Source organism: Enhydra lutris, unplaced genomic scaffold, assembly GCF_002288905.1.
Source record: "Enhydra lutris kenyoni isolate GAN:26980312 unplaced genomic scaffold, ASM228890v2 scaffoldscaffold7, whole genome shotgun sequence".
Taxonomy (NCBI): Eukaryota; Metazoa; Chordata; class Mammalia; order Carnivora; family Mustelidae; genus Enhydra; species Enhydra lutris.
Window position 1 is genome coordinate 46,693,040 of NW_019154091.1, and position 72,089 is coordinate 46,765,128.

The 72,089-nt window shown below is 37.4% G+C and overlaps 1 protein-coding gene across 2 annotated transcripts; it reads left to right on the plus strand.

The window, feature by feature from the left end:
• The first annotated feature begins 17,384 nt into the window (after window positions 1–17,384).
• Window positions 17,385–43,482, plus strand: LOC111142187 (pyridine nucleotide-disulfide oxidoreductase domain-containing protein 1). 2 transcript variants are annotated; one of them, XR_002640245.1, is made up of 12 exons: window positions 17,385–17,535; window positions 21,757–21,837; window positions 27,615–27,734; window positions 28,990–29,118; window positions 31,173–31,246; window positions 34,311–34,471; window positions 37,140–37,240; window positions 38,252–38,387; window positions 39,241–39,353; window positions 40,028–40,150; window positions 41,990–42,484; window positions 42,767–42,830. XR_002640245.1 is itself a non-coding variant. In XM_022495198.1 (12 exons), the coding sequence occupies exons 1-12, from the start codon at window positions 17,452–17,454 to the stop codon at window positions 43,013–43,015; spliced, it is 1,509 nt and encodes a 502-aa protein (XP_022350906.1). In that variant the 5' UTR covers window positions 17,385–17,451; the 3' UTR covers window positions 43,016–43,482. The 2 variants fall into 2 exon arrangements, 1 of the variants encoding a protein (XP_022350906.1); XM_022495198.1 differs by having other exon boundaries at window positions 41,990–42,127; window positions 42,767–43,482.
• Window positions 43,483–72,089: the final 28,607 nt, after the last annotated feature.

Genomic DNA, 72,089 nt, shown 5'->3' on the forward strand with positions numbered 1-72,089 from the left:
AATTGTTTTAAACTTTATAAAGAAAGTTTTAGGCTGTATATAATTTGAAGGGACTCAATTTTTTCACCTATTACTATGATTCATTCATTTTGTTGGATATATTATTATAGTTAATTTGTTTTTATTGCCAAGTAAAAGTCCATTGGGTGGATGTACCACAGTTAAGTCATCTACTTTCCCATTAAGGACATATAGTTTTGTGAAATCATAGAAAATATATATTGGTCTCTGCTCCCTGTTCCTGCCACAGAGCTCCCCAAACCCTTGTAATTTCCTAAGTGATAAGAGCACAAAGAGTATCTTGTTATAATTATTTTTTACCCCATCCCTGACACAGGGTTCCTGGATATTCTATTGAGGGAATTCTAGGTGAGCCCCTGGGATGGCTCCTGAATGGGGCCTGGTCACCAGAAAGACAAAACTATGATTAGAAGCTTGGAATTTTCAGTTTCACCCCCCCACCAACACCTTCCAGTGTGAAGAGAGAGGCTGGAAATGGACTTAACACACCGATCATGTTTATGTGAGGAAGCCTCTATAAAATCCTGATAGCACGGGGTCCAGAGAGCATCCAAGTTGGGGAACACATCCTCATACCCAAAGGGTGACATATTACAATTCCATGGGGACAGAAGGGCCTGTATTTGAGACCCTCCCAGACCTTGCCATATGTATGTCCTCACCTGGCTGTTCATCTGTGTTCCTTACCATATATTTAACAAACTGATAAATATAAATATAGGTGTTTCCCTGAGTTCTGTGAACTACTCCAGCAAATTAATCAAACCTGAGGAAGGATTATGCGAACCTGCAATTTGTAGCCAAATTAAATAGAAGTTGTGGATAACCTGGGGGTCTACTACTTGTGATTGATATCTGAAGTTGGGGGCAGTCTTGTGGGACTGAGGCCTTAGTGAGATCAGATGCTATCTCTAGGTAAACAGTGTTGAAATTGAATAAAATTGTAGGATACCCAGCTGGTGTTACAGAGAATTGCTTGATGTGGGGAAAACCTCACACACACACACACGTCTGGTAACTATAGTGTCAGAAGTCCAGTGTTCTATATGCATGTGGTAGTGGTATCGGAGTAAAGGAGACACACAGGGAGAAATATGGGAGGAAGAAACTGGATTTTTTCACTATTCAAAAGGGAGCACTCTAGTTTCCAAACATAGAACTGCTTCTCTGGGTTTTGCTATTAAGAAGAACTCCTGTGGGGCACCTGTGTGGCTCAGTGGGTTAAAGCCTCTGCCTTCAGCTCCGGTCATGATCCCAGGGTCCTGGGATCAAGCCTCGCATCAGGTGGGCTCTCTGCTCTGCGGGGAGCCTGCTTCCCCCCTCTGTCTACCTGCCTCTCTGCCTACTTGTGATCTCTGTCTGTCAAATAAATAAATAAAATCTTTTAAAAAGAAGAAGAAGAAGAAGAAGAACTCTTGTTATACAAGTGAAAATACTTCTTTTGAAAATAGGCTTACCTGCAGAAGGATGCAACTGAGGGGATGTGAATGTTCAAATTTAGGAGGTAAATCCAAATTCTTTGCTAGTACTTACGTTACTTTATACTCAGCAGAAATGCATGGAAGGTGTTATTGAAGTACAGACTTGGTATTTTCAGACTTTTTCGTTTTTCTCGAAAGGATGGGTATAAAAATTATCTCATGATTGTGATGTGTAACTCCCTGATTAATAAAGAATATTGAACATTTTCTTTATATGTTTGTTGGCTATATGTGTATCTTCTGTGATATGCCTGCTCATTTCTCTGGTCTATTTTTCTGTTGGGCTGTTCGTGCTCTTCTTACTGATGAGTAGGTCTTCTTTGTATATTATTGATCCTAATCTATTAGTTGTAAGCATTGCAAATATTTTCTCCCACTTTGTTACTTGTCATTTCATTCTTTATCTTGGCCTTTGAAGAATAGAAATTTTTTACTTTTAGATAGTATAGTCAAATTTTTCAGTTTTTAAAAATGCATTGCCAGTGGTGCCTGGGTGGCTTAGTGGGTTAAAGCCTATGTCTTCGGCTCAGGTCATGATCCCAGTGTCCTGGGATCGAGCCCCTCATCAGGCTCTCTGCTCGGCAGGGAGCCTGCTTCCTCCTCTCTGCCTGCCTCTCTGCCTACTTGTGATCTCTGTCTGTCAAATAAATAAATAAAATCTTTTAAAAAAATGCATTGCCAATGCCTATTTGTGACAAGAAAACCCTGTCCAAAAATATTTTTTATTTAAATTCTATTAATTAACATATAGTATATAATTAGTTTCAGAAGTAGAGGTCAGTGATTCATCAGTGGCATATAACACCTAGTGCTCATTACATCACATGCCCTCCTTAATGCCCATTGCCCAGTTACCCCAACCCCCTACCAAAGTCCCCTCCACAGCCCTCAGTTTGTTTCCTATGATTAAGAGTATTGGGGTGCCTGGGTGGCTTGGTCAGTTAAGTGTCTGCCTTGGGCTCAGGTCAGGACCCCAGGGTCCTGGGATCGAGCCCCATGTCAGGTTCCCTGCTCTGCAGGGAGTCTGCTTCTCTCTCTCCCTCTGCTCTTCCCCCTGCTTGTGCTCTCTCTCTCTCAAGTAAATAAATACAATCTTTTTTAAAGAGTCTCTTATGGTTTATCTCCCTCTCTAATTTCATCTTGTTTTATTTTTCCTTCCTTTCCCTTATGACCCTTTGTTTTGTATCTTAAATTCCACATATGAGTGAAATCATAAGATAATTGTCTTTCTCTGATTGACTTATTTCAGTTAGCATAATACCTTCTAGTTCATCCACACCATTGCAAATGTTAAGATTTCATTTTTGATGGCTAAGTACAGGGTGGTTCGGTAGCTCTACTTTCAACTTTTTGAGGAAACTCCATGCTGTTTTCCAGAGTGACTATAACAGCTTACATTCCCACCAACACTGTAAGAAGGGTCCCCTTTCTCTGAATCCTCACCAACATTTATTGTTTCCTTTCTTGTTAATTTTAGCCATTCTGACTGGTGTGAGGTGGTACCTCATTGTGGTTTTGATTTGTATTTCCCTGACACCAGTGATGTTGAACATTTTTCATGTGTCTGTTGGCCCTTTGTATATTTACTTTGGGGAAGTGTCTATTCATGTTTTCAGTCCATTTCATGACTGGATTATTTGTTTTTAGGGTGTTGGGTTTGAGAAGTTCTTTATAGATTTTTGGATACTAGCCCTTTATCAAATAAGACATTTGCAAATATCTTTTCCCATTCTGTTGATTGTCTTTTGGTTTTGTTGACTGTTTCTTTTGCTGTGCAAAAGCTTTTTATCTTGCCCAATAGTTCATTTTTGCTTTGTTTTTCTTGCCATAGGAGATGTGTCTATCAAGAGTTTGCTGTGGCCAAGGTCAAAGAGGTTGCCGCCTATGTTCTTCTCTAGGATTTCAATGAATTCCTGTCTCACATTTAGGTCTTTCATCCATTTTGAGTTTATTTTTGTCTATGGTGTAAGAAAATGGTCTGGTTTCATTCTTCTACATGTGGCTGTCCAAATTTCCCACACCATTTGTTAAAGAGACTGTCTTTTTTACATTGGATATTCTTTCCTGCTTTGACAAAGATTAGTTGTCTATAGAACTGAGGGTCCATTTCTGGGTTCTCTATTCTGTTCCATTGATCTATGTGTCAGATCTATGTGTCTAATGATTACAATTTTGTAATATATGAAGTCTGGCATTGTGATGCTACCAGCTTTGGTTTTCTTTTTCAACAGTCCTCTGGCTATCCAGGGTCTTTTCTGGTTCCATACAAATTTTATGATTATTTGTTCCAACTCTGTGAAAAATGATGATGCTATTTTGATAGGGATTACATTGAGTGTATAGATGATTATACACATTTTAATAATATTTAGTAATATTTATATTTATAATATTTAATATACTATATTTATAATATAAACAAATTTATAATAATATAATATTTAATAATATTTATTCTTTCAGTCCATGAGCATGGAAACTTTTTCAATCTCTTTGTGTCTTCTTCAATTTCTTTCATAAGTGTTCTATAGTTTTCAGAATGTAGATCCTTTATGTCTTTGGTTAGGTTTATTCCTAGGTATCTCATATTATCTTTGGTGCAATTATAAATGGGGTCAATTCCTTAATTTCTTTTTCTTCTATCTCATTGTTAGTGAATATAAATGTAACTGATTTCTGCACAATTTTGTATCCTGCCACTGCTGAATTCCTGTATGAATTCTAGCAAATTTTGGGTGGAGTCATTAGGGTTTACCACATAGAATATCATGTCTGCAAAGAGTGGGAGTTTAACTTCTTCTTTGCCAATTTGGATGCCTTTTGGATGCCTTTTGTTTCTTTTTGTTGTCTTATTGCTGAGGATAGGACTTCAGGTACAGTTACTATGTTAACAATAGTGGTGAGAGTGGACATCCCTGTCATGTTCCTTACTTTAGGGGAAAAGCTCTCAGTGTTTCTCCATTGAAAATAATATTTGCTGTGAGCTCCTCACAAATGGCTTTCACGATATTGAGATATATTTCCTCTATTCCTACACTGTGGATAGTTTAAATCAAGAAATGATGCTATGGGGCGCCTGGGTGGCTCAGTGGGTTAAAGCCTCTGCCTTCGGCTCAGGTCATGATCCCAGGGTCCTGGCATCGAGCCCCACATCGGGCTCTCTGCTCGGCAGATAGCCTGCTTCCCTCTCTCTCTCTGCCTGCCTTTCTGCTTACTTGTGATCTCTGTCTGTCAAATAAATAAATAAAATCTTAAAAAAAAATCTACAAAAAGAAAGGATGCTATATTTTTGTCAAACAATTTTTCTGCATTAATTGAGAGGATCATATGTTTATTGTCCTTTTATTAATGTAGTGTATCACAGTGATTGATTTGCAGATGTTGAATCACCCTTGAAGTCCAGGAATCAATCCCACTTGGTCATGGTGAGTAATCATTTTAAAATATTGTTGGATCCGATTGGTGATCTTGGTGGGAATTTTTGCATCCATGTTCATCAGGGATAGTGGTCTGTAATTCCCCTTTTTGGTAGGGTCTTTGGTTTGGGGATCAAGGTAATGCTGGCCTCATAGAAAGAGTTTGGAAGTTTCCCTTCCATTTCTATTTTTTGAAACAGCTTCAAAAGTATAATTATCAATTATTAATTATTCCTTAAATATTTGGTAGAATTACACTAGGAAGTCATTTGGTCCTGGGCTCTTGTTTCTTGTGACATTTTTCATTAGTACATCAATTTCTTTGCTGGTTATGGGTCTGTTCAGGTTTTCCATTTCTTCCTGTTTCAGGTTCCATTTCTTCCAGATTGCCTAATTTGTTATCATATAGTTGCTCATAATATGTTCTTATAATTGTATTTCTGTGGTGTTGGTTCTTATCTCTCCCGTTTCATTCATTATTTCATTTATTTGTGTCCTTTCTCTTTACTTTTTGATAACTCTGGCTAAGAGTTTATCGATCTTATGAATTCTTTCAAAGAACCAGCTTCTGGTATTGTTGATCTGTTCTACTGTTCTTTTGGTTTCTGTATCATTGATTTCTGCCCTAATCTTTATTGTTTCTCTTCTCCTGATGGATTTAGGCTTTATTTGGTATTCTTTTTCCAGCTCCTTTAGGTGCAAGGTTAGTTTGTGTATTTGAGATCATTCTTGTTTCTTGAGGAAGGCTTGTATTGCTATATACTTCACTCTTAGGACTGCCTTTACTGCATCCCAAAGGTTTTGGAGAGTGATGTTTTCATTTTCATTTGCTTTCATGATTTTTTAAAATTCTTCTTTAATTTCCTGGCTGATTCATTCATTTAGTAGAATGTTCTTTAACCTCCAAGTGTTTGTGTTCCTTCCAAATTTTCTCTTGTGATTGATTTTAAGTTTTAAAGCACTGTGGTTGAAAATATGCATAGTATGATCTTAAACTTTTTGTACTGGTTGAGAACTGATTTGTGACCCAGAACATGATCCATTCTGGAGAATGTACCATATTCACTCAAAAAGAATGTGTATTCTGTTGGTTTAAGATGAAATACTCTGAATATATCTGTGAAGTCCATCTGGTCTAGTATGTCGTCCAAATCCCTTTTTTTTCTTGTTGGTCTTCTGCTTAGATGATCTGTGCATTGCTGTGAGTAGTGTATTAAAGTCCCCTATTATTGTATTATTATCAATGTGTTTCTTAAATTTGTTACTAATTGGTTTATATAATTGGCTGCTCCCAAGTTAGGGGCATAAATATTTACAATTGTTAGATCTTCCTGTTGGATATATCCTTTAATTATGATATTGAGTCCTTCTTCATCTCTTATTACAGTCCTTGGTTTAAGATCTTATTGGTCTGATATAAGGATTGTGACCCCAGCTTTCTTTTGATGTCCATTAGCATGATAAATTGTTCCTCACCTCCTCACTTTCAATCTGGAGGTGTATTGGGGTCTAAAATGAGTCTCTTGTTGACAAGGTATTCATTGGTCTTGTTTTGTTTTTTTTTATCCAATCTGATGTCCTGTGTCCTTTCATTGTAATAGTTAGTCCATTTATATTCAGAGTAATTATGGGAAATGTGAATTTAGCACCATTTTATTACCTGTAAATTCTCTTTCTGTGTATTATCTCCGTTTTTGTTTTTCTTGTCATTGTTACTTTTAGGCTCTGTCATCCCTTAAAGTATCCCCTTTAATATTTCTTACAGGGCTGGTTTAGTGATCACAAATTGTTTAAGTTTCTGTTTGTCCCGGAAACTTTTTATTACTTTTATTTTGAATGACATCCTAGCTGGATAAAATATTCTTGGCTGTATATTTTTCTCATTTAGCACCTTGAGTATATAATGCCACTCCTTTCTGGCCTGCCAGGTCTCTGTGGACAGGTCTGCTGCCAACCTTATGTTGCTTCCCTCATATGTTAAGTACCTCTTGCTCTGAGCTGCTGCTGCTTTCAGGATGTTCTCTTTATCTCTGAAATTTATAAGCTTGACTATTATATGTTGGGGTGTTGATGTATTTTTATTGATTTTGAGGTGTCTTCTCTGTGCCTTCTGGACTGGAATGCCTATTTCCTTCCCCAGATTAGGGAAGTTCTCAGCTATAATTTGTTCAAATAAACCTGCCCCCCCTCCTCCTCTCTCCCTCCTTCTTTAACTCCTCCTCCTCCTCCTCCTTCTTTTTTTTCTTCTTTCCAATTATTCTAATATTGTTTCACCTTATGATATCACTGATCTTTTGAGTCCTCCCCTCATGATCCAGTTGTTTACCTCTTTTTTTCTGAGCTTCCTTACTCTCCATCATTTTGTCTTTTATATTACTGTCTCTCTCTTCTCCCTCATTAATCTAGCAGTAAGAGCCTCCATTTTTTATTGCATCTCAGTAACACTCTTTTCCATTTCGAACTGATTAAATGTTAGTCCTTTTTTCCTCTGGTGAGGATTCTCTAGAGTCTTCTAGGTTTTTTGAAAGTCCAGCTAGTAATTTTATAATCATTGTTTTGAATTCTGGTTCTAGTTCTAACACCTTATTATATTCATACGGATTAAATCCCTGGCAGTAAGTAGTGCCTCTTATTCTCTTTTATGGGGTGAGTACTCCCATCTTGTCATTATGCCCACAAAGGAATAGATGAAAGAGTGAGAAAATACAAAAATAGCAACAATAACACCAGAAAAATATACACTAAGCAAACCGGAAAGAACAGAACCCACCCCCCACCAAAAGAGAGAGAGAGAGAGAGAAACTGAGAATAAAGTCAAACAGAAGGTGAACAGAACAGAACAATAAACTAGATCCTGACTCTGTATGTTAGAATAGATCCCAAAATAAGAAGGAAAGAAAAAATATATATACAAAAATAAAATTGAATAAAATGAAAAGAAACCAAAAATGAAAAAAAAATATATAAAACATAAATGTGAAAATAACAACTTTAAAAAAGAATTGATAGAATAAGAAAAATAGGGGCTGCCTGGGTGGCTCACTGGGTTAAGCCTCTGTCTTCAGCTCAGGTCATGATCTCAGGGTCCTGGGATCAAGTCCCGCATCGGGCTCTCTGCTTCCGGGAGCCTGCTTCCTCCTCCCTCTCTCTCTCTCTCTCTGCTTGCCTCTCTGCCTACTTGTGATAGCTCTCTGTCAAATAAATAGAATCTTTAGGAAAAAAAAAAAGAAAGAAAAATAACTGGAAAGGGGGAAAAAAAAAACACCTGAAACTGAAAGACAGAAGAATCATAAGAAAAATCTACAAATGCAACATACTGTTTTCCCCTAGTACTGGAGTCTTACAGTTCTCTATGACTTGTAAACTTGGCATTAGCTGGATAATCCTACTGGTCTTCTGGGGTAGAGGCCTGCAGCTCTGATTCTCAAGTGTCTTTTCCCTGATTGGAATTGCATCACCTTTCCAGGGGGCCAGGCTAAGTAAGTGGCTCCAGATTGCTCTCTGTGACTTTTGTTCCTGGAAGGATTTCAGCACTAATTTGAAGGATATAAATGGCTGTGCCCTGATATTTAGCCCCAGAGCTGAAAGTTCACACCCCTTACTCTTCAGTATACTCTTGCAGAAAAGCAGTCAATCACTCAGCTCCCTGGTTTTCCTCTGAACTCTATGTTCGTCCAGCTGTAACCAAGTGTTTCTATCTCAGGCACGCAACCCCACTTTGAGTCTCTACACTTTACAGATTATTATGGTGCACACCCATTTTGCTCTTCCTGGGGCAAGGAAGGGGGTCTCACCATGGTTCTGCCTCTTGGTAGGCCCCTGCTCGGAGAGTGGTTACCCAACCATGTAGCAGTTCACGGTTTGTGGCAACACCAAACAAAAAGACAGCACCTGGGCTCACTGTTTGTGAGTGGTGTCCCAGTTCTAATGCTTGGGATCTCTGCTGCACTCAGGCACCCCTGTTCTTTTTGTGATTCCAGGGATCCTGAGATCATGCTGTCCCACCTGGGATTCCACCCCTCTTCATCACCTGAGCACGTTTCAGGCATGGATGTCTCCCACCGGAGCAGATTTGAAAGTTCTGATTTTGTGCCCTATTGCTATATCACTTTCCAATAGCTGGCTTATGGAGGCTTCCTCCCCCACAGTTTAACTTCCAATATATCACCTTGGATTCACGTCTCCATACCTCTTACCTTGCAAAAAGTGGTTACTCTTCTATTTGTATAATTGCAGCAATTCTTTTCTCATATCTATGGTCGATTTTGCAGGTGTTCAGAATGATTTGGTAACTATCTAGCTGAATCCCAGGGACCAGACAAAATTAGGGTTCCCTACTCCTCAGCCATCCTAGCTTTAGGTTCCCCAAAATATATATTTTTAAAAAACTAATTTTTTTAAATGAAGCTTTAAAATTCTGGTTTTGATATGTAGATCTTTAATATACCTGGAGTTGATTTTTCTATATGATATAAAATACTAACCCAATGTATTTATTGGACAATTTCTCATTTCCCCATTGATTTCTCAGATATCACAGTTATACACCAAAATTTCAAAGACATTTGGGCCTCTTTCTGGACTCTCATTTTATTCTCTTTGTCAATTTAGTTCTGTACTATTACCACACTGTGTTTATTACCATGTCTTTATAATAATTATTAGAATAATAAACCCCCTATAACCCACAAGCTTTCCTTAGAAGCACCCTGTTTGTAACCTTTTTTTTTTAAAGATTTTATTTATTTATCTGCAGAGAAAAAGATCACAAATAGGCAGAGAGGCAGGCAGAGAGAGAGAAGGAGAAGCAGACTCCCTGCTGAGCAGAGAGCCCGATGCAGGGCTTGATCCCAGGACCCTGGGATCATGACCTGAGCTGAAGGCAGAGGATTTAATCCACTGATCCACCCAGGCACCCCCGTTTGTAACCTTTTACTTGGTCATATAAAATCAGAATAATCATCAAGTTTCATGTCTACGAATTGTATTAAATCTATGGATCAATTTTTAGGGGAAATGTCATCAGTATGGTATTTAACACTATCTATGATCATTGTATTTCTATCTGGAACTTTAAAAATATTTCTAAATAAAGTTTCATAATTTTTCCTATAAATATACCAATATATTGTGTTAAATTTAATAATTTCATAAATAATTTTATAAGTTTAAGATTCTTTTCCTTCCATTCTTATTTGAAATATTTACCATGATTACCTGGATTTTTTCAACCATTAATCAAATGATAATGTTTTTCTCTCTTAATCTGTTAATCAGTTACATTCATGAATTTGTTTTGTTAGTTTTCCAAGAAAATAAATTTTGAACTTTCTCCCTCTTTTTTTTTTAAGATTTTATTTATTTATTTGACAGACAGAACACAAGTAGGCAGAGAGGCATGCAGAGAGAGAGGGAGAAACAGGCTCACCACTGAGCAGAGAGCCCGACGTGGGACTCGATCCCAGGACTCTGGGATCATGACCTGAGCTGAGGGCAGCTGCTTAACCAACTGAGCCACCCAGGTGCCCCGAACTTTCTCCCTCTTTAATAAGTTAGAGTTAATTTATCCAAAACTAATTCTCTGTAGCTTATCCCTGCAAAGCTCCACTGGAAACCAGCTATTTTTTTAGTTCATGAGGCAATCATTCTTGGTAGAGTTTTAAGGTGAAGACTCAGGCCCCGAGTTCTGTAAGGTTTGGATCTCAGTCCCTGAGGGCTGGTGCCTTCCCATTAATAAATGCCATAGTAAAGGATTAGGGATAAAGACCAAGATTCTACCATGTTACTTGGTAGCATTTTTTTAAATTCCCAAACATGTGGGGATTTTGTATTAATGTTTTGTTGCCAAGTTCTAACTTCTAATTCATTCTAGCTTGTTCATATATTTTAAATCTTTCTAACTTTCTATATGTTTGACTTATCAAAAATCAGAAGAGTGTACTGACATTCAGTACTGTTAAAATTAATTTGTATGTCAGGACCCACAAAATGAAGGTCATCTCAGCGACCTTGACCATGTCACAAATGTAAACTTAAATCAGCCTGCACTCACAGAAAACACCTCTCAAAGTATCCTAACATACACCAATTATAGTTCTCCAGCTTAGCTTTAGTAGGTTACCATACCCTAGAAATTAGGACCTGCTACCCTAAACTCCCAGCCAATCATGCCCATTTCCAAGTTCCCTCCTCTAAAGTTCTACAAAACTCCCTCTTACCCCAAATCCCTTGGGAACAGTGTTCCACAGCTTGTGAGTTACTGTAATTCTCCAACACATGCACCGGTTTTTTCCTTGAATACAAGGCATCACTTGTCACTAAATTATTTTAGTTTTATCATTTGACAGTACAATACATTTGACAGTACAATGGATATATCAATGTCTCTAATGTCTATTATTTAATGTCTAATGTGTATTATCTAATGTCTCTAATGTCTATTAATTGTGATTCATGTATTTTAAGGTTTAAAATTTCTACATTTTCCAAATGTATTGACATCTTTTTATCATTATGTGATGATTTATTCTATTCTTTTGCAGGGGCGGGCATAGGGAGAGGGAGAGAGAGAATCTTAAGGAGGCTTCATGCCCAGTGGGCAGCCCAACACAGGGCTCAATCTCACAGCCCTGAGATCATGACCTGAGTGGAAATTAAGAGTCAGACACTTAACCAACTGAACCACCGAGGCACCCAACTTTCTTAATAGTTATTTTTTATCTTGAAGTCTACTTTATCTGATATAAGTAACTATACCAACTTTATCTTGACTAACATTTGCCTGATGTAATTTTTTTTCATATTTTTACTTTTGATCTTTACATGTCCTTATATTTGGTGTTTCTTTTGTAAAGATTATACATTTAGATTATTTGCCCTATTGACCACTTCTGTATCTTTTAACTGGGGAGTTCAGTCTAATTGTATTTCTTTTAATTACTTGAACCTGCTTCTACCATCTTAATTCATTATTTCAATTTGTTTCCCTTTTACTAAGTTTCTTTTAATTCAGTTCAACTGGATCAGGGGAAATGAATGGCTCAAAGAGGGAAAATTCTAAGGACAAATAAAATCAATACATTACTGATGTGTTTGAAACTACGAAGCTGGAATATTAAGTGTTTGAACTTAGTGATTTAGAATATTAAGTGTTTGAACTTACTGATCTAGAATGTTAACTTCATGAAGGCAGTAAGTAGCACATAGTAGGTACTTAATATGTTAATTTGGAATATTCCTGACATATCTTCATTCTTTGGACAGTTTGGGAATAAGGTAGAAATAGGAACAAAGAAAACTAAGCAAATAAAAGAGCAAGGCAACTATGAACTCCAGGAAAAACAAAAAATATTGTATAAGACAAGAAATGTAATCATAGTATAAAAGCAGCATTGAATAATATTTATATGGTCATAACTATATAAACATTGAATACATATTTAATGAAAATTATACTTGACTATACTGGGATGCTATCAAAAGGAGTATTGTGTGTGTAGTTGTATTTATGAGGGATTATTTAAGAGTTACATCTTTCATAGGAAGGAATAGATAAAAAGTATAAAGCCAGTTACTTAGATTAAAAAAAAAAAGTGATGCCAATAAGAAACAAAAAATGATGTTTTTATTTAAAAAAAAAAAACCCTTCTTTAATGAAGGGTTATTTGGAAATGGGGACAAGTGACAAATACTATTATTTTTATTGCAAGTTTTGCAAAATTATTGGCATCTATATATACATAATTTTGATATTGATAAAAACAATTCATTAAAAACAATTTATTAAAACAATTCATTAGAAAATTTAAACAAAATATAAAAAAATAAAAACTATATGAATTAGTATACTTACTCAATGACCAAAATTATGTGTAAAGATGGGAATTGGTGCATATCAAAGAGAAGTTAAATCATGCTAAATTTCTTGAATTGTTTGGGAGGTTAATGGAAGCCTACACATTTTAGAAAAGTACAATGCACATATGTATTGAAATTTAATTAGAGGGGAGGACAAACCATGAGAGACTGTGGACTCTGAGAAACAAACAGAGGGTTTTGGAGGGGAAGGGGTTAAGGGGATGGGTGAGCCTGGTGGTGGGTATTAAGGAGGGCATGTGTTGCACGGAGCACTGAGTGTGGTGCATAAACAATGAATTTTGGAATACACACACACACAAATTAAATTTAATTAAAAAAAAGAAATTTAAGGGTAATCAACAAACTTACAGAATTAGAATGTTGAGCTTTGCTTTGAGCCTTGTGTCATATAAGAGCTATGAGAGACTGTCTCACTACACAATATCTTCTTCAGAACAACTCCAGCTTCCAGAAAAAAAAATACTTTTTTCCAACATAGCATGGGTCTCCACAGAAGTAGGGGAGGGTTTTGCCAAAGAATGGCAAAACTTTATGACCCCACTCCGACTCCTACCCTTTACCTAGGTTACTTTAAGGATGAAGACAAGAGCAATACTAATATTGGAATGCTATACTTTAGTCAAAAAACAACAGAAAGAAACTAAATATGAGTCTCCTTCATTGAGCCAAAATTCTAGATGAAGGTTCCACGTCAGTGGTGTCCCTGGGTGTCAGCTGAAGAAGGAGATCCTACCTGGAGAAAAAAATGTATCTTAATTTAGTTTCATGATTAAGATAAAATAATTAGGTACACAAACAATGGGAAAGCAGATCTCTTTGAGTGAGAGTCAGAAGAAATAAACAGAATCAGACCACTGAGAACAACAGATACTGGAAATTTCAGTCACAGTATATAGAACAGTTATTTATAAAGATTTAAAAGGTAAGGGAGTTTCTACTTAAAACAGAGCATTTAACTCTTGATATGTGGAACAACCTTGTTGATTCTCTGGAGAATTATGCTGAGTGAAAAAAGTCAACCCTAAAATGTTACTTATTGTTTTATTCCATTTATATAACATTCTTTAAATAATGAAATTATAGAAGTGGAGAACAGATTCATGGTTCCTAGCAATTAAGGAGTAGATGAGGGTGGTAGGGAAGGAGAATGTGGCTATAGAAAGGAAGCATGAGTGATCCTTGCAGTGATGGAAATGTTCTAAATGGTTGTGATAGTGTACTGTAGCTTTTCAAAATACTACCTTTGGGGGAAACTGGGAAAAGGGTACATAGATCTTTCTCTATATTTCCTACAACTGCTTGTGTATCTTCCACTATCTCAATATAAAATGCATAAATTTTTAAAAAGTATGAAACTACTGGGGCGCCTGGGTGGCTCAGTGGGTTAAGCCTCTGCCTTCAGCTCAGGTCATGGTCTCAGGGTCCTGGGATCGAACCCTGCATCGGGTTCTCTGCTCAGCAGGGAGCTTGCTTCCCACCCCCCGCCTGCCTCTCTGCCTACTTGTGATCTCTCTCTCTCTGTCAAATAAATAAATAAAATCTTTTAAAAAAGTATGAAACTATTACATGGAATTCAAATTTCCATGTCCATGAATAAAGTTGTATGGGAAAATAGTCATGCTAATTTGTTTACATATTATCTATGGCTGTTTTCATGCTTCAATGACAGAGTCGAGTAGTCATGAGAGAGATCATACGGTCTGCAAAGCCAGTAATTTCTAATTTACTTTTAAATATGAGGAAGATCATTACATTATGATTCCATAAGTCATGGCTATCTGATAATTTACATTAATATTCCTTTTCAGATGGAGCATTGATAAATTTATAAAAAAGATAGTGTGGGATCCTGGGGCAGATGTCTGGGACTAAACAAAAGAGAAAATAAATAGGTGTTCAATTTTCTACAAACACCAGATGCTGTAACCATTCTATAACTGGTAATACATTAGATTACTTCAACATGTCAAAAAAATGAATCATTGCACAGCCAGCTAATGTATCTCTTTAAACACGTTTCATCCTCCTGAAGAAAAACTTTTCCCTTTATGAATGCAATTTCATAACCACAATAATAATATTTTTTGATGTTATACAAAATTTTTTTAAACAGCTGCCCTTCAAAATCGTGATTCGTACAATAAATAACCTCATCTGAACCAAACCAGAAATTGGTTAAACTTTTGTCTCCCAAATCTAATGAAGACATGTGAATTTCCTTATGGAATCATTGTTGCTAGAAAATGTTTTGACTGAAGATCATTTTGATGGCTAGAATTCAAAGTCCCACATAAACCTGAAAGTATTTTCAAGACTAAAATGGAGAAATTTGGCTAAACTTTCATATAAATTTGCCTTGGGTTAATGTGAACATAGAAACAAAATTAATAGAAAAGATAAATAGTATTTGCAGTATTATTTGAAACAATGTAATTTTTTTCTTTTTAAAACAGATAAAATTCTTTGATACAACTATTTCTAATGCCAGTATTTTATGTCAACTAAAATAAACTGAATCCATTTGATACTATAATTTAATGTTTTTCTCATTTGGAAGGAAATATGCTAGACCTTCTTTATACTTCCATTTATTTTATGGGATCTACAATTTCAATAAACAAAAAGTAATAATACAGATTGTTGTTCCTTTCTCTTCCCTTACTATAATAACTAGCTGTGGGAAATATTATACTTATTCATCAGAAAACAATCTGAATTTCTCTTACCTTCAGTGTAGCTGGTGTTAAAATATTGTCTTATACACTAAAATGGAAAATAGTTAAGTATCAAGATAAGTAAATAATAATTCCATTCCAGTGGACTTTCTCCATTTCCTCTGAGTTCCAGGCTGTTCTCTGTCCTTCCTCAAGGGGATTGCTTTCATAATACACAGGAGGATCTTGACCCTGGAAAATGAATCTAAAGGTCTTTAGAGGATTTCCTGGCCGTTCCGTGCTCCACCTAATCACTAATTCATTCAGGACATCTACACTGAGCACTCACTACTAATTGAAGATTGAGGATATAAAGGGAGACTAGTAATAATCCCTGAGATTAAGGAGTTTATGGTGGTGGGGGGTAGGGTCAGGTGGGATAGTAGGTAGTTTTAAAATAAGGTATTATAAGTCTAAATTCAGAGGTTGACGAGGTGCTATTGGAGCATATAGAGAGAACACCTAGCTCAGTCTTAAGGACATTTGATAAAGCTTCTTAGGGAGGAAGGTGATGGCTAGTTGAAATCAAAGGTCAGTGAGGATTTAGTTAGGGAAATCAGTTGGAGGAAAAGCATTATAAAAAAAAGCTATGTGCAAATGCTCAGAAAAAAAAAGAACATGCCAAATCTTGGATGCTGCCAGTATGGTTCAATATAGATAGAGCAGAGTGAGTGAGATCACGTGAAAATAAGCTACAGGAGTAAACAAGACTAGATTTCAGTGGGCCTAAAGTACTATTTCCTCTTTCTAGAGACGTATTGTTTGGTTGTCTAAGCTGGTAATAGGAATTAGAATCACTATTGAACTCCCTCTATTTACTTTATTAAAACACAGTAATTACTAGGATATCAGTAAATATCTGTAATTACATGGTAGGTTTTCCTATTTATATAGAATGGTTATTTCCAGAGTTTAAAGCATTAAGGGGGGGGGTCATAATTAGCAGTTTTAGAGTGAGCCATTTAGATAAATTGTACCTTCTTAATATTATAGTAAAGCACTAAGGGAAAATATTATATGAGATAGTAAAGGTAATATAATTAGCAAAATAATGAAAATAGTGAACTGTAATGTGAATATAGTAAAAAAAACTTTAAAAAAATTTAGTCATTTCTCAAAATAAATGAAACGTATTAGCAGTAAAAATAAGATTGGGAGTATTTATATATTTACTTATTTTTAAATTATTTTTATTAATATATAATGTATTATTTGCCAAGATTGGGAATATTTAATTCCGCCTTCACACATACTATTTACTAGACACTTTGGAAGAATGTTCATTTATTTTGACAAAATGGCGAGCAATTCACTATAGTACTGGAAATTTTCGCTGAGGTCAAAACTGTAAATGGAAATAACTTCTCAGAACAATTCAGTAGTATTGCTTTACTTTGCTTTAATATGCCATGACGAATGTGCTTCTAAAATATAAAATCTTGGATTGCTAGGCGAAAGGTAAGAACGGATGATACTGCCTGTGACATAAGAGTTTAAAAGCTAAGTCTATGTCAAGTTTCTCCTAAGAATGAATAGTGAAAACCGGGGCGGTTCACTTATTCTGAGAATGCTCCGTCCTGTGAGAACGCTGGTCTGTGTTTAGAGAATTTGCTGAGCTTCTCTTGGCGACCCATCCTCTTTACTTTCTCTTCTTTTATTTTGTTCTGTGTCTTCTCCTTATCAAACTATGTGGAAAAACCACATCCAGGCGACTGGCAGTAAAAGAAAACTCTGGAATCAGAGAAACGTCTTTGGATTTGGGAATCGCAGTCCGAACCGCAAACTCAAGGACACTAAGTATGAGCTGCCGGGCACCCGTAGCTCAGTCTCAGGCTCGGCACCGGCACCGGAAGTGGAGGCCTAGTGTGACTTCCGCTCCCGTAGTACAAGGACTCCCGGGTTGCCCACTGGTTGTCGGTAAGGCAGTGGGAATCTGAGAGCATGGAGGCAGCCCGGCCTATCTCAACGGCCGGGAAGTTTGTGGTGGTCGGCGGTGGTATCGCGGGTGTCACCTGTGCTGAGCAGGTAGGCTGGCGCGCAGAGCCCCGCCACTTTCCCGACCCCGGAGTCCCTCGTTGGCCGCTTCCCTCCCGCCGCACTCCTTCTTGCTGCAGGTGTTAGAGACTGCGTGGTGGTCCCTGGTCGAGGTTGTTAGAGCCTCTCAAGCTTCGCCCTGGGCTCAGGGAGGAGTGGGGAGCAGGGTTTTGGGAGGGGACCCCAAAGCTGACTGAACCAGATTCTGGTCCTGGTTATGTCAGAGCTGCAAGAGGGCTTAAAACTAGTAAGTACTTGGTCAGAAAATTCAGCCCTTTTTCTTAATTAACTGATTGAATTCAGCTTTCAGGTAGATGCCAGATTCTTAGTTCATCGTAAATAACTGATAAACTCTTAACGTTTTCTCTTATACTTTTTCAGACTATGCTTCTAGTCTCTACAAGATGGAAGAGATTTCATCTCCAGTTATGTTTTGTAAAACAACCAGCAATAGATTAAATGTAGCTAGGACTGCTTTTCTGATTTTAGTTAATAATCAGACAAAATATATACCTGTGTACATTTCAAAAAGGACTGTTTCGTTGATATAAAGTAAACATAAGCAATTACTGAAGTCACAGAAGTAGAGCAAGAAATTCAAGAGATTTTTGCGAACTTTTAATTTTTAGGGTTTTTTTATTTTCCGTTTTTTTTTTTTTTTTCACCAAGTAAACACCTATGATCCAGGCATTGTACTAAGGGCTGATTAGTTATATATAAACAAAGCATGCTACTTCCTTTTTTAGAACTCATAGTCTAGTGGAAGACATGTAAATAAATCGTTCCAATTTAGGGGTGCCTGTGGAGTTGGCAGGGTGTAAATCAGGGAGGGAGTGGCCTTTTGTCTTAGTATGGAAAATTGAGTAAAAGTTCACCAGATAGACAAGAAAAACCAGAGGGTCCAAAGGGAGGCAAGGATATAATCTCAGGTGGAAAAAGTATGGCATTACCTAAGAGCGGCAAAGCTTAAAGAACATGGTGTTTGGAGGAGGTGACCAGAGATGAAGGTAGGAAGATTGGCAGAGACCAGATCATAAAGATCATAAAGGGGCATATAAGTCTTGCTAAGAATTTAGCAAGAAGTTGCAGGTAGTGAGATGATTTGGAACAGTGGCCTGATGTGGTCAAATGAAATATTATGAGAGGTGGTTTGTTCCAATGCATTTGGGCCAGGGGCAGCTGGTTAAAATGTGACTGGAAGGCCAATTGAAAGGTGAATTTAGTAGTATAAAGAAATTTTGAGGGCCAGGTGTACCAGTGCAAACAAAGTGAGGAAATAAATTACAGAATATACAAAGAAAAGAAAGGTGGAGAGAGGGGTAATATATCAAGTATTATAGAAAGTTCAAATGAGATGATACTGAAAAGAATCTGGTGAAGTTTAAGGATGTATAGGTGAATTGAAGATGTTCTTTTTTCCCCCTTATTGAATCATTGACATACAGTATTGTCTTAAGTATATATGTCATAGTGATTGGATATTTTCATACATTATGAAATGATGACCTCAATAGGCATAGTTACCCTCTATCACTATACAAGGTTATTACAATATTATTGACTATATTCTTTATGGTGTACATTACATCCCTATGACTTACGTATTTATAACTGGAAGTTTGTTCCTCTTAATTCCTTTAATCTATTTTGCCCAACTCCCCTCCACCCCCAACCCCTTTCCACTCTGGCAGTCAGCAGTTTGTTTCCTGTATCTATGAGTTCTGTTTTGCTTTGTTTTATTCTTTTGTTTCCACAAATAAGTGAAATTATATAGTATTTGTCTTTCTCTGACTTATTTCACTTAACATAATTACTCTCTGGGCCCATTGATGTTGTCACAAATGACAAGATTTATTTTATCTTATAGCTGAATAATATTTCATTGATATTTATACCACATCTTCTTCATTCATCTATCAGTGGGCAGTTAGGTTGCTTCCATATCTTGGCTATTGTAAATAATGCTGCAGTGAACTTAGAAATGTATAAATGTATGTATCTCTTTAAACTGGTGTTTCAGTTTTCTTCTCCTAAATACCTAGAAGTGGAATTGCTGAATCATATGGTAGTTCTGTTTTTAATTTTTTGAGGAACCTCCATACTGTTTTCCATAGGAGATGCACCATTTTACATTCCAAACAACAGTGTACAATGGTTCCTTTTTCTCCACATCCTCACCAACACTTATTATTTCTTATCTTTTTGATAATAGCCAATTAGACAGTTGTGAGGTTTATCTCATTATGGTTTTGATTTGCATTTCCCTGGTGATTGGTGATGTTGAGCATGTTTTCATGTGTTTATTGGCCATCTGTAGGTCTTCTTTGGAAAAAAATGTCTTTTCAAGTTTTGCCCATTTTAAAATTTTTTTATATTAAGTTGTGTAATTTTTTATTATATTTTGGATATTAACCCCAGTTGGATATGACTAGCAAATATCCTCTCCCATTCAGTAGGTTGTCTGTTTTGTTGATGGTTTCCTTTTTTCTGCAAAAGCTTTTTAGTTTGATTTAATTTTGTTTGTCTTAGCTTTTTAGCTTTTTGTTTTACCTTGCCTGAGGTGAATGGTTCAAAAATTATTCCTAAGCCTGGTGTCAAAGAGCTGATTGCTTATGTTTTCTTCTAGGAGTTTTATGGTTTCGAGTCTTATATTCATGTCTTTAATCCATTTTGAGTTTATTTTTGCATATGGTATAAGATAGTGTTCCAGTTTCATTCTTTGGCATGTAAGCTGTTCAGTTTTCCCAACAGTGTTTATGAAGAGAATTTTTTTCCCCATTACATGCCTCCTTTATCAGAGATTAATTGACCATCATATATGTGGGCTTAGCTCTCTGTGCCATTCCACTGATCTGTGTGCCAGTGCCATACTATTTTGATCACTACAGCTTTGTAGTAGGGTTTGAAATCAGGTAGCATGATACCTCCAGCTTTGTTGTTCTTTCTCAAGATTGCTTTGCTATTTGGGGTCTTCTGCAGTTCCATACAAATTTTAGAATTCTTTCTTCCAATTCTGTGAAAAATGCCACTGGTATTTTGATGGGGATTGCATTGAATCTGTAGATTGCTTTGGGTTAGTGTGGACATTTTAACAATATTAAATCCATGAGCATGATAGATCTTTCCATTTATTTATGTCCTCCTAATTTTCTTCTGTCAGTGGCTTATGGTTTTCAGAATGTAGGTCTTTCACATCTTTGGTTAAATTTATTCCTAGGTATTCTATTCTTTTTTATTCAGTTGTAAATGGGATGGTTTTCTTAATTTCTCTTTCCAGTAGCTTGTTATTAGCATATAGAAATGTGACCACTTTTTGTGTATCAGTTTTGTATTTTTTTACTGAAATTTTACTGAATTCATTTGTTCATTCTAATAGTTTTATGGTTGAACATACTCAGTTTTAATGGTATGGTAGGGAAAGAACTAGAAATTGGTAGAGTTTAGGAACCAGAGTGTGATTTAAGAAAAGCCTTTCAAGTTTAGAGAGAGTGAGGTTGTAACCAGAGGAAAATGATGAAACAATTTGCAAGTTAAGCCTCTAAATTCTGTTGAAGCTAATACTAAAATGGTTTTGTTTTCCCAGAGTGTATACTGATTGGGCATTTGGAAGAGGCAGAATAGCAATGCCAAAGCACTTGGGAAAAGTCAGGCTAAGATTCTGAGTGTTTATTAGTAAGGATTTGCTGTAATATTATCCTACTGTAGGGAAATGAAAATATTATTTTAAAATAAATAGAAGTTGAGTAAAATGTGTAAGCCTGACAATTCACAGACCTGTACCCTGGGGCAAATAATACATTATATGTTAATAAAAATAATTAATAAAAAATAAAATTAAATAGAAGTTGGTTTAACTGTTATTTAGGAAAATATTTTCTTCTCATTCTCTGCATGACAACTTTGAATTGGTATTAAGATAGTTTAAGTAAATAAGGAATACATCTTTGTTTCATTTTTCTTGTTCAGGAGGCTTTGTTAGTGTTTAGTGTAAATGTATTACTTGTTTTATCAGTATCAGTGTTGAACATTACTCACCACTGCCCCATAAATAAGAATAATGGAGACCTTTAGGTGTGGAAAAATGAGTTTATAGTTTCCTAGGTTAATAACATTATTAAAATTGCATTATCCCTGTCTCACCCTCCATGGTATATATAATAATACCTAACATTATTTATCATGTATTTTCTCCCAACTTTTTTTTTTAATAAGTTGGCTATTCAGTTTCCATCAGAAGATATTCTCCTGGTAACAGCTTCTCCGGTTATTAAAGCAGTTACAAATTTCAAGCAGGTAAGAACCTTTGTATAACTTTCTTAGTATTAGTGTTTTTAAATTTCAGTATCTTGCATAGTAGTTAGTGTAATTATAGTTTTTAAATGTTTAAAATGACAAATATTCTTTTGATAGTCATTTTAAAATCAAAGCTCAAAATTTAGAATTATATATTGAATATCGAGAACACCCAAATGATGTTGAATTTCTGGTTCTTTATTTTCTTCCCATCTTTTCCTCCCACTCAGAATTACTTTAAGGAAATTTTAAATAAAGTGTTTTTGAGGAAAAATGTTATACAAATATGACTACAAATGTATTTGGATATCATTTTATATACACACACACACACACACACACACACACGCAGTTGTATATATACATACATATACAGTGTACGTGTTTGCAAATCAGAAAAGTGCTTCTTAGCCAAGTTTACATGTGCAGATGTTTCAGATGTGTAATAAGCATCTCAGAACACTTTGTAGTTACATGAATTTACATTACACACATCATAACATTACATTGAGAGTCTGAGATCATTTGGTTAATAGTATCATAGAAGAGTTAGCTCTAAACATTTTTGATGTGGTACCTCACATCAAAAAAAGTTTTGATGTATGTCCTAATATACGTATATTTACATATTTATAAATTATGCATATATTGTGTTATAATTATGTTATAATGCCTATGCAAAAAATTAAGTCTTTTGTTTCCATACCTCAGTGAAGAATATGACCATAGTCTTTAATACAAATTTTCCCTTACATCCTGATAATAAAATAAAACTTTCTCATGTTGTAAACCGCTAAGACCAAGGATAATTAAGCGCAATATATTGTTTGTTTACAACCTGCTTAGAGATACTTAAGGTATCTTACTACCTAGGTACAGCCAAAGGACTTATGGACTTGGGAGAACCAGAGAATAAATTATGGCTATTAATCTCTTAAAAGAAAAAAATATATACATTCGATTATAGGCTTAGAGCACGTACATAAGAGAAAGATATATAGCTGGGTCTTATAAGTGTTTTTCCAGAAGACTGAATTTGGTGTAACTATTCCACAGTTGTAAGACTTGAGTTCAATTTTTGCTTATTTTTAAATTTTGTACACTTGAAGGAAAACAATCTTGGGTTCTAGGCCTAATTTATTTACTGGCTATGTAGCCTTGGCAAATCTGTATCTCAGTTGCTTCACTTGTAATAGTAAGGTAATAATATCTTCCTTGCTTAAGAAGTATTAAAGTTGTGTAGGTTGGGAGTTTAAGATATACTAATATATGTGAAAGCATATTAGAATAACAAATATTATGCAAGTGTTAGTTATTTGTAATATTAAGAAGTAGGAACTTGCATCCTTTTTATCATTTATCAAACACTTATATATCAACCAGTGTGCTAGGTACCCAGAATACAGAGATTGAAAGAGCTTATACCAAAAAGTCACTAATGGTTATCTCTGGAGTCAGGGGACAGCAGTAGTGGTGGGATAGTGTGAGATTCAGAGAACGGTAAAGAGGCACATTTTATTTTATCAGGAATTATTTGTTTAATGTTAAAGAACATGTTTTCGTGGCATGTATAATTTCTAAAGGAGAAAATACTAATTTTTACTAATAATAACTCACATTACTTATGGAGTATTTACTATGTACCAGACACTCATCTAAATGTTTTAAATGTATTAATTTAATCCTTAAGTAACTCTGTGAAGTAGGTTCGTATATTATCCCCACTTACAGGTGAGGTAAATGAGTCACAGTGAAGTTGGGTAAGTTTCTGAGATATGTATAGATAGGTTTTGAATACAGGCCCTTTGGCTTCATAGCCCTCATGGTTAATGAGTAGCACTTTCTCAGAATAATTCCTCTCTATTGGGGTAACAAATCTGTAAGACATAGTTATCATACAGTATGGTAATTATACTGATAGTGGCAAAAAAAACTGAGGTCATACTACAATATATGCATAATTATTTTTATAAATATATTATGAATGAGTGCCAAAGCCTGGCTTTAAGAATCCAGAAAGGCTTTACATAAGAGCGTGCATTGAAACTGAGACTGAAAGAATAGTAGGTTTTCCCATGTTTGTAAGAGGTTGAATGGAGGCAGGCATTTGCCAAAGTGCGTAAAGTATATTGCTATGTAATACACTCTAACAGGTACCAGTTCAGTGCTGCTGGAGTGCGAAGTGTGAGGTCGGACCAGTAGCCAGGGGCCAGACCATGATGGGGTTGTATGCTATGGTACAGAATTGTATTTTATCAAAATTTAGATGTTGCCAAACTTTTGGAGCATCTTCAGCAGGCGAGAATGCTGAATTGGAGATAGAAATTTAGTATTCACCATAGTCTCGGTGTCAGCTAAGCCATAGGCATGGGGAGCGATCTCCCAGGAAGAATACATACAGTGAGAGAACCCAGCAGCAGTGCCCTGTGGAACACTGACATTTAAAGAAGATCAGAGAGAAAGGAATACCTGAAAATGGCCACCCTTATTAGTCTAGATTGAAGAGGAGAACTATGAAAGAGGGGTATCTCTTGAATCCACAGAAAACAAAAGTTTAAGAGGAGTGGTCACGAGACACCTGGGTGGCTGTCAGTTAAGCATCTACCTTTGGCTCAGGTCATGATCCCGGGATTATGGGATCAAGTCCGGCATCAGGCTCCTTGCTCAGTGGGGAACCTGTTTCTCCCCCTGCTTGTGCTTGCTTGCTCTCATTCTCTCTCTGGCAAATAGATAAATAAAATCTTTGTTAAAAAAAAAAAGCGGTCTGGGGCACCTGGGTGGCTCAGTGGGTTAAGGCCTCTGCCTTCGGCTCAGGTCATGATCCCAGGGTCCTGGGATCGAGCCCCACATCGGGATCTCTGCTCAGCGGGGAGCCTGCTTCCTCCTCTCTCTCTGCCTGCCTCTCTGCCTACTTGTGATCTCTGTCAAATAAATAAATAAAACCTTTAAAAAAAAAAAAAAGCGGCCAAAGGTGTCAGATCCAGGGGAATAGTCAGGAAAGACAAGGACTCAGAAGTGCCCCTTTCTAGTAAATCATTGGTGACTTTGAGACAGTTTACACTACCTTCAGAAGTTAATAGGGGGTTAACTCTAAAATGACAGTAAACATAAACTTTTCTCTTTTGACATTTAGCTGCGAAGAAAGAAAAGATAGAGTGGCAGCAAATCGAGGACATGAGGACTAGCATTACGTTGAATTTTAATCTTTAAAGGTGGAAAACACTTTAGCATGTTTACCTGTTGAGATTAAGAAGCCAGTAGGGAAGGGGACCTGGGTGGCTCATTTGGTTAGGCCACTGCCTTCAGCTCAGGTCATGATCCTGGAGTCCCAGGATCAGGTCCGCATCAGGCTCCCTGCTCAGCAGGGAGTCTGCTTCTCCTTCTAACCTTCTACCCTCTCATGCTTTCTCACTCAATCTCTCTCAAATAAATAAATAAAACCTTAAAAAAAAAAAAAAAAGCCTGTAGGGAAGAGGGAAGGCTGAAGATGAAGGAAAACAAGGAATACATAATAAAAGTCCTGAGGAGGTAAGTCACGATGGCATATAGAGCACAGATTACTGGATTCACCTTGAAACGGTAGAAATGGGTCAAGGAAGGCAGACTATAGCCAAGAATTATATAGATGGTGGGAAAGAAGTAGTAAGAGTTCTTAATAGTCCCTTTAAGCCTAGAGGTAAGGTGATTTGCTGGGAATGCAGAGAATGTAATGTGTTTGGGAAACATTAGAATAATGAACTTTCGGAAAATTACTTAGGGATGGAAGATGTTACTTAGATGTTACTCTTCGCACTATGTTGATGCTTAAAAACCAATGGTATAAGAGTAACAGTGGCTAAACTGGATTAGAGGTCATTGTATTCTTCACTGCCACACACCCAGTTAAATAAATTAGAGCCAGTAAAAATTTTTAGTTTTATTAAATCCTGGCTTTAAGTGTACATCTTTTTCATACTCTGTATGATGAAATGGGCTGCATGTGTAAAGCACTTGTTCTATGCACGGGAGTAGTATTGTCTCAAGGAAAAGCAGATGTGCAGTTGCTGAGTTGTGAGAGGAACTAATTTCTCTTTCATGGACACCAGCTTTACTTGAAAGAACAACTGACACACTATAGTAATTCATATTTGGAAAATGAATGAAGTGAGTCTGTCACTTCAAGGAAAACAAGCGACAGTATTTGTTGCCAATAGGACAAAATTAGAGCTTTCCAGCCAGAATTAGAATTTTGGAAAACTCATTTCCTAACTTTGAGTCTCATGGTACTTAAAGCCTTTCCTAATGAGATTGTTGGTGATAGTAATGTGATCTTTTGATACTGTAGTGATATAAAATGTGTTAACATTGGGAAGATCTCCATAACTTAGGGAACCACTATTGTCCACATGACGAATGTGATGTTACGAGATCCATTCCAAGTGCAGGATAGACCAGCAGATTTCACAGTTAGAGAGGATGAAAAATTCTTTGATATGGTTTCAAATTCTACATTGCAACTAATCTTTAAGAAAATGTGCTTGTTGAGTTTTAGTGTAACATCAAAGAATATACAGTTCTGAAAAGGCTGCGTATACTTCAACCAAATTAATATATTGTAATAGTTTGAATGGAGAAGCAGATCTTCTGTTAAGATCAGACATTAAAGATACTTGCAAAAATGTGAAAAATGCCATTCTTCTTAATTTCTTTTGGAAAAATTGTTATTTTTTTATTGAAATGATATATCTCTTTAACATGTATTGATTATACTTCTAATTGAATTGAATATTTTACATTTTTCTCATTTTTCATATCTAAGGTAGCAGATATCACTGAGCTTAACTCACATGGACAAAAGTTCTTTGGGGTCCTCAGTTATCTGTAAGTGTGTAAAGGGGTCTTGAGACTAAATGGTTTGAGAACTGCTAGGGCCATATAATAGGATTTCCCAGTAGTATTTAGGGAGCAGCTGAGGTCAAATGCCAGTCTGCAAGGCTCAGTCCTTCCACAGCAGATTGGGTATATAGGACTGGAAAAAGCAGCAGTAGTTCAGTCTTTGTTGGGGGTTTTCAGGGTAATTAATAGCTAAAGATGAGAAAGCAAGGAAATAAAAGTTTGGGCAAAACATGAAATTATCTACAGCAGAGTTATGGCTGCACAGGGAGTGCAGGGAGTCCAAGAGGATGCTAATGGGTTTGGATAGCAGGAAAGAGTCTAAAGGCTAAATCACCATAAAGTTAGCTAATTAATGGACAGAGAAAACTGTAAGGATAAGGAGGTCAATAAGCTGTGTGGTCAAAGTATGCAGAAGTGACTAGAGTCAGCCCTCATTTTCCAGGCTAGGAGACTAAGGCGCAGTGACCTGGCTGATTTGCCCGAGTGGTAGGACCAATATTTGAGTTCAAGTCTTAAAATGTGGAGTTAGTCCCCTTTACACTGTTTATAGTACAATTGGCCGACTTCGTTTTATGAATATGAAGTAACTAGTATATAAACACAAATGCAAAGGTTTATTATTTAAAATTCTTGAAATAGGGGGTGCCTGGGTGGCTCAGTGGGTTAAAGCCTCTGCCTTCAGCTCAGGTCATGATCCCAGGGTCCTGGGATCGAGCCCCGCATCGGGCTCTCTGCTCAGCAGGGAGCCTGCTTCCTCCTCTCTCTCTGCCTGCCTCTCTGCCTACTTGTGATCTCTGCCTGTCAAATAAATAAGTAAAAATCTTTAAAAATAAATAAATAAATAAATAAAATTCTTGAAATATTTCTTAAACATACATTTTTACCTTTATGATCTATTACAGGTTTCTAAAGTATTGGAGGAGTTTGATGTTGAAGAGCAACCAAAAACCATGTTAGAAAATCGCTTTCCCAACATTAAGATTATAGAATCCGGAGTAAAGGAACTGAAGAGTAAAGAACATGTAAGAGGATTTCTTTCCTTTTCTTTCTTTCTCTCTCTTTTTTTTAAAGATTTTATTTATTTGAGAGAGAGCATGAGAGAGGAGAAGCAGACTCCCTGTGGAGCTGGGAGCCCAGTGCAGGACTCGATCCTGGTACTCTAGGATCATGACTTGAGCTGAAGGCAGTTGCTTAACCAGCTGAGCCACCCAGGCGCCCAAGAGGATTTATTTCTTAATGACACCCCCTGTTCAATCTTGACAGGCTTTTGCCTGCTTTCTTTTGACTCCGACTCTACCACCACCACCACCACTAAAGGCTACTATTTAGATGTAGGTTTTCATTCAATACTAAGGAACAAAAACAGTGGATCTCAAATATGTATTTTTATTTATTTATTTTTTAAAATTTCTTTTCAGTGTACCAGAATTGTTTATGTACCACACCCAGTGTTCCATGCAATATGTGCCCCCCATAATACCCACCACCGGGCTCACCCAACCTCCCACCCCCCTGCCCCTTCAAAACCCTCAGATTGTTTTTCAGAGTCCATAGTCTCTCATGTATTTTTAGACTCAATGATGTCATTAAAAATTAATACAAATAACTTTAAAGCCAGTACATGCTAGGAATTAAGGTTAATGTATTTTTTTACTTATATGAAAATATCCCCAAAGAGCATATTTGCTGGTAAAGTGATTGTTATTTGTACTTAAGAATATAAATACTATTTTTTAGCATTTCTAATGTTTTTAGATAATGTACCCTTTTCTACCACACTGTACCCACCCTGTACCCATACCAGGTATTAAGATATAATATCATTAGAATTACTACATCTTTCTTAGAGTAATTTCCACTGAGATTGGAAATACTCATTAAGGCCTACCCCCGGTATAATATCAGAATGCTCATTTTTAAAATTTCTGAATGTTTAATTTTTAATCTGAGGTCAACAATACCCCACTGAATATCATGAGTTTTATGTAAAATCTGGTGTGAGTATACCTTTTTTCCTAGGGGAGAAAGACTAGTTTTCACCAGATTCCCAGAATGGCTCATGTCCCTACAATGAGGATGAATGATGATGGGAAAATGCATTCTCACGTTTACTTTGATTTATTTAGTTTGATTTGCTGTAACAAAGCAGAGTGCCACCAAGAGTCAGCCTTAATGTATTTTTTGCTTTCCTCATATTGAATTTTTGATTTAAAATGAAGTTGTATCCATGGATGAACATGTTCCTTCTCTCTCCTTCTTTGCTCTATGTTCTTACAGTGCATTGTAACAGGAGATGGCAGTCAGCATGTGTATAAGAAACTCTGTCTGTGCGCTGGAGCTAAGCCAAAGTTGATATGTGAAGGAAATCCTTATGTATTAGGAATCCGTGATACAGACAGTGCTCAGGTAACATTCTTAGGTTGGGTCATAGGAAAGGAATGTGAATATTTCTTAGGCTTTTCTATATTTGAATCAAAGTATTCTCCTTAAAGTGTTAATTTTTAAATTATAGAAGAGGTTTGTTTTAGGATCCATAAACCAGAAAATAATTTTGTTATTGCCAGTTTCAGTTTAGCTTTGGTTGATAATTTTTGTTTTTTTAGTTCATGCTGATGTTCTGTGTTCTTTCCATTGTGCATTGTATCCCAGGTATAACAACTAAGCTAAAGGTTATAACTTATACACACATACATTACTGTAGTTTGGGAATAAGTGATTTGTAATCTAAATAATGTAATGATCTTCTTCCAAAAAGGTAAACCATTTCCCAGACTTACTGAACTTACTACCCCTTAGCAAAGAAATTAATATTGAGAAGATCTTTATGGTACAGAATCATGACAGAATCCCTGAACTGAAAAAATCATTTGGTTTGTTGTACTCAGGAACCGTAGTAAACTATCCCAATAAGGTGAAACTCTGTGGAACCTTATACAACTTTTTCTGGTAGTGGATTTAAGGGCTTCCAGAGTTCACTGACCCTTTTGCCAAGAAGCTCTTCCTGGTTTCCAATAATAATACTGTCTTACCTCAAGCTTGTTTTACTTCTGTCCCATAGGGTGATAAATTTTACATTTTTTGATAACATTTTATATTCTTAAAAATTGATTTTTTTTCAGCCTGTTCTTAATAGGAATTTAGAGAAAACTAGAAAAAGTTAATTATAAATTATAATTTAATTATAATTATAAACATTTCAGGTTCCCATTATCAAAGATTGAGTGTATAACTATGTTCCAGCGAGGCCCTCTGCAGACATGAACTGCTTATAATAATCCTGTGTGACAGTATTACTCCCATTTTACAAATAGGAAACTCTGGTGGAGAAATTAAGTTTTTATCTGTGCTAAAGTAGTTATTAAGTCTATCAGAAGTACAATTTAAACTCATACCATTTATCTCCATGTCCAATGTTTTTAACAGATTTTTCTTAAATTACTTATTGTCCTCAGTGAAGGACAAACTAAAATTAACTCTTTTTTTTCTTGTAGCATTTTAAACAAGTCAGCTTCAGTAGTTATTTATTGACTATTACAATGAAGTTTTGGATGAATTTAATAGAAATAGGATTTAATAGAACTTGACATAGTAGGAAGAGGAATTTGGCTATTCAGATGTCACTGTGAAGCAGTGGGACAATTCTGCTACTTTTGAAAGTGCCATAAAAATGACCATGGCTTCCCTACGGTCATTGTGATCTTTTTTAGGGGGCAGAGGAGGAAGGTGGTAGAGGCATCAATTAGTTGTCTAATAATAATAAGAGCAAAAATTTTTTTCTGATAAATGTTAGACATTATTGTGCCTGCCCCTAACAGCATTATTTACATTATCTTAATGCTTGCAGAGGCCAAATGAGATAGCGTCACTTCTTGTTTCCCTTTGTAGTTGAAGAACCAGAGGGGCAGAGGGGTTAAGCAACTTGTCTAAGTTACTAATTGCGGGCAGTTACTAACTCCTAGAGCCAGAGACTCTTAACCACCAAACTGTTGCACTGCTCATTCATGCAAGTTTTGAGTGTTAACTGACTCCAGGGAAAGCGTCAACTGAAGGACTAGGTGAAAAGGAATAACCCTATATGTAAGATATAGATCAGTGTCTAGTTAGTAAACTGATTGGATCAAGGAGTCAGGAATGTGATGATGAACTAGAGGTTGTGCCGCTTTGCTGTAATTCTGAACTATGTAATGACTGTAATGTAATGTAATGACTTGAAATGTAATGATTTGAAAGGCAAGGGAAATCAGCAGAGGCACTGCTTTGAAGACAGCCTGGATGAAACAAAGTATTTGTAATATTACAAAGTATTGTAATATTGCGTCCTGGCAGAGTGGGCAAGTGATATTTATTTTGTTCCTGTGTAAATCAGATAAAATTCCTGTATTTTCAGAATATTATCAGTGAAGCCTCTTGCTTCAAGTTTTGCCCACTACTTACAGAACACTGTGTCCTTTTCAATACAGGAATTTCAGAAACAGCTTACTAAAGCTAAAAGAATAATGATCATAGGGAATGGCGGCATTGCACTTGAACTGGTGTAAGTATGTATTTTTAAATACTTTTTTTTTAAAGATTTTTCTTAATGTTTATTTGACAGAGATCACAAGTAGGGAGAGAGGAAGGGAAGCAGGCTCCCTGCCGAGCAGAGAGCCTGATGCAGGGCTTGATCCCAAGACCCTGGGATCATGATCTGAGCTGAAGGCAGAGGCTTTAACCCACTGAGCCACCCAGGTCCCCGAAATACTATTTAAACACTGCTCTGTGATTCATGTGATTATTGGCAGACTAGAAACATCTTGGTATTCTGAAACTCAAAGATAAATGTAATTGTTTTTCATATATTTTCAAGGAAAGTATCCACTTTGTATTTTTAGCTTTCATGCAGTTCATAGTTGCAGTGATATCATTGCACAACATGAGTTTAGGGAATGTTTTCTGTCTCAAGGGGTGACACACAGGTGACTGGAGAAATGTGGCCCATAGATATGTTTGGTAAGCATGTACTATCTTGAACAACAATTTGAATGTGCACACTTTTATAGATTTCTGATAACAGTCCCCACCACTTACTGTTTATACCCATCCTGCTTCACTCATTTATATGGTTACCTGAGTGGCCCATGACTCGCTAGTTCAAGATATATGGTACTCCCAGCTCTTGGTTTTTTGGAAGTTGGAAAACATTGAACACATAAATTGAAATACTATCTTAAGATGATATTTCAGGTTAAGAGAACATTGAGGAATCGATATCCTGCTATGGTCTACAGAGCATTGATTTTCTTTGTAATTTTATCTTCCAACGGATGGCTGACATGGAATTGTCTGGACATTTTCAGGCCAGAAAGTGGAGTCCAACTACAAACAGGACAAATTTGTATCAAAATGAGGAATTTGCTAAAGCCCTGTCTATTCTAACTCTTGGACTAGGTTTTTGCTCCTTATTCTGACAGGGTGGTGAATCCCAGTGGAAGCTTTTAAGAGTTCCTAAATTGCCTAAGTACTAAGAGTGGCAGTTATTCTTGAAATGATGAAGTTTGTGGCACTAATGAGAACTGCAGAGAAAAACAAACAGAAAAACTAGAGAGTCAAAACCAAACAGGACAAAGAGGAGGGAGGAGGCACATGACAAATTTTCTCCACTAACGATTACTGAAAGTATAGCTTAATACTATTATTCTTTACATTGGAAAATTTTCCTGTATTCAGAAATGTTCGTAGTCTTACAACATTTAATCCTGTTCCTCATTTTCTTTAGGTTGGAGATAGACTATATAATTTGATAAAACTCCTAAGGAAGGGCCACATATAATGCTGTTATCTCAGCTTAGGTCCACTGATGATCAGGTGTTCATCATGTCATGATGAGAAATCATGCACACAAACCCTTTCTGCTCTTCAGTAGCCCTCATGATCCCCCAAGGCAAATGCTCATTTTCTTCAGTGTACTTTTCTTCTTTACTAGTATAGGTTAATCCTTTGCTTTTCAAAACCCTTTTTTTTTTTTAATACTTTCACAAAACCATACTTCACTGTTTTTTTAAGGGTGGTCTTAAAAATGAAAGTATTTCTGCTATTGTGTGAGGATACCTCTGTGGTGATGTATCTTGCTCAAAGGCTAAGGGGAGTACAGGGTGTCCTATCACGTGGGGCACATACAGGAGTTCTCATGGTTACTTATTACTCTGGCTTATTAGTCAAGCATCAGTATTTTAAGCTATACTGATATGCGTTGTACTATTATATTTAAAGTTTTTACAAAATGGTAGAGGAATTTCTAATTTGTGAAAGCTAAAGAATTTCATAGTAACTATGTGCCTATATGTATATTGATATGAAATTTACTACTGAATGTTTGTATATTCTACTTTCTGCTCATCAGCAATCCTGTATGACCTGAGCAGCATGTAGAATATTCTCCAAAGAATGTGAAATTTAGTAACTGTAAATGTTTTTTTCTGCCATAGCGAAGCAGGAATTTATGAACACATAATAAAGGTTCATTAGATGGTGCAGGAGTATCTTTTACCATATTGTCAGAAAGCATGAACATTAGATGACGTGAAGTGAGATGTATTAAACCTTATTTTTTGTATCATCTATTTACTGATTAGCTTGAAAAGACCACGTGTTATTTTATAGCGTCTGTGACATAAAGATGGTGATACTTTGACCATAAGTCAGCATTAATAGTTCTTAACACATGATACTCTTAGTACCACTACCGGTTCAAATAAAATCCTAGTACAGTTAGGATGACCATATATCCTGTTTGTCTAGGATTGTCCCAGTTTATCAGTTGTACCAAAACAAATATTAACAGCAGAAAAACCTAATGGACTTCAGGGACTTGGTGAAATGAATACTAAGCAAACCACATTCTGGGTGACCAGACCTAGAGATAAAACAGCAATGTGCAGGAGCCCTGGCCATCTCATGAATGGTGATGGCCCGTGTACACCACAGCTGTTCCTTTCTTCCTTGATTTTCTGTGAGCCGATCTTTCTTTGGCTGGATGGCTTGGAAGTTTCTGAGACAAAGGGAGAAGACTAGAGAGTAGTGGTTTCTTTATAACAGAGTTAAAATTTTAGTTGATAACTCTAATTCTCTCCTTTTCCTATCTCCTTCCCTAATGTTGCACTTTGAGTACACAAATTACTTGTTACCAAAGAAGTGAGGTATTCTCAGTATTTTAACTGTATACCATCCATCTATCTATCCATCGTTGGTTATACTATAACCACATCAAAAAAGCACTGTTCATTCATGGAACCCTGGAGAACATTCATACAATAACTATGTTGGGGAAATTGACCGCTTAGAGTGATGTTCACTGTAGTGAAATTTCACCTGATACTCAGTTACATATGTTTGTTATTTTTATGTTCTTTCAGTAAACTGGTTAAATTTCTTTTATTACTTGTTCTACTTCAACTCTTTTTATCCTGAAAGAGTATTCCATTCCTCCTTATAATCATTCTTGCTCAGTTTGTCTTAAAGTACTTTCTTTACTTTTGCCTTCAGAGATAATTATTTGCAAATACAGAGATTTCTACTCAGACTTTCAGAATTGCTCTGAGTAACTTTAATATTCCTTTTAGGTATGAAATTGAAGGGTGTGAAGTCATTTGGGCCATTAAAGATAAAGCTATTGGGAATACTTTCTTCGATGCAGGAGCAGCTGAATTCTTGACTTCAAAGCTCACTGCTGAAAAAGCAGAGGGCAGAATTGCACATAAAAGAACCAGATATACAACTGAAGGTAAATATAGCATCTTGTTCATTAATTCACAGATGAAACTGTTTAGCTTTTTAGCCATATAGGAAAAGGCTACAAGAAATATAGATAGTATCATTTCTGTATCTTACCTGACTTAGATTTTCCAGGATTTTTTTAAATGACAAATATGTATAATTAAAACTAGAAATTTAAGGTGAAGTAAATGAACCAGCCTATCTGCACCTTTGCAAACAGATGGTACAACTGGACATGACCTAAGGTAATTTTACCAAAATATGCAGTGAATTAAAGAAATATAGGGATGCCTAGGTGGCTCAGTTGGTTAAACACCTGCCTTCAGCTCAGGTCATGATCTCAGGGTCCTGGGATGGAGCCTTGCGTGGGGCTCCCTGCTCAGTGGGGAGTCTGCTTCTCCCTCTCCCTCTCCCCTCTCCCCTTCCCCCCAGCTTGTGTTTATGCTTTCACACTTGCTCTTGCACGAGCACGTGCATGTAAATAAATCTTTAGGAAAAAAGAAAAAAAATACAAACCTAGGTTTTTTTTTTTTTTTTAAAGATTTTATTTATTTATTTGACAGAGATCACAAGTAGGCAGAGAGGCAGGCAGAGAGAGAGGGGGAAGCAGGCTCCCTGCTGAGCAGAGAGTGCAATGCGGGCCTTGATCCCAGGACGATGGGATCATGACCCGAGCCGAAAGCAGAGGCTTTAACCCACTGAGCCACCCAGGTGCCCCAAACCTAGTTTTTTAAGAGCTTTTTTTTAAACTTGGTTTACACAGTTCAAAAAGAATTCTGTAAGTTTTGAGGGTGCTAAAAATTGATAAAATGCTTAAAAACTGATGGCTAATCTTTTTATTGAATTATAACAAACTACAATATAATAGTTTCAGGTGTATAACAATACTGATTCAGTATTTTTTTTTAACATTTAATTCTTTTATTTTTTTTAAGATTTTATTTATTTATTTGACAGAGATCACAAGTAGGCAGAGAGGCAGGCAGAGAGAGGAGGGAGGCAGGCTCCTTGCTGAGCAGAGAGCCCGATGTGGGACCGGATCCCAGGATCCTGGGATCATGACCTGAGCCAAAGGCAGAGGCTTCAACCCACTGAGCCACCCAGGCGCCCCGTGATTCAGTATTTTTATACATTATGACATGTCACCTCAGTAGGTTTAGTTACTCTTGTCACTATACAAACTTACTACAGTACCACTGACTGTATTTCCTGTGCTGTACTTTATAGCCCTGTGACTTATTTGTAACTGGAAGTTCATACTACTTACTACTGTTCACCTGTTTTGCCTGTGTTACCAGTGTCTCCCCGTGGCACTATATCTGAGCCTATTGCTTTATTTATTTTGTTGTTTTAAAATATTTTCCCTAGTTTAACTTGCATGTGTTTATTTTAAAACAATTTTACTGAAATATAGTGTTACTGAAATAACTGAATATATAGTTATTTATATATAGTGTTACTGAAATCCTGAATGTAGTGTCATATTAGTTGCAGGTGTACAATAAAATGATTCAGCAATTTTGTATATTACTCTGCACTCTTCATGATAGGTGTACTTTTAAGGTGTACTTTTAATCCCCTTTATTTCACCCATACCTCCATCCTCTGGCAAACACAAGTTCTCTGTATTTAAGAGTCTGATTTTTGTCTCGTTTGTTTTTTAAATTCCACATATGAATGAAATCATATGGCATTTGTCTTTGACTTATTTCACTTAGCATTATATCCTCTAGGTCCATCCATGTTGTTGCACATGGCAAGATCTCATACTTTTTAATGGCTGAGTAATATTCCATTGCATACATACCCCCACATCTTCTTTATCCATTCATCAGTCGATGGACACGGGATTGCTTCCGTATCTTGTTTGTTGTAACTAATGCTGTAGGTAACATAGGGCTTGATACATCTTTTCGAATTAGTGTTTTTCTTTTCCTGGGGTAAATAGCCAGTAGTGGAATTATTGGATCATAAGGTAATTTGGGGTTTTTTTTGGTAATTCTATTTTTAATTTTTTGAGGGAACTCCATACTGTTTTTATACAGTGGCTGTAGCAATTTGCATTCCCACCACCACTGCATGAGGGATCTTGTTTCTCCTCATCTTTGCCAAGACTTGTTATTTCTTCTTTTTTTGATTCTAGCCATTCTATAAGTGTAGGGTGATACCTCATTGTGATTTTGATTTGTACTTCTCTGATTAATGATACTGAGCATCTTTTCATGTCCCCGTTAGCCAGCTGTCTTTGGAAACATGTCTTTTCGGGTCCTCTGCCCATTTTTATTTTGATTGTATTTTTGTTACCAAGTTGTAGGAGTTCTTTATATATTTTAGATATCAACCTTTTATCAGATCTCTTACCCTTCACTTTAACATACATTTGGGGATGTGTATATAACATCCCCAAAACACATTGTGTTTAAACTCAACACTTGATCAAAAGATTATCCATTTTATAGCTCTATATCATAAAATATTAAGATAATAAAATAATCCATATATCATAAAATATTAAGATAATAAAATAATCCATACAGATATCTTAGTTTAGTCATGCTGCATATATGTACATATGAGAATTATAACAGTTCTTAAAAGCTTGAGAATACAAAGCATACTTCTCTGCCTGGCAGTTTTTAGATCATTTGAATTTTGAGTTGAGTTTATCTCTTCAGGAAGGAAAAAGGAAACACAAACCACAGCTGGTGCTGGCAATATGGGCAGTGCTTTGGGACCTGATTGGCATGAAGGCTTGAATCTTAAAGGTACAAAAGAGGTAGGTGTTCATATACGAATTAAACCTAAGATGCAATTTTAAGTTTTAATCTATTCGTTAAAAACTGGTCACAAATACGTCAAACAACTGCTGGGTCACTTTACTTAAAATCCAAAGTGCTAGGACAGACAGGACCAATGGCGATTGGTCCAATTCCTGACCAAAGATAAGTATTTCATTCATCTAAAACTGATTCATGCCCTTCTTTTTAGTTCCCCAGGCAGACAGATTTCCAGACCCAGACAACAGTGACTATAACTGTCCTATTTTTAAATTAATCTTTTCTCAAGTCACTTCACATGCATTATAATATCTTAAAGATTATTTGATGAATTCTAAATAAAATATGTATTTAACATCCTAATTGGATAAGCAGATGACTTGCTTTTATTCATTTTATTTATTATATATTTGTTTTTAAATAGTTTATAAAGGCTGTGATAGTTAAATACTGTAAGAAGCATCTGTGGAGTCCTCATCACTGTGTATGATTTCTTTACAGCCTTGGGTAGTTTGGAGGGGAGCTGGCTTCATAGCATATCTGATTTTTGTGATAGAAATTATATAAAATCATTTCTTCCTGCATCTTCAGATCCAAAGATTAATAGTATTTTTAACCTGAGAACTTCAGCAGTTTGGTTCAGTAAACATTATCTCCTTTATACTCGGCACTTTACTGACGTTCTGGATGTTACAGTAAGTTGGCAGGGACCTGCCCTCAAGAGGCTTTTATAGTCTCTAGCAGTTGTAATTTTTAAACACTATATTTGTAATTATCATTTATACTTAAACGCATCCCCTGCCAGTGCAACTAGTTGTTCTCTTAAGTTCTGAATGGATTTCTGCTCACTCCCTTCATGCACAGAAATTGAGAGGCTTTTTAATTTGGGGCATCCAGTGTGTTTTCCTTTATACTGTAAGATTATTTTTTCTATATGTTTCTGCAAGTATATTGTAATTTTTTTAAATTAAGAGTAACCCAAGTCATTTTTCTGGAATTTGTTATTTTAGTTTTCTCATAAGATTCACATTGAAACTATGTGTGAAGTAAAGAAAATCTTCCTTCAGGAGGAATTTAGAATTTCTAAGAAAAAGTCCTTGCCTTTTCCTAGAGACCATTCTAATCAGTCAGTCACAACCGATAATGGTAAGTAATAAAATAAGAAAAAATACCAGTAATTTAAAAGGATGAAACCTTACTTAATCTTACTATATTAAAAACTTCAATTTCTATATGAAATTTAAATATAAAAAGTAAAAATGAAACCATTAATTAATAATGTAAGTCATTTCATTTTCATTACTTAAGTCTTCAAGCTTCCTAATAATTTTACATGGGGTTCATGATGCTATAGCCACAACTCTTTGAGTCAATTACAGAGCAAAACAAATATAAACTAACAAAGCCTTTATGCTCTCAGAGGTGAAATGACTTCCCCCAAATCAAACAGATTGAAAATCTATAAATTTGGGATTAAGAAACAGATCTAATCCCTATTCCACACTTCCTGTGAGAACTACTACCATTTGAAGAAATAAACTCAGCTAGACTGGCATATGAAATATTCCAGTTTTTGAATTCTTTGTATATTTCCATGGGAAAAGGTAGTGTTAGAGTTTGAATATGAGTAATAAGGGAAAACGTTGCAAAGTGAGAATTTGGACTAAACTCTTCGTGGAGTATAATAGCTTAATAGTTTTAAAGAATTTAGGAAATGGTTATTGGCTTAAAATCATTTTGTTGGAAGTAGTCTAAATTTGAAGGAAAGATGTTTAGAATGCCATAATTTTGTAAATATACTCAAAACAAGACAGTGCTGACTGCATTATAATTGTTTAAGCAGATATGCCTTATAAAGCTATTAAGGGGTATGTTTCAAAGTCCTCTCCTGCCTTTTTCTTTCACTCTTTATTCTAGGCATTACATACTCACATGCTAATGACAGCTGGTGGTGATAACATTTGAGAATGAAGGTGGTTTTTTTCTGTTTGTTTTAAAGAGGTATGGCCTGTATATGTGGAATTGACTAATGAAAAGATATACGGCTGTGATTTCATTGTCAGTGCTACAGGAGTTACACCAAATACAGAACCTTTCCTCTGTGGCAACAATGTAAGGTGAAATTTTTGTCCTGCTATGAGTATTTTTAAAGTAGTATGAGATTTCTATTTCTCATTTTCTATTTCTCAATTTCTATTTCTATTCTCATTTCTATTTCTAATTCTCATTTTCTATTTCTCAATTTCTATTCAAGTATAAATCAGTGTTCATTGTTTTAGTGTAAAACTGTAACTTAAGGAAGCTAAGTTTAGTGTACAGTTATGTTTTATTTGTAGTATTTCATATTGCCTACCTAAAATCCTTAAGTGGTAAACATCCCAGCATCAGTGTCCTCATAAGTGGGACATAATGTACAGTTCATTTGTCTAAAGGTTGATGAGATGAACACCTATGAATTCTTACAAATGATTCTTTTAGAGAAACTGCCTTTTAGCATTTGAAGCTTGCAAAACTGAAGAATATTATAATTACAAGTGGGGTAGTAACTATGGTTACTGAGTGTTCTTGATGTTGAAAGTCTTAAGAATTTTTGAGTAGGTCTATCCTAGTAGGATTTTGATTCCCTAATAATTCAGCTGAGCTATCTAAACTTTGCAGCTGTTTTTTACTCTCTCACTAAGGATAGCATACCGAGGTATAAAAATATGACTTGGTCTTTTACTTTAGAACAAAAAAGACATCTTTCATTTTTCTTCCCATGTATACTTATCAGGAACCTCATTTAGTTTGCTCTAGGAGAAGATGGTGGCCTGAAGGTGGATGCTTATATGCACACATCTCTCTCTGATGTCTATGCCGCTGGTGACATCTGCGCTGCATCCTGGCGGCCCAGCCCGGTGTGGCAGCAGGTAAGCCGGCATCCATCATTACACCTTTGTATCTGATTTTTCAGATTCCATCTGACGGTAAAGGAGTCGCTACCAGCAAATCCAAATTTCTGGTTTTCCCACTTAAGTAGGAAGCTATCCTAGAGTTTTCAGTGACCTTTTAAAAGAATGTTTCCCTGTTGGTAAGTTATTAAACAGAGATGGAACACACTGGGATGTCTTACCTTCATACATTTAGTAGCACTGTCCAGTGGAACTCTGTGACAACAGAAACATTCAATATGTTTGTAGTGTCTACTCAGTAGCTACATGTCTCTGTTGAGCTGTTAAAATGTGCTGAATGTGACTGAGGAACTGAATTTTAATTTTACTTACATTACATTTAGTGGCTGCCAGACTGGACAGCGCAGCTTAGATGAATAAATAACATACTGAGGTATAAACCATATAGATGACGACCCTGTGGGATCCTGATGACCCAGTTCTGTCCCTCTGGGAATTGTGACTGAAAAAATTTCCTATACTCAACAGCCTTCCTCAGCCGAACAACTCCATCCAACTGGACTTCCCCGTCCTCCTGCCATCATGGTGCTGCCTGCCTCTTCAGAGTGGAGCAGAAATCCTTCAGGAAAATACTCAGACTGTAGTCATAGGGCAGGTGGTTTTAGGAGGAGTAAAGATGCAGGCAGATGTTACAGATAAAAGAACCAGGTAACACTCAGTGAAAAACCAGCTCCACAGGTAGATTTTACTCCTTCAGATTAACTATGGAGTGTGAAGTAGCAGAAGGGCTAGATGTAGTCTGAGAGGCACCTTCAACACTTACGTGTTTTTACAGAGATAAGTCATAGGAAGAGTGCTTTCGGTCTGTTTTGAAAGTGTGAGCTTGTTTTCAGTTTTTCCTACATTCTGTGACTTCTGTGGCACAGCTGTCTTCAAGTCTGTGGGATTTTTTAAAACATTTTAAACCCTCTAGGGTAAATTATATCCTTATTATGTGTCATACTCGCTACAGGCAATATCCAAAAACAAAACAGATGTCTCGTTCTGAGTGAATCTAATAGATCTTGTCTCTTAATTTGTAGAAGCAATAAATAGGTGTACCAGTCAGTTTTACATGATCTACGACCCTACATTAGCTTATTTAATTATCTCAATAGGCAGAGAATAGGTGGTGTATATTTATGTTTCAGGTGAAGAAATTAAGGCTGTTAATAAATATGTAGAAGAGTTGATATTTAAATCTCTTGACTTTCACAGCCAGTGTTGTATCAGGGATTCCTAAAACTTTGTAGAAATAAACATACAGTAAAGAATAAATAAATAATATAAGGGACGAATTTAAAATTCCCAGCATCAGTTGTTGAAATCTGATAAGATTTCCTAAGGCTGTACACCCAACTAATACATCAATTTAACTGCATGGGAGGCCTTAACTATGTAGCACCAAAATCTGAGGATTAGGAGAAGAAATGAATTCTTCAGTGATCATCTATTGTCTCTACTTAACGCTGATGATGAAACTTACTATGAAAAAGGAGACTAGTTAATTAGTAGTATTCTTACCTGGTATACCCTGAAATGTTTTAGTTATTTGTAATAGTTTATTGAAACAGATTTGGTATCATCTTTTAATTTGAAAGGCAGTAATTTGGATAGAATTATCAAATAGCAAAATCGGGTTTAGTTAGGATGGATTGGTGACTGCTTCTACAGCAAAGACAATCCAACTAGTCCTCTAACTCGCTAGATCTAGCCAGTCTCAAGGACTGTCAACGTTGAAGTCCTTTAAGGAATTTTGTAAAGCATCTTTAAAGTAAGAACAATGAAAAATTTTCTCATGACATTTTTTTCTTTCAGATGAGGCTGTGGACCCAGGCTAGACAGATGGGATGGTATGCAGCGAAGTGCATGGCTGCAGCTAATTTAGGAGAATCTATTGACATGGACTTCAGCTTTGAGCTTTTTGCTCATGTAACAAAATTTTTTAACTATAAGGTAAGATAAGCAAATCAGTGCCTTTTCCTGCTTGTTAGTCTTAAAACGAAAACCATGTAAATACTTACTCAGATGAGAAAATTAGATAATTATTTTACAAAAAATGACACATCTTCTCATTTCCTCATTTCTTGGAAATCAGTATCTGTTACTACCGCTGGTCTTAATTCCTATTCATTACCCACCTTCCTGTGCTATACTGTTTTACCCATAAGTGGGGGGAAGTCTCTTCTAGGCTTATTCCCTGTTGGTGCATTTTGAGATTCATTCTTTGTGGGGAGAACCAATAGCTGTTATACTCAAGAATGAACCAGGTGCTTTGCCATGCATATTATTTACTCTTCACATTACTCTGAGGTAAGTTTTTTCTTCATGACTCTAAGCTGATGTATCCGGATCCTACATATGTTAATTCATTAGATATTTTTAATGTTTAGAGACTTTGGGGTGGTGTCATCCATACAATAAATGCAGTGCCATTCAAATGTTTTCTTTGGGACACTCCCCAATTTTTGTGAATAGATTCTAGGTTAACAACACAGTATATATATATACACACACGTATACATACATACATATACATATATAGTGTTTCCTTGTTGGTACTCATTACAATAATGTTTTTATCCCTATCTATAGGTTGTATTGCTGGGAAAATACAACGCACAGGGCTTAGGTTCAGATCATGAATTAATGCTGAGATGTACCAAAGGACATGAATACATCAAAGTCGTCATGCAGCATGGGCGAATGATGGGAGCTGTCTTAATTGGTGAAACTGACTTAGAAGAAACATTTGAAAACTTAATTTTAAATCAGACAGATCTTTCATCATATGGAGAAGATCTGCTAGATCCAAATATTGATTTAGAAGATTATTTTGATTAAAAAAGGCATTTCAAGAACTACGTAAAGTTCCAAACACTAAGTCACAGTAAGGTAATACACTTATTTAATGAAGTTAAGAATACAGAAGTAATAATGATTTCAGTGGGAAAAGATTAAAATATAACAAAACCACTTACATAAATGAAAGGATTTAGGTTACTCATTTCTGATTAAGCTAGGTTCTTACCTACTTAGCCACCAATTTGGTCGGATATGCTAGTCATTCTGATTGTGCAATGTCAGGGTTATGGTTTCAAGAGGCTTATAGTTTTACATAGAGCTGTAGCAATATCTTACTTGCTAATATCATTTGTATTGATCCCTTATTCTATTTACGTTTGGATTCTACAGCTGTTATGAGTTGAAATCACTCCCTTTCTGTAATCAGCTTTTGTAAAATATTCCATATAACTTTGCTATCAAATGTTGGTTATATCAAAAGAAAATAAACATGTCAAGGCACAAGAGTTTTAGTTATGTGAACTTGAGTATTTTTCTCCTTTTGTACTGTAAGTTTTTATAAATTATCTGAAATGTTCAAGTCCAATACTTCAGAGATAAGTTCCATATGTATAAAATATTAATAAAATTGTCTCAAACTTTTAACTACAAAATAATGGTGTATACATGCATAAACTGTTTTCTACGAAAATATATAAACACCCATCTCATGATTGCTGAAGCAGATTTGCACACTTCTGGAAGTTACCGGAGTTTTTTACTTCCTCCTTTTTACCAGCTCCTTTAGAATCCAAGTTTGAGATGATTCAATCTACAAATAAAGCAAACATTGTGGTCAAAACTCAGCGGTTCCATTTTCTCTTCAGGTTAAATATCAGCTCTTTAGTTAAGTATCTAGTAGTCTGGTTTTTTATCTTCAAGTATGTACTCAAATATGAGCCCTATCCGGAAGGGATGTGCGGTCAGAGACAGTGGTACGTGGCATGCATTTGCAGGCTTGAGAGTATTTACTGTGTGAGTCGTTGGTTCTCAGCCTCTGCTGCACAGGCCCATTTCTCAACCAGTGTTGATCACAACCAATATTGTGAGGGCAGGGTGCATCGCAAATTAGCACGAAAATGGATTTTTCCTCTTTTGAAAGGTTAGAAACTCTAGTCTATATTTTAAAAAGGTAGACTAAATTCCATTCTTTAATATCTCTACAGAAAAAAACAAAGGTATGTTCCACTAGACCCAGGACAGTACTAGTTACAGCATCCCTTAAGCTTTAATGTGTTTTTTTCAGTATATAAAAATTAATAGCCAGTTACCCCGAAACAGCTCTGCATATCTGGTAATAAGATATGCATCACTATTCAGGTTAGCTTTAGGTGGTATTTTGAAATATGAAATCTCTGTGTAAGGTATAGGCCAACAATCATTTATTAAGAAAAAATAAGTACAGTCATTTTAATATACTGATTTAAACTTGCACAAAACATACTTCCTATAAATTGTTATTTGTAAATTTTAACCACATAAAAATCACTTGTTCTGTTGCAATTATAAGAAACAATTATAAAGACAACACCAAAGGACAGGAAATGGATTTATATATACTTAAGATACTGCTATAGAAGAAAGTGCAATAATTTTTACCAGGTCTTCATTAGAAGTTTGGGAGGAGCAACACCTACCACTCTCGGTTCCAGTGGAGGGTCCTCTGCCTACTTGAGGATCTTGATTAGATCTCTGCAGTGTGCTGTGACAAGCTTTCACATGCCATACTGAGACCTGGCAACTGGAATTTAGAAATTAAGGACAGGGTAGTCTAAGTGGTTAAACTGGCTTATAAGTCATCAACATGAGCCACCCTGAACACTGATGTAATTTGTTCTGAATCTAAACTAGGCTATTCCTCAGTTTGTTTCCTGAGATTAATAAGAGTCTGCTGGAGGGGAGGGGAGTGGGTGGGGACGAGGTGGCTGGGGGATGGACACTGGGGAGGGTATGTACTATGGTAAGTGCTGTGAATTGTGTAAGACTGATGAGTCACAGACCAGTACCCCTGGAGTAAATACATTATATGTTAATATAAAGCCCAGCAGGGACAAAAACTAGGCTATAACTCAAGTCTGTCACTAAGTTATAATCTCTGTAAGACACTGTTGAATTTACAATGATGTAAAGGAAATAAGCTGGTTACCAGAAGGCATTGGGGAATGCTCTACAAACCAGGGTGTTTGCCAGACATGACAGATTTATGTGAGAGAATCAGTCTGTTCTTCATACTTACCTGATTTGTGCTCATTGGGCAATATTCTGAAAACTATGGCATCCTCCGTACTCAGATTCAGAGATAAGAACATCCTGATCAGATATTAGTAATTATTGATTCTAGCACCCTGATTTATATATATCAGACTCCTGTTAATGTGGTCAGTATAATGCAGTGTAATAAACTCCTATACAAGTTTCTCTAGCTGCAAAGTGAAAATTATAATGACCTCCTTCACCCACCGAGGCATCAGAACTCTGTGAGGCAGGGAACTGGTTAGTCCAACTCTTCAGACACAGCATACACATAGGATGAAAAAAGTTAAAATGCAGCATTGAGATATTGTTAAATTAGTGTCTTATGAGTGGTTAGCCATTATCTGGTTCAAAAATGATTGACTACTCTGGCACCTGGGTGGCTCAGTCGTTGAGTGTCTGCCTTTGGCACAGGTCATGATCTCAGGGTCCTGGGATCGAATCCTCTGTCGGGCTCCCTGCTCCATGGGAAGCCTGCTTCTCCCACTCCACTGCTTGTGCTCTCTCGTATTCTTCTCTTTCTCTCTCTCAAATAATAAATAAAATCTTAAAAAAAATAAAAAACAAAACTGACTATAATCTCTCTTTTGCATGAAATTTCTCTTCCCAGTGACTATAAAGTATTAGAAATTGGCCTTTCCTTATATAGTATTTCTGTTCAGAGGAATGTAAACCTCTCCATTTCTTAAAAATTTAACATGCCCTTAGTATAGCAATATAAAGTAGATGAATACACCTATCCCTTTTCCTTTTATTTATAATTTTTTAAAGGTTTATTTATTCATGAGAAACAGAGAGGCGGGGGGAAAAGCAGCCTCCCCAAGGAACAGGAAGCCTGATGTGGGACTCGATCCCAGGACCTGGGATCATGACCTGAGCTGAAGGCAGACAGTTAACCATCTAAGCTACCTAGGCGCCCTTACCAATTGTTTCAAAACTTTGAGTTACTTTTGAATCTAGAAAATGCTATTCACAGCTTGCTTAACCCATTCTGGGGCCTACTATTGCCCTCATGTAGTCCTAGCTATATATATTACCCTGTTCTTTATTGTTTTAATTTTACTTATTTAACAGAGAGATCACAAGTAGGCAGAGGCAGGCAGCAGGGGGGGGGGGGGAAGCAGGCTCCCTGCTGAGCAGAAAGCCCAGTGTAGGGCTCAATCCCAGGAGCCTGAGATCATGACCTGAGCCGAAGACAGAGGCTTAACCCACTGAACCATCCAGGTACCCCTAGCCTATTAAGTTTAAAGAACAATGAACTAGGGAGTGTTCCAGTTCAAGATGGTGACACAGGAAGATCCTGAACTCCCCTCCATGGGCACACCAAATCTACACCTATTTACAGGGAATTCCTCCTGAAGAAGAACTGAGGGCTGATTGAACAGCTTCTGTACAAGAGAGACTGAGACATGGTAACAAAGGGTGACCCCACCTCTGATGCTGCAAACTGCAGTGCAGAGGATAGTAATGAGGTACCAGGAACAGATTCATCTATGCTGGGCCACAGAAAATAAAAGGCATGGCTTAAAAGAACAACCAGAATATAAAGAAAATAGCCCTTGAAGCCTGCTAACTGGCAGGGGAGCTGTTCCAACTGTCTCTTGGTTGGAGGGTCCAGTGAGTGCCACAGTTTACGTTCCCCCACCACCTTGACAACATAGATGGGTGCACAAAGCAGCCTACCACCCCAGTGAGCCGTGGGCCCCCAACCCACACCAACCTCGCTGTCCTACAAGAGCAGCTCCATGGTGGCGCACCCAGGACAGCCCTGGTCAGTGCTCACTACAGATCTAGCCCTCTCACGACACTGAGGCAGGCACAAAGTACCCTGGAACACTGCAGGCCTGTACTGCTTTGGCTTCACATGGCTCTCCAGGGCACCCCTGGTTGATGCCTTTTTCAGCTCCAGCTGCCCTGCCAGGACACCCTGGCTTTTACCTGCTTCATCTGTCCTTTCAGAGGACCCTATGGCAATCCCAGTCCATGTCCATATCCGCTATAACTATCCTTCCCAGCTGGTGCCCTACACAAAGCACCCAAGGACCCTCCAGCCAGCAACCACCTTGGCTATGGGCTAGCCCCACCAGGGGATTTTTCACACACTCCAGAACACCCCAGCTTACCCCCACTTGAGTTTCAGCCATTCTGCCAGGGTGTCCACAGAGAACCCTGGGACAACCCATAGCTTACAACCACTTCAGCTACAGGTGTCCTGTGGTGTATCCACTGCATAGAGCCCAGGGACTACACTCGCTGGCATCCCCTTCAGCATTAGCTGTCCTGTCAAAGCACCCCGTGAGGAGAGACTCCAGCTTGAACACATTTACCCTCCGCTGTCCTGCCAGGGCACCGTCTGCAAAAAGCCTCAGGACTCACCCCCAGCCCACATTCACTTAATCTCCAACCATTCCACTAGTGCAGCCCCAGCAGAGGGCACCCTGCAATCCCTAACCCACGCCAGCCACAGTTCCAGCCAGCCAGTAAAAGTCACCGGGTATATACAGTTTACACAGGGGACAACCATATACCGAGAACATTCCTTCAAGTTTAGGAAAAGTAGCGTTTCTGCCTAATTCATAGAAACAAACACAAAATCAATCGAAACAGAGAAAGGAATGTGCCCCCAAATAACCAGACAAAACCTCAGAAAAAGAAATGAAACAGAAATAAGCAATGTGTCTGATGAAAAAATTACAGTAATGATCATAAAGATGGACACTGGGCTGGAGAGAAGAGTAGAAGAACTCAGTGAGAACTTCAACAAACACCTGGAAAATATGAAGAACCAGGGCTAAAGAATATACATGAAAAGGAAAAACACTAGAAGGAATCACAAGTAGATTAATGGATACAAATGAATGATATGGAAGATGCGATAATGGAAAGCACCCAAGCTGAACAGCAAACATAATTTTTTTATTTTAATTTTATTTTTCTTAAGTAAACTCTATGCCCAACATAAGAATTGAACTCATGACCCTGAGATCAAGAGTCACAACCTCCATCAACTGAACCAGCCAGACACCACCCCCAAAATAAAGTTTTTAAATGAGGATAGGTTGAGAGATCTGTTGGACAGCATCAAGTGAACAAGCATTCATATTATAGGGAAGAAGGTGGTAGAAAATTTATTTGAAGAATTATAGCTGGAAACTTTCCTAATCTAGGGAGGGAAATAGACATTTAAATTCATGAAGCATGCAGAGCCCCTTAAGAAGATAAACTCAAGAAGCTCTATACCACAACACATAATTAAAATGTCAAAGGCTAAAGAGGTCATTGTAAAAGCAGTGAGAGGAAAAACAAAAAAAAAAAGTATGTACAAGAGAAGTTCCACAAATCTATCAGCTGATTTTTCAGAAGAAATTTTGAAGGCCCCAAGGGACTGGCATGATACATTCGAAGTGCTGAAAGGAAAACAAAACAAAACAAAAACAAAAAACCTGCAATCAAGAATACCCAGTAAAACTATCACTTGGAATTGAAGAAATAAAGAGTTCCCAAAAATAAGTTAAAGGAAATCATCACCACTAAACTGGCATCACAAGAACTGCTAAAGGGACTTCCATAAGAGGAAAAGAAAAGGCTATAATTAGACATAAAGAAATTATGAATAAAAAGATGTGAAACATGGCAACATATATATAAACAATGGGGAAAGAATTTGCTTTAGTATGTGTTCAAACCTAAATGACAACTCAATATGGACTGCTTTAAACTTAGGACGTTATATATGAACCTCATGGTAACCACAAACTCCAAACCTATAACAGGTAAAAGAAAAAATTAAAGGGAAAAAGTACAGTATATGGAATATAGTCGGTACTGTAACACTGTGTCAAGGTGACAGATGGCAGCTATACTTGTGATGGGCACAGCATAATGTATAAATAGAGTTGCTGAATCATTATGTTGTATATCTGAAATTAATATAATACTATGTGTTAACTATACTCAAAAAAGTAAACAGAAGAAGAAGAAGAGAAATAAAGTAAACTAAAATACTAGAGAAAGTCAGCAATCACAAAGAGAGAGCAAGCAAAGAAACAGAGAACTACAAAGCAACCAAAAAAACAGTCAGCAAAATGGCAGTATATAGCTATCAATAATTCTTTAAATGTAAATGGTCTAAATGTTCAACTCAGAAGACACAGCATGGTGGGATGGATTAAAAAAACAAGACGCAAGTATATGCTGCCTGGAAGAGACTTAATTCAGGCCTAAAGACACATACAGACTGAAAGTGAAGGGATGGAAAAACATATGCAAATGGAACCAAAAGGAAAAGCTAGAGTAGCAGTACAAACAACAAACAAAATAGACTTTAAAACAAAGACTGTATCAAAAGTCGAAGAAGAACATTACATAATGAAAAAGGTACCAACTCAACAAGAAGTTAAAACAATTGTAAATATCTATGCACCCAACATCGGAGCATCTAAATACATAAAGCATGGGCGCCTGGGTGACTCAGAAGAATATGTGATTCTTGGTCTTGGGGTCATGAGTCTGAACCCCACACTGGGTGTAGAGATTACTTAAATAAATAAAAACTTAAAAAAATACTACAAAAAAAAAAAAAAACCACACCAAGTAAAATAACCAGATAAAAGGAGAAATTGATGGTAAAACAATAATGACAGAGAACTTTAACCCCTCACTTATATCAAGGAATACCTCATCCAGGCAGAAAGGAAGCTGTCTTTGAATGACACATTAGACTAGACTAGACGGACATAACAGATATATAAAACATTCCAACCCAAAAGAGCAGATTACATATTCAAGTGCACATGGAACATTCTCTAGAATAGAGCACATTAGGGAACAAAATCAGTCTCAATAAATTTAAGAGAACTGATTATATTATGCATCTTTTCCAACCACAACAGTATGAAACTAGAAATCAATCACAAGAAAAAAACTGGAAAAAAACACAAACAACATGCCATTATACAACCAATGGGCTGACAAAGAAAGAATAAAATACATGGAGACAAATGGAAATGAAAACACAATGGTCCAAAATCTTTGGGACACAGCAGAAGCAGTTCTATAACAAGTAAATTCATAGCAATAGAAACCTAACTCAACCAACAAGAAAAATCTCAAATAAACAATCTAACCTTATAACCAAAGGAACTAGAAAAAAAAACAAAACCCAACATAAGTAGGAAGAATATAATGAAGATCAAAGCAGAAATAAATGAAATAGAGAATAAAGAAAAAAAGATGATCAAGGAAACCAAGAGCTGATTCTTTGAAAAGAAAAATGAATTTGATAAGCTTTACCCAGACTCACCAAGAAAAAATGAGAGGAGCCAAATAAAATCAGAAATGAAAGAGAAGTAACAACTGACACCACAGAAATACAAAGGACTATAAGAGTCATGAAAAATCATATGCTAACAAATTGGACAACCTAGAATATATGGATAAATTCCTAGAAACATAATTTTCCAAAACTGAAGAAGAGAGAAACAGAAGTCTGAATAGACCAATTACTAGTAACAAAATCAAGTAATAATTAAAAAATTACCAACAAACAAAAGGTCCAAGACCAGACGGAGTCATAGGTACATGCTACCAAACTCAAAAAAGAGTTAATATCTATTTTCCTCAAAGTATACCAAAAAAATAGAAATGTAAGTAAGGATTCCAAATACATTCCATGAGGCCAGATAGCAAAACCCTGATAGCAAAACCAGACAAAGACAACGGACAAAAGAAAACTACAAGCCAATATCCATGATGCACATAGATGCAAAAATCCTTAACGAAATGTTAGCAAACCACTTCCAACAACACATTAAAAGGATTTCTCAACACAATCAAGTAGAAGTGATTCTGCGGATACATGGATAGTTCCATGTTTGCAAATCAATTACACATTTATAAGAGGAAGGGTAAAAACCATATGATCTCAACAGATGCAGACAAAGCATTTGACAAAATTCAACATCTCTTCATGATAAAAACTCAACAAGGTGAGTTTAGAGGGAACACACCTCAACATAATAAAGGCCATACTTGAAGAATTTGCAGCTTACACTCAATGGTGAAAAACTTGGAGTTTTTACTCTATGATCAGGAGCAAAACAAAGATGCCCACTGTCATCACTTTCATTCAACATAGTACTAGAAGTCCTACCCACAGCAATCAGATAAGAAAAGGAAATAAAAGAAACCAGTATTTGTAAGGAAGAAGTTAAAATGCCACTATTTACAGGTGACATGATAGTATAAAAAGAAAACCCTTAAAGACTACACCAAAAAGTATTAGAATTCAATAAAGTTACAGGATATAAAATTAATATACAGAAATCAGCTACATTTCTATATACTAATAATGAAGTAGCAGAAGAATAAATCAAAAACACAATTCCATTTATGATTGTGCCAAACATAATAAAATACCCAGAATAAACTTAATCAAGGAGGCAAAAGAACCTATACTCTGAGAACTATAACACACTGACGAAAGAAATTAAAGATTACACAAGCAAATGGAAACACAGGGCTCATAGATTGGAAGAATACTGGTAAAATGCCTACTACACAAAGCAATCTACAGATGCAGTGCAATCTCTATCAAAATACCAACAGCATTTTTCACAGAACTAGAACAAATAATCCTAAAATTTGTGTGGAACAACAGAAGACCTCAAACAGCCAAAAGAACAAATCTGGATTTCAAATCCCACATTTCAAGATATACCAGTGTAATAATTAAAACAGTATGTTATTGGCACAAAAATAGACATAGATCAATGGACAGAAGAGAGGGCCCAGAAGTAAACCCATACTTCTATGCTCAATTAATCTATGACAAAGGATCCAAGAAAATAACATTAAAGAAAAAGATAATTTCTTCAGTAAATGGTGTTGGACCACTTTCTTACACCATGTACAAAACCAAACTCAAAATGGATTAAAGATCTAAAAACGTTGAGACCTCAAACTATATAACACCAGAAGAAAACAGGGACAGTAATTTCTTTGACATTGGCCATGACAACATTTTTCTAGATATGTCTCCTAACACAAGAGAAAAAAAGCAAAAATAAATTATTGGGATCAAACCAAAATAAAAAGCTTTTGCACAATGAAGAAAATCATCAATAAAACTAAAAGATAACCTACTGAATGGGAAAATATATTTGCAAATGACATATGCAATAAAGGATTAGTATCTAATCTAGTACCCAATACTACTGAATTAGTATTAAAAATTGATAAAGAACTTCTACAACTCAACACAAAAAGCCCCAAACAATCCAAACCCCAAAGATACAGATGTAGTGAAAAGAAGGGCCATCTGTACCCCAATGTTTATAGCAGCAATGGCCACGGTCACCAAACTGTGGAAAGAACCAAGATGCCCTTCAACGGACGAATGGATAAGGAAGATGTGGTCCATATATACTATGGAGTATTATGCCTCCATCAGAAAGGATGAATACCCAACTTTTGTAGCAACATGGACGGGACTGGAAGAGATTATGCTGAGTGAAATAAGTCAAGCAGAGAGAGTCAATTATCATATGGTTTCACTTATTTGTGGAGCATAACAAATAGCCTGGAGAACAAGGAGAGATGGAGAGGAGAAGGGAGTTGAGGGAAATTGGAAGGGGAGGTGAACCATGAGAGACTATGGACTCTGAAAAACAATCTGAGGGTTTTGAAGAGGCGGGGGGGGGGGGGGGGGGGGGGGGGGAACCAGGTGGTGGGTATTAGAGAGGGCATGGATTGCATGGAGCACTGGGTGTGGTGCAAAAACAATGAATACTGTTACGCTGAAAAGAAATAAAAAATTTTTTAAAAAATGGGCAAAAGACCTGAATAGACATTTTTCCAAAGAGGACATACAAACAGCCAACAGAAACATGAAAAGATGCTCACCATCACTAAACATCAGGGAATACAAATGAAAATCTCAGTGAGAGATCACTCCACACCTGTCAGAATGGTTAAAATCCAAAAGACAAGAACAAAGGCCAATAGGGAGAAAAGGGAACCCTTGCGCAACATTGGTAGGACTACAACTGGTGGAGCCACCCTGGAAAACAGTATGGAGGTTCCTCAAAAAATTAAAAATAGAATTACCATGTGATCCAGTAATTTCACAACTGGGTATTTACCCAAAGAAATTGAAAACACGAATTTGAAAAGATAAATATACCCCTATGTTCATAGTCAGGATACAGAAGCAACCCACGTGTCCACAGAGATGAACAGATGAAGAAGATGTGGTATATATACAAAATGGAATGTTACTCAGCCAAAAGAAGAATGAGAACTTGCCATCTGCAACAGTATGAATGGGCCAAGAGGGTATTATGATAAGTAAAATAAGTTAAAGACAAATATCTTAAGATTTCACTTGTATGTAGAACCTAAAAAACAGAAACAAAGGAATAAACAAAGCAAAAGCAGAAACTGACCCACAAATACAGAAAACAAATTTATGTTTGCCAGAGGGGAGGGAGGTGGGGGGGATGGGTAAAATGGCATGAAGGCGAGTGGCAGTATAGGCTTATAGTTATGGAATGAGTAAGTCATGGAGTGAAAGGTACAGCAAAGGGAATATATAGTCAATGGTACTGTAACAGCATTGCACAGTGAACAGATGGTAGCTACACCTGTAGTGGGTAGTACAGTGAACAGATTTATGGAATCACTATGTTGTACACCTGACACTCATGTAACATTATGTGTCAACTCTACTTCAGGTTGAAAAACTGTGAACTCACCAATGTCTTTACAACAATTATCACACATTCTGTTGCATGCTTCTGAATTCCACACTTCATCAAAAAGTTGAGGTATCAATACATGGCAACACCTGCAAACACATTTAGAGATACAAATTATGAACTGACCTAATAAGTTTTAAGAATCCCTATTTCAAAACACAGAGTTACACATTATATTAGTTTCCTAATGCTGTCATAACATTACCATAAGCTTTGTGGCTTAAAACAACACAGATTTATTATTTTACATTTCTGCAGGTTAGAAGCCTGACATGGGTCTCCCTGGCTTAAAATCAAGGTGTCAGGGGGAGGAGTCAAGATGGCGGAGAAGTAGCAGGCTGAGACTACTTCAGGTAGCGGGAGATCAGCTAAATCGCTTATCTAAAGATTGCAAACACCTACAAATCCAATGGGAGATCGAAGAGAAGAAGAACAACAACTCTAGAAACAGAAAATCAACCACTTTCTGAAAGGTAGGACTGGCGGAGAAGTGAATCCAAAGCGACGGGAAGATAGACCGCGGGGGGAGGGGCCAGCTCCTGGCAAGCGGCGGAGCAACGGAGAACAAAATCGGGACTTTTAAAAGTCTGTTCCGCTGAGGGACATCGCTCCAGAGGCTTAACCGAGGTGAAGCCCAGGCAGGGTCAGCGCGGCCTCAGGTCCCGCAGGGTCACAGAAGGATCACGGGTGTCTGAGTGTTGCAGAGCTTACAGGTATTGGAACGGGGAAGCCCGCTACAGAGACAGAGCCGAGTAGTGAGCTCTAAGCTCGGGGTTACCTTGAACCGGTCATAGGCTCCGTCAGCTCGGAGCGCGGCCGGAGGCCAGGGTGACGGGAGTAATTGGGCGCTGTTCTCTGAGGGCGCACTGAGGAGTGGGGCCCCGGGCTCTCGGCTCCTCCCTACTGGCCAGGTCTCCCGGCCAGAGACCGGGAGGCTGCCATCTTCATTCCCGCCCTCCAGAACTCTACGGAAAGCGCTCAGGGAACAAAAGCTCCCGAAAGCAAACCCGAGCAGATTACTCAGCCCGGCCCCTGGTAAGGACGGTGCAACTCCGCCTGGGGCAAAGACACTTGAGAATCACTACAACAGGCCCCTCCCCCAGAAGATCAACAAGAAACCCAGCCAGGACCAAGTTCACCTACCAAGGAGTGCAGTTTCAATACCAAGGAGAGCAGCGGAATTCCAGAGGAGGAGAAAGCAAAGCACGGAACTCATGGCTTTCTCCCCATGATTCTTTAGCCTTGCAGTGAATTTTTTTTTTTTTCCTTTTTCAATTTTTTTTCTCTTCTTCTGCTAAATTTTTTTAACTTTTACCATTTTTTAACGTTTTTTAGTTTATCTAATATATATATTTTTTCCTTTTTATATTTTTTCTTTATCGGTTTTCTTTTTTTAATTGTTTCTTTCTTTCTTTTTTTTTTTTTTCTTTCTGAACCTCTTTTTATCCCCTTTCTCCCCCCTCATGATTTGGGATCTCTTCTGATTTGGCTAAAGCATATTTTCCTGGGGTTGTTGCCACCCTTTTAGTATTTTACTTGCTCCTTCATATACTCTTATCTGGACAAAATGACAAGGCAGAAAAATTCACCACAAAAAAAAGAACAAGAGGCAGTATGAAAGGATAGGGACCTAATCAATACAGGCATTGGTAATATGTCAGATATAGAGTTCAGAATGACGATTCTCAAGGTTCTAGCTGGGCTCGAAAAAGGCATGGAAGATATTAAAGCAACCCTCTCGGGAGATATAAAAGCTCTTTCTGGAGAAATAAAAGAACTAAAATCTAACCAAGTTGAAATCAAAAACGCTATTAATGAGGTGCAATCAAAAATGGAGGCTCTCACTGCTAGGATAAATGAGGCAGAAGAAAGAATTAGTGATATAGAAGACCAAATGACAGAAAATAAAGAAGCTGAGCAAAAGAGGGACAAACAGCTACTGGACCACAAGGGGAGAATTCGAGAGATAAGTGACACCATAAGATGAAACGACGTTAGAATAATTGGGATTCCAGAAGAAGAGGGAACAGAGAGGGGAGCAGAAGGTATATTGGAAAGAATTATTGGAGAGAATTTCCCCAATATGGCAAAGGGAACAAGCATCAAAATCCGGGAGGTTCAGAGAACCCCCCTCAAAATCAATAAGAATAGGTCCACACCCTGTCACCTAATAGTAAAATTTACAAGTCTTAGTGACAAAGAGAAGATCCTGAAAGCAGCCCGGGAAAAGAAGTCTGTAACGTACAATGGTAAAAGTATTAGATTGGCAGCAGACTTATCCACAGAGACCTGGCAGGCCAGAAAGAGCTGGCATGATATATTCAGAGTACTAAACGAGAAAAACATGCAGCCAAGAATACTATATCCAGCTAGGCTATCATTGAAAATAGAAGGAGAGATTAAAAGCTTCCAGGACAAACAAAAACTGAAAGAATTTGCAAACACCAAACCAGCTCTACAGGAAATATTGAAAGGGGTCCTCTAAGCAAAGAGAGACCCTAAAAGTAGTAGATCAGAAAGAAACAGAGACAATATACAATAACAGTCACCTTACAGGCAATACAATGGCACTAAATTCATATCTCTCAATAATTACCCTGAATGTTAATGGGCTGAATGCCCCAATCAAAAGACACAGGGTATCAGAATGGATAAAAAAACAAAACCCATCTATATGTTGCCTACAAGAAACTCATCTTAAACCCGAAGACACCTCCAGATTTAAAGTGAGGGGGTGGAAAATTTACCATTTACCATGCTAATGGACATCAGAAGAAAGCAGGAGTGGCAATCCTTATATCAGATCAATTAGATTTTAAGCCAAAGACTATAATAAGAGATGAGGAAGGACACTATATCATACTCAAAGGAACTGTCCAACAAGAAGATCTAACAACTTTAAATATCTATGCCCCTAACGTGGGAGCAGCCAACTATATAAACCAATTAATAACAAAATCAAAGAAACATATCGACAATAATACAATAATAGTAGGGGACTTTAACACTCCCCTCACTGAAATGGACAGATCATCCAAGCAAAAGATCAACAAGGAAATCAAGGCCTTAAATGACACACTGGACCAGATGGACATCACAGATCTATTCAGAACATTTCATCCCAAAGCAACAGAATACACATTCTTCTCTAGTGCGCATGGAACATTCTCCAGAATAGATCACATTCTCGGTCCTAAATCAGGTCTCAACCGTTATCAAAAGATTGGAATCATTCCCTGCATATTTTCAGACCACAATGCTCTGAAGCTAGAACTCAATCACAAGAGGAAATTTGGAAAGAACCCAAATACATGGAGACTAAACAGCATCCTTCTAAAGAATGAATGGGTCAACCAGGAAATTAAAGAAGAATTGAAAAAATTCATGGAAACAAATGATAATGAAAACACAACGGTTCAGAATCTGTGGAACACAACAAAGGCAGTCATGAGAGGAAAATATATAGCGGTACAAGCCTTTCTCAAGAAACAAGAAAGGTCTCAGGTACACCTTAAGGAGCTGGAGAAACAACAATAAAGAAACCCTAAACCCAGCAGGAGAAGAGAAATCATAAAGATCAGAGCAGAAATTAATGAAATAGAAACCAAAGAAACAATAGAACAAATCAACGAAACTAGGAGCTGGTTCTTTGAAAGAATTAATAAGATTGATAAACCCCTGGCCAGACTTATCAAAAAGAAAAGAGAAAGGACCCAAATAAATAAAATCATGAATGAAAGAGGAGAGATCACAACGAACACCAAAGAAATACAGACAATTATAAGAACATACTATGAGCAACTCTATGCCAACAAATTTGACAATCTGGAAGAAATGGATGCATTCCTAGAGACATATAAACTACCACAACTGAACCAGGAAGAAATAGAAAGCCTGAACAGACCCATAACCAGTAAGGAGATTGAAACAGTCATCAAAAATCTCCAAACAAACAAAAGCCCGGGGCCAGATGGCTTCCTGGGGGAATTCTACCAAACATTTAAAGAAGAACTAATTCCTATTCTCCTGAAACTGTTCCAAAAAATATAAATAGAAGGAAAACTTCCAAACTCATTTTATGAGGTCAGCATCACCTTGATCCCAAAACCAGACAAGGATCCCATCAAAAAAGAGAACTACAGACCAATATCCTTGATGAACACAGATGCAAAAATTCTCGCCAAAATACTAGCCAATAGGATTCAACAGTACATTAAAAGGATTATTCACCACGACCAAGTGGGATTTATTCCAGGGCTGCAAGGTTGGTTCAACATCCGCAAATCAATCAATGTGATACAACACATTAATAAAAGAAAGAACAAGAACCATATGATACTCTCCATAGATGCTGAAAAAGCATTTGACAAAGTACAGCATCCCTTCCTGATCAAAACTCTTCAAAGTGTAGGGATAGACGTCACATGCCTCAATATTATCAAAGCCATCTATGAAAAACCCACGGCAAATATCATTCTCAATGGAGAAAAACTGAAAGCTTTTCCGCTAAGGTCAGGAACACGGCAGGGATGTCCGTTATCACCACTGCTATTCAACATAGTACTAGAAGTCCTAGCCTCAGCAATCAGACAACAAAAGGAAATTAAAGGCATCCAAATCGGCAAAGAAGAAGTCAAACTATCACTCTTCGCAGATGATATTATACTATATGTGGAAAACCCAAAAGACTCCACTCCAAAACTGCTAGAACTTGTACAGGAATTCAGTCAAGTGTCAGGATATAAAATCAATGCACAGAAATCAGTTGCATTTCTCTACACCAACAACAAGACAGAAGAAAGAGAAATTAAGGAGTCAATCCCATTTACAATTGCACCCAAAACTATAAGATACCTAGGAATAAACCTAACCAAAGAGACTAAGAATCTATACACAGAAAACTATAAAGTACTCATGAAAGAAATTGAGGAAGACACAAAGAAATGGAAAAATGTTCCATGCTCCTGGATTGGAAGAATAAATATTGTGAAAATGTCTGTGCTACCTAAAGCAATCTACACATTTAATGCAATTCCTATCAAAGTACCATCCATCTTTTTCAAAAAAATTGAACAAATAATCCTAAAATTTATATGGAACCAGAAAAGACCTCGAATAGCCAAAGGAATATTGAAAAAGAAAGCCAAAGTTGGTGGCATCACAATTCCGGACTTCAAGCTCTATTACAAAGCTGTCATCATCAAGACAGCATGGTACTGGCACAAAAACAGACACATAGATCAATGGAACAGAATAGAGAGCCCAGAAATAGACCCTCAACTCTATGGTCAACTAATCTTCGACAAAGCAGGAAAGAATGTCCAATGGAAAAAAGACAGCCTCTTCAATAAATGGTGTTGGGAAAATTGGACAGCCACATGCAGAAAAATGAAATTGGATCATTTCTTTACACCACACACGAAAATAGACTCCAAATGGATGAAGGACCTCAATGTGAGAAAGGAATCCATCCAAATCCTTGAAGAGAACACAGGCAGCAACCTCTTCGACCTCAGCCGCAGCAACATCTTCCTAGGAACTTCGCCAAAGGCAAGGGAAGCAAGGCAAAAATGAACTATTGGGATTTTATCAAGATCAAAAGCTTTGGCACAGCAAAGGAAACAGTTAACAAAACCAAAAGACAACTGACAGAATGGGAGAAGATATTTGCAGATGACATATCAGATAAAGGGCTAGTGTCCAAAATCTATAAAGAACTTAGCAACTCAACACCCAAAGAACAAATAATCCAATCAAGAAATGGGCAGAGGACATGAACAGACATTTCTGCAAAGAAGACATCCAGATGGCCAACAGACACATGAAAAAGTGCTCCATATCACTCGGCATTAGGGAAATACAAATCAAAACCACAATGAGATATCACCTCACACCAGTCAGAATGGCTAAAATTAACAAGTCAGGAAATGACAGATGCTGGCAAGGATGCGGAGAAAGGGGAACCCTCCTACACTGTTGGTGGGAATGCAAGCTGGTGCAACCACTCTGGAAAACAGCATGGAGGTTCCTCAAAATGAAAATAGAACTACCCTATGACCCAGCAATTGCACTGCTGGGTATTTACCCTAAAGATACAAACGTAGTGATCCAAAGGGGCACGTGCACCCGAATGTTTATAGCAGCAATGTCTACAATAGCCAAAGTATGGAAAGAACCTAGATGTCCATCAACAGACGAATGGATAAAGAAGATGTGGTATATATACACAATGGAATACTATGCAGCCATCAAAAGAAATGAAATCTTGCCATTTGCGACGACGTGGATGGAACTAGAGGGTATCATGCTTAGCGAAATAAGGCAATCGGAGAAAGACAACTATCATATGATCTCCCTGTTATGAGGGAGAGGAGATGCAACATGGGGGGTTAAGGGGGTAGGAGAAGAGTATATGAAACAAGATGGGATTGGGAGGGAGACAAACCATAAGTGACTCTTAATCTCACAAAACAAACTGAGGGTTGATGGGGGGAGGGGGGGTGGGATTATGGACATTGGGGAGGGTATGTGCTATGGTGAGTGCTGTGAAGTGTGTAAACCTGGCGATTCACAGACCTGTACCCCTGGGGATAAAAATATATGTTTATAAAAAATAAAATTAAAAAAAAATAGTCACAAAAAATAAATAAAATAAAATGATTAGCATAAAAACTATTCTAAAAAAAAATCAAGGTGTCAGCAGTGATGGATTTCTTCTGGAGGCTCTAAGGGAGAATGTGTTTCCTTGTCCTTTCCAGTTTCTAAAGGCTGCTTAAATTCCTTGGCTCCTGTCCCCCTTTCTTCCATCTTCAAAGCCAACAAGTATCACTCTGACCTTTCCTGCTTCCTTCCACATTTAAGTACCCTTATTATTATACTGGACTCACCCAAACAACCCAGGGTTATATCCCTATTTTAAGGTCAGCTGATTAGCAACCTTAATTCACATCTGCAATCTTAATTCCTGTTTGCCATGGAAGGTAAATAAGAGTTCCTAGGAGTTTGGGTGTAGACAGCTTTGGGGGACTATTCTACCTACTACATACAATTTTTCCAGATGTACCTGATAAACATTGTTTTTAGAAACTGTCAGAGATTCACTTTGAGATTCAATATTTTGCAACTATTAGAAGAACCATCCTGATATCAAATCATTTTCTTGTATTTTACAGTATCAGTTTGATTCTAAACCCTAAAATATCCTTCATGAGAGTCTACTGGGTATCTAAGGAAATTTTCATTTTCTTATTTCCTTAATGAGATTGTTGTACTACCTATAGAAAAGAAATTTTCTGTCACTGTCCAACAACTGCTTACCAGTTCAAAATTTCTGAATCCTTTTTAGGATTTTAGTATTTAGTATAAAGATGTATAAAGGATTTTAGTATAAAGGATTTTAGTGTAAAGTATAAAGCCCCTAAAATTTTTTTTTTAAAGATATCCTTGGCTGGGGCACCTGGGTGGCTCAGTCGTTAAGCGTCTTCCTTTGGCTCAGGTCATGATCCCAAGGTCCTGGGATCAAGCCCCAACTGAGTCAGGCTCCCTGCTCAGTGGGAAGCCTCCTTCTCCCTCTTCCACTCTCCCTGCTTGTGTTCTTTCTCTCACTGTCTCTCTGTCAAATAAATAAATTTCTTTTTTTAAAGAGAACCGGTTTAAAAAAAAAAAAAAAAAAAGATGTCCTTGGTGCTTTCTAAAACATCTGCCTGCATTAATTAGTGTCCGGCTTTAATCCTGAAATTCTCATAAGATGAAATCCTACAGTTATGATTTAAAATAGGATGGTACGGTGGCTTTGTATTGTACCAATTACCAGCATTCACTTCCTTCCATGATTCTGGGTTAGGATTGGCCACAAGTGAACTCTGCTTCAGACTTGGGAGGTAGAAATGAATCAGCAGCCAGCTTTACATTCAGATGGTTGACATAATGTCAACTGCTACTGCGGTTCCTTCACATTGTCATGGATCTGGTGCCTCATCTTCTTGGCTTCGGGTAAAAGCCAGTTCCTCCAGCTCCTGCTGAATCTCTTTGGGTAGCAGCTTGACCTACAGCTTCCTCAGCTTTTCTGAATCCTTGTTCTATATTTTCTATGCCATATTCTGTAATTTTCTATGGCAAGTGCACCAGCTCTTCCACAGGGCATTAACATCCTGGAAGTCAGAGCCTTGGAGGCAGTGACTCACCAACACGAGGCCAGGCAAGAGACAGATGGGTTCCACTTTGTCCTCACTGCTTTCAGCTCTTCTTGATCCTGCCACACTTGGGTCTCCACCTTCCTGTTTCTACTGTGGGCACCGCTGACTTCAGGACCAGTAATGGACTGCTTAACCACATCCCATGATCATGTAGGAACTAATTCCTATAATAAACCCCTTATATCACTCATAATGATTCAGCTTCTCCGAGTGAACCCTAACCAACACCAAATGTTGTTCCAGAGGAAAAGAAAGTTAAAAGTAGGTTCTCTAAATTGCTTCTATGCCACCTAGAATAGTCTCTGATTTAAACATTTAAAGGCATTAATGCCCTCACCTGCAGTGGTAAAAGGGGCAGTGGTATTCCATGGCACAGAGTAGACAAAGTTGTGTGAATTATACTCTGGACTCCAGTAATTAAGTATCTAGAGAGGGAAAGGCTCTGGGTGACCAAGTGTTTGCTGTCACAGAACATTTTTGTGAGAATAACGAGGTCAATTGCCTGCTCCTAAATACGCTGAAGAACCTGGGAGAAATGCAGGATTGCATAAAGGGACCTCAAAGTCTCTTTGTCCTAAAAGAACCCCTTATCTCTTGTAGCTACTGGGCCAAGATTACTGAATACCAGCATTCTGCAGGGTGCTGAATTACAATGCAAATTGAACTCTCAGCCTTGCACAGACTCTTATGTTAAAGTTAGGGCACCGATTAGGAAGAAGTGAGACTCTGCAAATGTGAAGGGAACATCTGGGCAGATTCCAATGAAGCAGGCAGGGGACAAGAAACCACTAAAATCTGCCAAGTCTCTCTTGCCCCTCCTCCTCTTTCTCAGACAGCTTCCCCCTGTCTGAATGCCTGTGATGGTCTTTCCTGAAAGAGTTGCCTCACAAGGGATTGCTAAGCCCCACTAAGAATCTGCCATGCCACCTCAAGAATGCCATGCCAGTGCTTCAAGAATAGGAAGCCCTAGAGAATGACGTACAAATAAGTGACACATGAAACACATCAAGAGTTGCACTTGCCAATATATAAGCATTCCTCATTTTATCATGCTTAGCTTTACTGTTTTGCAGAAATTGAGATTTTTAAGAAACTGACAGTTTGTGGCAACCTGTGTTGAGCTCGTGTAGGGGCACCATTTCTCTAACAGCCTTTGCTCACTTCATGTCTCTGTATTATATTTGGTAATTCTTGCAATATTTGAAGCTTTTTAATTATTACAATTGTTATGGTAATCTGTGATCAGTGCTCTTTCATACTACTATTGTAATTGCTTTGGGGAACCACAAACTACACCTATAAGACAGAAATCTTAATAAATGGTGTACGTGCTCTAATTGCTCCAACAACCAGTCATTCCCCAGTCTCTCTCCCATGGCCCTCCCTATTCCCTTAGACACTTGTATACTGGAATTAGGCCAGTTAATTACCCTACTATGGCCTCTGTTCAAATGAAAGGAAGAGTTGCACACTTCTCACTTCAAATCAAGAACTAGAAGTGATTAAGCTTAGTGAGGAAGCCATGTCAAAGCCAACACAAGCTGAAAACTAGGCAGGCCTCTTGAGCCAGTTAGCCAAGTTTTGAATGCAAGGCAAAGTTCTGGAAAGAAATTAAAAGTGCTACTCCTGTGAACATGAATGGTAAGAAAGTGAAGCAGCTTTAATGTTGATATGGAGAGAGGTTTGGTAGTCTGGATAGAAGATCAAACCAGCCACAACATTCCCCTAAGCTAAAGTCTAATCCAGAGCCAGGCCCCAACTCTCTTCAATTCTGTGAAGGCTCAGAAAGGTGAGGAAGGTGTAGAAGAAAAGTATGAAGCTAGGAGAGGTTGGTTCATGAGAGTTAAGGACAGAAGTCATCTCTATAACAGAAAACTGTAAAGTGAAGCAGCAAGTGCTGATGTAGAAGCTATCTGGATCATCTGGCTAAGATAATGCATGAGAGTGGGTACGCTCAACAGATGTTCACTGTAGACAAAATAGCCTTATATTGGAAAAAAGATGCCATCTAGGACTTTAATAGCTATAGAGGAGAAGTCAAAGCCTAGCTGCAAAGCTTCAAAGAATAGGCTGACTCTCTTGTTACAAAGTAATGCAGCCAATGTTCACTTACCATTCCAAAAATCATAGGGGCAAGAATTATGGTAAATTGTGTTCTGTGAACCTGGATGGCAGCACATCTATTTATAATGTGTTTACTATATACTTTAAGCCCATTGTTGAGACCTAGTGTTTGGGCGGGGCGGGGGGATATATATATTCATTGACAATCTGTGTAATCATCCAAGAGCTCTGAAGGAGAGGTCCAAAGAGATTCATCTTGTTTTCATGCCTGATAACACAACATCCATCTGTAACCCATCAGTTAATAAGTAATTTTTGACTTTCAAATCTTACTATTTACAAAATACATTTCATAAGGCTACTACCACAGATAGGGATTGCTCTGATGGATCTTGGCCAAGTCAACTGAAAACCTTCTGGAAAGGACTTGCCACTCCAGATGCCATTCAGAAAATTTGTGATTCATGGGAAGAGGTCAAAATATCAACATTAACAGGAGTTCAGAAGAAGTTGATTCCAACTCTCATGGATGACTATGAGATTCAAGATTTCAATGGGGGAAGTCACTGCAGCTATGGTGGAAATAGCAAGCGAACTAGAATGAGAAGTGGAGCCTGAAGTTAATTGCTGCAACCTCATGATAAAACTTTAACAGAGAGGAGTCATCTTATGGATGAATGAAGAAAGTGGTTTCTTAAAGATGCTGTGAAGATTGTTGAAAGGACAACAGAGGCTTTAGAATATTACATAAACTTAGTTGATAAAGACATAGAAGACTTTGAGAGGATTGGCTCCAATTCTTAAAGTTCTACTGTGGGTAAAATACTATCTCATGTACAGAAAAATCACGAAAGGAAAAATTCATGATGTAGCTGACTTAACTGTTTTAAGAAATTGCCACAGCCACCTCAACTTTCAGCAACTGCTACACCAGTTAGTCAGTAGCCATCAACATCAAGGCAAAACTCTTTAGTAGCAAAAATATTACACTCACTGAATGCTCAGATGATAGCTAGCATTTTTTCAGCAATAACATTTTTAATTAAGGCATGAACATTCTTAAGACATTCTAATGCATACTTAATAGACCACAGTTTACTGTAAATATAATTTTTATATGTACTGGGAAACCAAATAATTGTTTGACTTGCCTGGTTGTGATACTGGCTTTATTGCAGTGGCTGGAAACAAACCTGTAAGATCTCTGAGATATGTCTATATCACCAGAAAAGTAAGGAGTAAGTATAAGAATAGATCCTAAGGGTACTAAACCATAGTGAACAGAATAAAATATTGAATGAACCCAAATTTACTGATATGGACTCAATATGGAATTCTGGTTTATTATGTTAAATACAGTGGACAGTAGTGGCTCTAATAATTTATTTAGTTGCTTGCTAGAAACCTGACTCCAAAGATGAATACAAGAAAGTTGGGCTGGAATGACACAGGTGTAGATTCCAATGACACTGAAGAACTAGAACTCCCAGAGTTATACTCTAAAAGAGGGAGGCTTAGGGACATGGGAATGCCAGAGAGTGGATGACAGTCTACCTGATCATCCACTCTCTTGCTATCCTGAGGGAAGATCCAGAGGACACTCCCTTTACCAAGGCTCTGAGAAATACACTCATGAGGGGAGTCCCAGCACCCTTGAAGAGCTCTTAGTGGCTGTTTTCCATAAGCTAGGAATAACAATGGAAGTACTGCCTCTGAACTAAACTACCTGAATCAATGAAAATGATGGATTCCAAGGTATGGTAGTTAATGGTAGCAATTCAGTTCACAACCAAAGAAAAGGTACATGTGGTTGCTATAATATGCAATAGAGCAACACAGTAATCAGGATAGTCTAATCCAAAGAGAATTCCAGCATTGGCTAGATGATCATGATGTCCTTGAAAGAGATGACTTGGTTTAAAAATGCAGAATACAAAGTCCTGATTCCAGTACATGTAAGTTTGACTTGAATCACTAGAGTATCACAGCCCTTCAACCAGTTCCCAGAAACAAGCCAATTTATGGACCCAGAGTCCTTTGAATAAAGTGGAGGTTGGGGCCCTTTGAGGAAGGCCTCTATTACACAACTAAAAACTTATGTAGGAAATCTTCACACTAGTGTTCTCCAGAGCAACTTATCAGGGTAACTGTGTATTTGGGAAAGTAAAATAACATCCAAGAAATTATTGGACATTAACTCAGAACTGACAGTTCCTGGATAACTAAAATGCCATGGTGATCTACTAGTCAGAACAGGGACTGGACTTATCCAGGTCACGTGATCAGTGCCGTTTTGCTCAGGTCCATCACAGAGCAGGCTCAAGTGGTTCTCTAACCCACTCTGTGGTTATTTCCCAGGTTCCAGATTGTATTAAAACAGATATATTCAACAACTAACAAATCCACATACTGGTCCCCTGGCCTATTAGGTAAGGAATATTATGATAAGAAAGACCAAGTGGAAGCCAGTATAACTGTGCTTACCTACCAAAATGGCTGTTTGTCTCACAGATAGGATTCTTGGACCTAGGAATTGGGTTGGAAATGGGAGTGGCTCCTCTTATTTTTACCCTCTAGTGATCCTCAAATGAAATGTTGCTTTCCATCCCTGAAATTTTTGAACTTTGTTGGTTTAGAGTCCTTAGCAAGGAAGGGATGCTTCTGCCAGGAGAAAAAGCAATGGTCATATTTAAATGAAGTGGACTGCCTCTTGACCAATTTGAACTCCTCATGCCCATATATCAACAGGCAAAGAAATGGATTACTATATTGTCTGGGGTGAGTGATTCTATTACAGAGACATACAATTGCTGTGACAGTACTGAGGTAAGGAGTAGGTCTTAAATGTAGGGAATCCCCTAGGGTACCTTCTAGTATTCCCATGTTCTGTGATTAAAGTTAATGGAATACTCAAAAGTTTTGAGCCCACATACCAGACATTTGTAACTACATGAGGTACCTGCTAAGAGCAAAGGAGTAAAGAATGGAAAATTAAAGAAGATAGTTATAAAATAATATCTGATGACCACATGAGCAGGTGAGAAACAGAGGACTATAAGCATTTCTCCCTTATTTTATTGTTGTTGGTGGTAGGTATGTATGTATGTATTTGGGTCCCTTTTCTTATTCTGCCAACATCTAAAATAAAATGTTAATAGTAGCTGACTTCTTATCTCCGGATTTAAGTGAGAAGATTTTCAAAAAGAATGTGATTCAGCAAGAAGAGGCATGAGCAGCATCCAAAGATGTATAAAAAGAACATGTGCCTTCTTCTGGGGACAGGATTAGTTTATATTCGGTTATACCAGGGACAACTGTGCTTCCTTGAGAAGCTGGAGATCTGGAGGGCAGAAATGAAACAGTTGGCTTATTTTCCAATTTAAAAAGGTTAGTGTAAGATCAGGCCTGGTAAACTCATTGGCATAGGACAGCGCTGGGCCCACAACTCTGGCTGCTACTTTCCCTGCAGAAAGAGCAGAGTCTGCAGCTGCTCCAGAGCCTGCCAGGTCTCCTTCAGCTTCTCTAAATCCTCAGCCAAGCAGTATGCAACCCCATGGGCAGTACACCAGCTCCTTTGCAGGTCTCCTGCATCACTCAAATCGGACACTTTGAGGCAATGAGACTAATACAGGTTCTGTTAAGAAACAGGCCTTTGGGGGCGCCTGGGTGGCTCAGTGGGTTGAGCCGCTGCCTTCGGCTCGGGTCATGATCTCAGAGTCCTGGGATCGAGCCCCGCATCGGGCTCTCTGCTCTCTAGGGGAGCCTGCTTCCTCCTCTCTCTCTCTGCCTGCTTGTGATCTCTCTGTCAAATAAATAAATAAAATCTTTAAAAAAAAAAAAAAAAAAAAAAAAAAAAGAAACAGGCCTTTGGTTTGGTACTGACCCATCCTTAGTTCCACATTATCTGCTGAGGAAAGGAAATCATTTGATGTAAGCCCCGAAGTAAGTGATGCAGAAGCTTCAGCAAAGGTCTGCATCCATCCCTTTTACCTCAGTCAACAGAAAAGAAGACAAGTCTTGTGGCCCAGCCTCAAAAACAAAGTAAATTCTTTATTTCAGGATGAACCTTAAGGAAGGGAGCAAATGCGTTGGTGCACCTTGCCTGGATCATGGTTGTTATATTCAGCTATATATTCCCTCAACAACCTCTCACCAAATGACTAGGAGGAGGAACACCCAACAGAAGAAAAATTCAGAGACTGTGATCTCTGTCACAGAACTATTGGATATGGACATAAACAATATGTCGAAAAAGGAATTCAGGGCAACCATTATCCAGGCAATGGCTAGGTTGGAGAAGACCATTAGTGGCAACATAGGATCTCTAAGGGTGGAAGTGAGGGTTGATCTAGCAGTACTAAAAAATACTATCAATGAGATCCAATCTAATCTAAATACTGGGCTAGACAGAAAAGAAGGATCAGGAGGGAGGCCTGGAACAAAGAGCTTAGAAGCCATGGAAACAGAATTAGGGAAATAAATGATGCCATGAAACATTCCAATGTCAGAATTATTTGGATCCCTGAGGGGATGGAGAAAGAAAGAAGACTAGATGATATACTTGAACAAATTCTGGATGAAAATTTTCCCAGTCTGAGGAATGGAACAAGCGTTTGTGTCCTAGAGGGAGAAAGAACACCCACCAAGATCAACAACTCTAGAAAGACCCCCAGACACTTAATTGTGAAACTCACAAATCATAATTTCAGACAAAAGGCCCTAAGGGAAGCTAGGGGGAAGAGATTCCTTATGTACAGAGGAAGGTCCATCAGAGTAACGTCAGACCTGTCCACAGAAACCTGGCAAGCCAGAAATGGCTGGCAAGACATATTCGGGGCACTAAATGAGAATAACATGCAGCCAAGAATATTTTATCCACAAAGGCTGACATTCAAAATGGATGGAGAGATAAAGAGCTTCCAAGACAGGCAAGGTTTAAAAGATTATGTGACCACTGAGCTGGCACTACAACAAATAGTAAGGTGGGGAGGTGTTCTATAAAAGAAGAAAGAACCCAAGAGTGACACAGAACAGAAATTTACAGAGACAACCTATAGAAACAAGGACTTCATAGGCAACATCATGTCAATAAAAACTTACCTTTCGGGGTGCCTGGGTGGCTCAGTGGGTTGGTTAAAGCCTCTGCCTTCGGCTCAGGTCATGATCCCAGGGTCCTGGGATCGAGCCCCACATCAGGCTCTCTGCTCAGCAGGGAACCTGCTTCTTCCTTTCTCTCTGCCTGCCTCTCTGCCTACTTGTGATCTCTCTGTCAAATAAATAAATAAAAAATCTTTAAAAAAAACAAAAAAACTTACCTTTCAATAATCACTATCAATGTGAACAGCCTAAATGCTCCAATAAAACGGCACAAGGAAAAAAAAAAAAAACGGCACAAGGTTGCAGAGTGGATAAAATGGCAGGACCCGTCCCAAGAGACACATCTGGAACCTAAAGATACAACCAGACTTAAAGTGAAGGGATGGAGAACCATCTTTCATGCCAGTGGGCCTCAAAAGAGAGCCGGGGTAGTGATTCTCATATCAGATAAATTAGATTTTAAGCTCAAGATAGCAGTCAGAGATACAGGACACTACATCATTCTTGATGATACATTGGACCAGATGGACCTCATAGATATATATAGAACATTCCACCCTAAAACAACAGAATACTCATTCTTCTCTAGTGCACATGGAACTCTGTCCAGAATAGACCACATACTGGGTCACATCAGGGCTCAACCCATACCAAAAGACTGAGATTATTCCCTGCATATTCTTAGACCACAATGCTTCGACACTGGAACTCAACAACAGAAAAAAGTCTGGAAGGAATTCAAACACTTGGAAGCTAAAGACCATCCTGCTCAAGAATGGATCAACCAGGAAATCAAAGAAGAACTTAAACAATTCATGGAAACCAATGAGAATGAAGACACATCAGTCCAAAACCTATGGGATATGGCAAAGGCGGTCCTAAGGGGAAAACACATAGCCATCCAAGCCTCACTCAAAAAAATTGAAAAATCCTGAATATACCAGCACTCTTTACACCTTAAAGAACTGGAAAATCAACAACAAATTAAGCTAACCCCACACACAAGAAGGGAAATAATTAAGATTAGAGCAGAGATCAAAGAGTTAGAAATTAGAGATACAGAAGAACACATGAACAAAACTAGAAGCTGGTTCTTTGAAAGAATTAGTAACATTGATAAACCACTGGCCAAATTAATCCAGAAGAAAAGAGAGAGGACCCAAATTAATAAAATTATGAATGAAAGGGGAGAGATCACGATTAACACCAAGAAAATAGAAACAATCATCAGAAATTATTATCAACAGTTATATGCCAATAAGTTAAGCAACATAGAAGAAATGGATGCATTCCTGGAAACCTATAAACCTCCAAGACTGAAACAGGAAGAAACTGACAATCTGAATAGACCAATATCTAGTAATAAGATTGAAGCAGTGATCAAAAACCTCCCAAAAAACAATCTAGGACATGATGGATTCCCTGGGGAATTCTACCAAACATTCAAAGAAGATATAATACCTATTCTCCTGAGGCTATTTCAAAAAACATAAACAGAAGAAAAACTTCCAGACTCTTTCTATGAAGCCAGCATTACCCTGATCCCCAAACCAGGCAAAGACCCCACCAAAAAGAATTTCAGACCAGTATCCCTGATGAATATGGATGCCAAGGTTCTCAACAAGATCCTAGCTAATAGATCCAACAGTACATTAAAAAGATTATCCACCATGACCAGGTGGGATTTATCCATGGGTTGCAAGGATGGTTCAACATTAGCAAATCAATCAGTGTGATAGAACAAATCAGTAAGAGAAGAGAGAAGAACTACATGGTCCTCTCAATTGATGCAGAAAACGCATTTGACAAAATACATCTGTTCCTAATTAAAACTCTTCAAAATATAGGGATAGAGGGAACATTCCTCAACTTCATAAAATCTATCTTATGAAAAACCACAGCAAATATCATTCTCAATGGCGAAAAGCTGACAACCTTCCATTAAGATCAGGAACATGACAAGGATGCCCACTCTCGCCACTGTTGTTCAACATAGTACTAGAAGTCCTAGCAAAAGCAATCAGACAACAAAGAGAAATAAAAGGTATTCAAATTGGCAATGAAGAAGTCAAACTCTCTCTCTCTGTAGATGACATGATACTTTACATGGAAATCCCAAAAGACTCCACCCCCAAATTACTAGAACTCATACAGCAATGCAGTAATGTGGCAGGATAAAACTCAATGCACAGAAATCAGTTGCTTTCTTATACACTAACAATGAAAATACAGACAGGGAAATTAGAGAATCGATTCCACTTACTATAGAACCAAGAACCGTAAGATACCTGGGAATAAACCTAACCAAAGGGGTAAAGGATCTGTACTTGAGGAACTGCAGAACACTCATGAAAGAAATTGAAGACACAAAAAGATGGAAAAGCATTCCATGCTCATGGATCAGAAGAAAAAACACTGTTAAAAAGTCTACACTGCCCAGAGCAATCTATAGTTTCAATGCCACCCCAATCAAAATTCCACTGGCATTTTTCAAAGTGCTAGAACAAACCATCCTAAAATTTGTATGGAATCAGAAAAGATCCCAAATTGCTAAGGAAATGTTGAAAAAGAAAAACAAAGCTGGGGCTTTGAAATCACGTTGCCTGATTTCAAGCTTTATTACAAAGCTGTGGTCATCAAGATAGTATGGTACTGGCACAAAAACCAACACATAGACTAATGGAACAGAGTAGAGAGTCCTGATATGGA

What these genes read in the sequence shown, in the direction of transcription:
- LOC111142187 (XM_022495198.1), top strand. Translation starts at nt 17,452, where the DNA reads ATGGAGGCAGCCCGGCCTATCTCAACGGCCGGGAAGTTTGTGGTGGTC. An exon ending in CTTTCCTCTGTGGCAACAAT is followed by an intron (nt 39,354 to 40,027) that starts GTAAGGTGAAAT and finishes AACCTCATTTAG; the next exon opens with TTTGCTCTAGGAGAAGATGG. An exon ending in CAAAATTTTTTAACTATAAG is followed by an intron (nt 42,128 to 42,766) that starts GTAAGATAAGCA and finishes CCCTATCTATAG; the next exon opens with GTTGTATTGCTGGGAAAATA.